This window comes from Microtus pennsylvanicus, chromosome 13 (genome assembly GCF_037038515.1).
Source record: "Microtus pennsylvanicus isolate mMicPen1 chromosome 13, mMicPen1.hap1, whole genome shotgun sequence".
Taxonomy (NCBI): domain Eukaryota; kingdom Metazoa; phylum Chordata; class Mammalia; order Rodentia; family Cricetidae; genus Microtus; species Microtus pennsylvanicus.
Genome location: NC_134591.1, coordinates 76,009,007 through 76,079,894, shown reverse-complemented (window position 1 = coordinate 76,079,894; position 70,888 = coordinate 76,009,007). Strand labels below are relative to the sequence as shown.

Here is a 70,888-nt window from a genome sequence, read left to right as displayed (position 1 = left end):
AGGCAGATCTCTGTGAGTTCGAGGCCAGCCTGGTCTACAAAGCCAGTTCCAGGACAGCCAGGGCTACACAGAGAAACCCTGTATTGAGAATCCAAAAAACAAACCAAAACAAGACCAAACTATAAACCTTTCAAGTCCAGCACAACGGGGAACAGTCCTGTGCAAGGGGAGGAACAGGAGGCTTATGTGAAACACAGCATCAGAAGTGGAGGCAAACGTGTCCTGCACTCCATGTGCTGCCCCGATACAACACACACAACCACTCTCCATAGTCAGGGCACCCTGGGTGAAATTCCACACCAACAGATCCTCCCAGGAAGTCTCATAGGGAGAGTTTTACTCCAACATATCCTGCATCCTGTCTCCCCAGTATCTATGTCACTACATCTAATTGAAGCCAGCCAGGCTATTCTAGGAGCCCCCTGTGGCAGCCACCAGAATGTGACCTCAACTACAAGAGCCTAGCTGATCCAACAGGCCCTGGTGCTGCTCAGAGTTCCATGGCCACATGGGCTGCTCATGGCAACTACAGAAGGCAAAGATGCTGTAGCTTGCTTGATCCTGGATGACAAAGGCCTCCTCTCATAACCTCCTTTGGCATAAGGACCTCAAAATGGCCTCGCATAAAGACAAAGAGACATCCAGTGTGTTTTTTCTCTTTTTCATTCAGGCCAACGTAGATTTAGCCCTTCCTGTTTTCTCATAGGCTGCAAAATCCTTCCACCTTAACATTAACAAAACCCTTTCACCTTAACTGACTTAACTCCTAACTCTGACTTTATTCCCACCTCGCCACACACTTGATCCCACAAGCGGGCAGGTGTCAGAAATTCTTAACACCCTATGAATCCCGTGTATAACACTGACGTCTGTGCCTACAATAAGAACAAAACTGCTGACCACAAACAGTGAGCCTATTAACTGGACCCCACTCCCTCTCTGACACCATCTCCTCTTTCTCCTCCGCTCACAATATACCAACCATCCTTCCCATGGCAAACTCTCTCCCACCTCAGCCAAGAACACAGCTCCCAGCCAGCTGCCAGCCTCATTCACATCACACGCCTCTCAGGAAGATGGCGCCACCTCAGGGAAGGCAGGCCCTGAGCTCCACTTACCCTTCCAACCCCATCCCCACGATCTTGCTGCCTGCTTCATGGGTTTTCACAGAGCGTCCTGCCATGATCTTATCTGTTGCCCGCTGGCGCAGCGGCACAGGACCCTGGCCCCCAGTCCCCAGATGACCGTGGCTCACCTCTCCCTCCATGCTGCTGATGCGGACCAGCTCGTTGAGGATCAGCAAGGCCCCGTGGATTCGATCGTCTCGATTCATGCCCTTCTCTTTGGCCAGGGTCTCATCAAACCCTTTCTCTGCTTCTTCAAATGTATGCTGAAGAGAGAGGATGCTGTTCAAGGATACAACACAGGCACTCCCCCCCTCCCCCCACACACACGAGGTTCAGAGGCAATCCAGGGGCTGCTAGTGCCGTGTGTCAGCACTCACACTGACTTAGAAGCTCTTTTGTTTAATTTAGCTCCAAGGCTCATGCCTTTGTGTCAAATGCCACTGTCACATCCAACAGCTACATAAAACAGGCCCAAAGGAATTAAGTGACTTGTCTAATGTCATACATCTAAGGCAAGAAGGCAGGCCAGGTCTCTCTTCCCATGTTTAGAACTCCTGTGAAGTCCATTTCCTTGGCGGCAGCTATGGGCCCAGGGCCCAGGGCTCAGGACGCTGGATTGGAGGGAGCTAGCCCTTTGCAAACTAGTAGCAGCTGCATTCCCTGACTCACAGACCCAGTTTCTACATTTTAACAGCTCCTGATGTGAAGGCAGCAGATACCAAATATTACTTTATTTCTTTTTGTTATTGTTGTTTTGAAACAGTGTTTCTTCAGGTAGCCCAGATGGGCCGGCCTTGAAGTCTTTTTCTGTTTGTTTACAGGACTTAATCTTAATCTTGTTTAATTATATTTTGAAGCAAATATGATGTGGGCACTGCTGGCAAAATTGCAATTATCAAACATTATTTGCTTTTGTTTTTGAGATAGGGTTTTACTATGTGAACCTGGATGGCCTGTCTGATTCCCAAATGCTGAGTAAAGGTGTGAGCCGCGGCACTTGGCCAATACGTGGTCCAGAGGCTGGGGATATAGTTCAGTTGGCAGTGTTCAGCTAACATGCAGGAAGCTCTGGGTTCAATGCCCAGCACAGCACAAAAGTGGGCATGGTGGTTTGTGCCTGTAATCCTAGCACTAAGGAGGCAGAGGCAGAAGGATCTCAAATTCATGGTCAGGCCCCAATTCTTATCTTCTTGCCTCAGCTTCCCAAGTGCTGGGATTATAAACGTGTGCCGGCCACAGCCAGAGGCCTTGGATCATAGTCTAACTGACACATTTTCATTCTTAGGAATGCATAAAATAATGGTGTGGCTACCAATGTGTCTTTACTACAAAAGTGCCATAAAGTAACCAGTGATTCATGGTGAACAGAGAAAAAAAACATGCAGGCCCAAACAACTGTGACGAGGCTCCATGGCCAGCCACGATCCCCAAGCAATAGTGCTCTGCTATTGGCTGGTATGGAACCATCTCCTCACCCTGTACCACTGAGGCTTCTGCATCTCCTTCGGCTCTCGCTGGGTGGTGAGAATCAGACAGGCACGAAGGGCAGCCACGGCTCCCTCTCGGATGGCCTGCTTGGGGTCCCACACGGCCACAAAAATGTTGTCAAAGAAGGGTTGCACTTGCTGGAAGAAGAAAGTGGGGACGCTGATGGCCAGCTCACGGAGAACGAGGACCTGGGAGAGAAGGGCAAACACAACTCTTATTGCTACCAGAACTTTTGTTCTCTGGGACACTCCCCTGCCATCCTGGTGTGTCTCCCTGCAATGCAAAGCAAAGCCTCATCCTCCTAACTGGGAAAGCCTGGTGCCAGGAGAGGCAGAGGCAGACCAACCAATTGTCTCAGTGCTTACACCTGGCTGCTGACACAAAAAATGCTGGCACCATCTGAACCCACACCCAAACAGACAGGGGTTTGATGCTTTAACACTAAGCTAACAGCCTAGAACTATACCTGCAAGCCAGAAGAGTCAATAAATATTTACTGGATGAAAACACATGTTTGATATTCAATTTTGTTACGATTTTATTTCAGAGAAGACTAGTGTCTTTAGTAAGGCTGCCCTGCTACAAAGTTGTGAACGAAAAAGCCATTAGCCAGGGTTAGTTTGTGCTACTTCTTTGAACCAACTGGAAAGCAGCTGGGGATGCTTCCAGCTCCACTGCACCCACTACCAGATGTTTTCTCAACCAGACCGACTCTCCCATCTCATACCCCGGAATCCTTTTCCCAGAACAAGCTTCAGAAGGAAGCAAAGCACAAAACAGTGCCCACTGCTCCCCAGGCCTGCCTGGACTTAATCCTATAGGCACTCACAGCTGCGTGTCTCCGACCCTCGTTGCGGTCAGCACCCAGCCATTCCAAGGCTCGTTTCACTTCAAACTCCACGTACTCAGCAGTGAAAGTATCCCCAGCCATAGCAAGGCGGCCAATGGCCTTGGAAGCCATCTCCATGACAACTGGATCACTTGAGGGGAGGAGGTTCCGAAGGTAGTTGGCAAATCTGCCAATCCTGGTGGAATTTCCACCTTCCACTCCTATGAGGCTGGCTAGAAAAGAAAACAAAGGTGACCATGTGGTGCGTTCTGGGATGCATGTGGCCTGGAGCTGAATGCTGGCAAGTGAGCCCTTACTTCACACTGAACGCATTTCCACATGTAAGAAGGAGGTTTTTCATTTGAACCAGGAGATTGGCTCTTTATGCCATTTTAACACATCTGCATATCTTCCTTCCAGGAGAGAAAACTCTTCAGACTGAATGACAATTTACAGGGTTTGTGACCAGCCTCAGGCAAATAGCAGCCATTTCTACTTTGGTATGTGTGGGCCCCACTGTGACAAAGCCTGCTCTGTGTGACACCAGACCTGCCAAAGGCAATCTGGGGCAAAAGAATGAAAACCTGGTTTCTAGTCTCAAACCCGGCAAACCAGTTCTGAGACTCGGTTGTTACCTCTAAGAGTGTGTCTTGCCTGCATCCCAGGGCTTCTAGAATCGGCACTCGGTATACAAGTACTGAAAACCACAGGCTCCTTGACACTCTTTTGAAACAAAGACGAACTAGATGCTACCCCTCAGCAAGTACAGACAGGGTACAGTGAACATGAGATGACTTGTCCTGTGTCCCTAAGGGCTGCTGCGACCAGAAACTCTGTCCTTACCGATGGCCAAGATGCCACCTTTCCTCTCATTGGCATCTGAGCTGGAAACCAGTTCAAAAATGTGATGGTTCAGCTGGTCATAGAAGCGCGTAGACTCCTCTTGGCTCATCTGCAAGGGAAGATGTGAACAGAACAGGTTGTTACCTTCCCACTGGTGACCACAGTGGTAACAGCTGGCAATTTCGGATTCGGATGGAGGGGTGGCGGGTACAGTTCAAACCAAAGGCAAACCTATTCCCCATTTCCATAGCTTTAATGTGAAGAGCAACTGATTACATGACCTCTCTGTTTATTTAGCAACTACTTCCTGATTCTCTACTCTATAGGACAGCTTGTCTTAAAATCATCTTAATCCCAGGGGCACAAGGGTGGACAGGCCAGTGTCTTTGACCTCAACTGTGGTCTCTGTTTAGAAAGTTTCAGACCATCAACTCTCCCAAACACTGACAGATATAAAGAATTGAAGGGCTGGTGTTAGGGGAAAACATCATAAAAAATAAAATAAAGAACCGAACTGTGACCACAAACATGAGCAAATCACAGAAATGTGAAATCGCTGCATGGGAACCCACACGCTCTCAGAACATGAAAGCTGGTATCCTTGCAAATATCACTGAGCTGCGGCAGCAATCTCAACCAGCAATGGCACATCGGTCCCAGAACCCAGCAAAGACTGACCCCAAGCACACAAGACCAACCTCTCGAAGCTCCATGGTGACATAGTGCTGCAGCTCCTTGGCCGCTTTGGCTCTGGTCTCCTCATTCCGGCTCTTCAGCCCACTGGCGAACTGCTGCAGAACGCTCACATTGCTAGAAGTGGCGGCACTGGCGGTGGCCGTGGTGGGACCTGTCCCCAGCATCTTGCCCTAAGGTTCTTTGGAAAAGAACATCTTTCAGTATCTTTTTTCCCCCCTTTTATTTATTTGGGCGTGCATGTGCACACCACAGCACATAAGAAGTTAGAGAACAACCTGCAGGAATTAATTCTCTTCTTCCTCGACGTGGACAACTCAGATTGCCAGTCTTGGCAACGAGCATCTTTGCCCCTGAGCCATCTTCTCAGCCCCTTTATTTTTGTTTTTTAGTCAGCCTTATATTCTCAGCATGACTTTGAACTCACTATGCAACTGATAGCCTAGAATTGCTATCTCGATTCCACCAATCACTGGGATTTTAAGAGTGCTACCATGTCCACTTCATGCAGTGCTGGGACTCCAACCCACGGCTTTGTGTGTGCTGGGCAAGCATTCCATCAGCCAAGCCTTAGCCCAACCCATCTCTCAGTACTCTATAAACCATGTATTTGTGGCCTTAGTACTAGCACAGGTCTCTACGCACTCATGACAGGTGCAGGTTTCTAGAGGGCCAGACGGCAGACTGAAGAGAAAACTATCTGGCCTTGAATTCTGCTGCAAAGTCATACATGTATCTTAAGACAGTCAAGATTCCTCAATTTCCACAGCACCGCAATAGAAGGACAACAGTGCCTGACTTGTGGGTTGAGCTGAAAACTAACGGGCTTAGAGTATTTCCGGAAAGTGCGGCACACAGCTCTGGCTCGTGGTTAGCATCACTGTGGACATGGTCCAGGGTCAGGTGCCAGAAGCAGCGAGAGAATTAAGGCTGGGATGTCCTTTCCTCAGAGCACCATTTGCTGAAAGGAGTCATGATCATCCTTCAGCAGCCCTGCCCAAAAGAAACGTAATACAAGCCACGTAAGTAATTTTACTTATTGCTTTATTTTTATATATGCGTGTCTGTCTGAGTGTATGACCCATGTATGCAGATGCCTGGCAAGGCCAGAAAAAGACAACAGAGCCCCTGATGCTGGGGCCACAGGCAGCTGTGAGTTGACTGACAAGGTCACTGGGGACTCGAATGGGGTCTGTTGGATGAGCAACAAGTGCTCTCAAGTCCTGGGATATGGTCAGCCCCCCTTGTAAGAAATTTTAAATATTTTAGTACTCAAATTAGGAGAAACAGGTGACACTGCTACATTGTACTCAACCCAATAACCCAAAAACTATTATTTGAAGTTTTATTGGTATATAAACTTATTGATATCTTCCCCACTCTTTTCTGAGACTAAGCTTCCAACATCCACAGTTTTAACCACCTCAGTCTGAATCCATCATTCCCCAAGTGCTCACGAGCTACATGTGGTTACAGGCTGCTGTACACAGTACTAGTGTAGCTGGCCCTTCTCATCGTGGGTTCTGAAGCTGCAGACTCTACCAAACGTGGACAGAATGTGCTGCGGATGAGGGAGCTAGCAAGACGCCTCAGCGAGTAGAGGTGTTTGCTGCCAAGACTGATGACCAAGTGTGATCCCTGGGGCCCACAAGGTAGAAAGGAACTGACACCTACACGTTGTTCTCACTTCCAGGTGCACACCAGTGCATGCACGCCTCCCCTGATAAAAAAGTGTAAATTTGAAAAGGAAAAACAATGGGGCAGGAGAACCCTTAGTTTGCACTGAACATACACAGGCTTCTTGTCATTATTTGCTACATGATACGGTATAACAACGCTTTATGTTGTATTTGACATTAAAAGCAACATAGGCATGATTTAAAGCATACAAAAGGATATCTACGAGTACTACACCATTTCATGAGGGACAGGCTTTCACTGGGTTGGGAAGGCAGTTCCAAAACAAACCCACCCTGACAGGAAGGGGCAACTGATTAGAGTTGTGAGCTGAAAGGGACCACTCATTGCTCAACTCTGTGCTGTTTCCCCAGTGAGTTTACAATTCAGGGGGACCATAAAAAGGAGGCTAGCTCACAATGCCATGGAAGTGACATGCACACCCATCCTGCCAGATTACACTAAAAACAAACACACTTCCTGATATCCCCAGCATCACATAACCAAGGCAGGAGAGCACACACTTTTAAGCCCAGCACTCAAGAAGTGCTGGCAGAAGGAACAGAAGTTCAAGGTCATGCTCTAGGAGATGGGTAAATAAACCGCGAAACAAATGGTTTTGAAAAACTTTCAAACACTGCACTGCTGTCTAGAAAAAAAGGTACTACGAAAGGAAGCAGACCCTTTTAGGGAGGAAGAAACCACTCCTAAGTGTGTACACACACGAGGCAGCAGGAGGGAGGCCGACACGAAATTTCTATTCTCACGAAAGTAGAGCGTCATTTTAGGCTTTCCCTACAAGACAGCTGCCCCAGGCTGGATTCAACGTAACTACCTGGAGTCACAGAATCCCAAAGGTTTTGGTCATGCCTTAGAGAAGTTCACGTTGAAAGGTTGAAACGAAACAAGAAGTGAGGACACGGGCGAGGCAGACACAGCGTGAGCTCGGAGGGTGGAACCCAGCTCAGCTCGGAGGTCTGGGTCCCCGACAGGTGTCCAGGTGCGGTGTAGGGGGCTGACCCCGGTCTAGGAGGCTGCAGCTCCCAGGGGCAGGCTCCACCGTCTGTAGGTGGTTCTCGAGGGGTGACCGAGACTGGGCATGAGACCTAAAGGCACCACGGCAGGCCCGGAGCAGATCGGCCAGCCCGGGGGTCTCCCCGAGGGCGCAGTGCGGGCCGCCCCGGTGGCGGGGCTGGTGTGGAGGCGCTGCCTGGTCCAGACGGGCGGCTTCCCGGGCCTCCCCCAGCACGGCCCAGACTGGCCGTGAGTCTGGACATCCCGCCGGCCGCAGGTGCTCGGCTCCAGGCCCCAGACTCACCGCGCGGCTTCGGCCACCGCCTCAGCTGCTGCCGCCTGAGCCGGTCGCTTCAGGCCCCCAGTCCCACCACCCGCCTTCCCCGCTGTCCTCTGGGCCCGGGAGGGGAAGGCGGGCTCGCAAGCCCGACAGCCAATCATCTGGCTGAAAACGAAGATGGGCAGGAACATTCACCAATACTCATGAAAAAGTGGAGCTTCGGGACCGGCTTCTGGCGGGGCGGGGATTGTTCAAATGGACAAAACACGCGGCCAGTGGCAAGCGAAAGAAGCTTAAGACTTTTCCGGAGAACCAATCAGTTGTGAGTTGATTTCGGTCACTTCCACGCACACATCCGGTGCGTCGCTACTACGGTTCCCCTCCGTGTGAGTTGTGACCGTGTGGCGCCCGTGTTTAGGGACCGCGCGTACCTATTGAAGAGCTGGGTAGAAATTGGGGACCGCGCCCGACGTGATGCTGAGAAGGAGTGTCTGACGCCCTCGAATGACTGCAGACGGCAAACTATCTTGGGAACCGGTTTACTAGGAGACTCGTGCTTTCTCCTTTGTAAAATTTAATATGCATTTGAAAGTTTTTATTTTCTTCTCACTGCCCCCAGATTGCGTTACTTTTGAAAAGGTCATTCTTGAGAGACGATCACCAAGAAACTACTTTAAATGCAAGATTTTAAAGCAAAATCCTTTTTTAAAAAAAAATCTGTCAAACAGGCAATAGCCGGAGCTGTAGATGTAACTCAGTTGATTGACTGCTTGCCCAAGATGCATGAAAGTCGTGTATTCAGTCCCCAGAACCACATAAAGGACACGCCTGTAACCCCAACACTGTAGGAGGTTGGAGGATCAGGAATTCAAGGTCGGGGCTAAAGAGAAGCCTCAGTGGCTAAGAGCATTGGCTGCCCTTCCAGGTAGCCTGCACTTGGTTGATGGCTCACAACTCCTTGTAACTCCGGTTCCAGGGGATCTGATGCCCTCCCTGTACAGGGCTCTGCCAGCATTAGGCACACACAGGTGCATAGACGTACACGCAGGTAAAACACCAATATAAAAAAAATAAAAATTCAAATGAAATTTATGCACATCTTTTTTGTGTAATTTTTATTTTTATATCAGTTGTGATAGACATTGAAAATTCCTAAATAGCTTGAATTGGGAATTTGAATAAAATATTAAATAAATTAGTATTAGGAGAAACGTGAAGCTATTAATAATGATAATGCAGATAAATATTTGCTAATAAGGTAAAGGTTCTCAATTAGGTTTTTAAAAGTTACGTTTTAAAGTTAAGAAGCAAAAAGGAAAATTCCAAAGTACAACTTATACTACAGTAGTACCTTTTATAAAACACTGATCCATTTCTTAGGTATTAAATTGGAGAAATGCTGATGGGCCTGGTGGCCCATGCCTTTAATTCCAGCACTCTGGAGACAGAGACAGGCATATCTCTGTGAGTTTCAGGATAGCCAAGGCTGTTACACAGAGAAACCCTGTCTCAAAAACAACCACCAAAACAAATAAATTGAGATGCCAATAAAATGTAATAAGATCTGTGGAAGACATACTTTCTTTTCTTATTTTGGGGGAGGGGTTCAAGACAGGGTTTCTCTGTGTAACAGCCCTGATTGTCCTGGAGCTTGCTTTCCTAGTGTAGTCCAGGCTGGCCTTGAACTCACAGAGATTCACCTGCCTTTTACCTCCCAAATGCTGGGATTAAAGACCTGCACCAGCACTGCCCATCAAAAGACATACTTTCTTTAGATATTATAGAAAAAAAATCTCAAAAAACTCCATGTGGTCATGTAATTAGGTAGATGTAGGTCGTGACTTGGGGCAGACCGGGCTCCAGGAAACAGACTAAAAGCAGCAATCGGCTCTTACAGCAAATGGAAACTTATTTTTAACAATGCAGCATAAGGCCTCCTACCTTCAAAATGGAGTCAGGTAGGGTCCTCAACCCTGTCTCAAATATCTATATCTATATCTACATCTACCTATCTCTTTATCTATCTGTCTATCTATCTATCATCTATTTATCTATCTGTAACATTTCTCTAGTTTAATACATAAGAAATGTAACAATGTTTTATAATTAAAAAATATTTTTTAACTATTTGAGAGCTTTTTCCTTATTTACAAATACACACCTGTAATCCGGGCACCTGGGCAACTGAAGCAGAGGCTATATTTGATGCTGTGTCAAAAAGTAAGAGAGGGCCAGCAAGATGATCCGGGATAAAGGCATTTGCCACCAAACCCAAAGACCTGAGGTCAAACCCCAGAACCCACAAGGTGGATGGAGAGAACTTAATCCTGCAAGTTGTCATGTGACCTAGAACAGTGCATCATCCCATAAATAAACATATGAAAAAATAACATTAATTTAAAGTATAAAATAAATATTTGAAAAGGATAAATAACATTAATTTAAAGAAGAAAATGTGAAATAAGGAGTGGAGATGGCCTGAGGACGGCTGCTCTTCCAGAGCACTCGGGTTCAGTTCCCATATCAGGTAGCTCACAACAGCCTGCAAACTGTAGGACTGGGATGTAGTTCAGGCGGTAGTTTATCTGCCTAGGGGGTAGAATCCTCAGCACCACCTAAAACCAAGTGTGTGGGTGAGTGTTTATAATCTCAGCACTCGGTGTCAGATCAGAATTTCAAGGGCATTGTGGTCTACATTACTGGTTCCAGGCCAGTCTGGGCTACACAGGCCCTTGTAGTTTTATTATTGGATTTTATGTGAATTTGTGTTTTGCCTGCATGTATATATCTACTGTGATCTTCCTGCATGTATGCACATCATATGTGTGCCTAGTGCCCTTAGAGGCCAGAAGAGGGCACCAGATGCCTGGAAATGACTGGATTTAGAGGTGGTTATAGTTGCCTTCTGGGTGCTGGGAATTGAACCCAGGTCCTCAGGAAGGGAAGCCACTCCTTTTCTCTCCAGTCCTTTTTCCAAATGAAGAAAGAAATAAAAACCCAGTCTATTGTGTAGGTCTTTGCATCTTAGTACACAGCAAACTTCCTCATTCTTTTTTCTTATAGCTATACATATATAATCCATAACATTTCACCGTATTTTCTTTTCCTGGCTCTCTGTTTATAAACACTTACTTTTTCTTCTTTTCTTTCTCTCCTTCCTTTTCGTTTGGTGTTCCGTTTTTCTCCTTTCCCCTTCCCTTCCCTCTTCCCTCTTTCCTTTCTCCTTTTTCTTCTTTAATATAGGGTCTCATGCAGCTTGGGTTGGCCTTGAACTCATTATATAATAAGGGATGTCCTTGAACTTGTTTCCTGCCATCATCTTCCAAGTGCTAGGATCACAGAGGTGCACCACCAGGCCCAGCTTGCACAGAGCATTTTCAACGTAGGATTTATTGGGGTAACCATCCCCATCACAATGAGTCTTATTTCAGTAAGCGAACCGGCCCAATACATCGCAAAGCGACAGGCCCTGAAATCCTTGGGGTGCTAACCGGATCATTTTCCGGTGACTCTTGCTTTTAGTTTATTTGTTGAACCCCGGCTCTGGGCTTTGACCACGCCCCCCGCCGGCCTTCTTCCGGCCCTTCTCTCCCGGGCCTGGGTTTCCCGGCCGGCCTCTTGAGGCCGATGCACAAGATGGCGGCGCCGGTGGCCCGCTGGAGGCCGAGGGCTGTGGCTGGTTGTTAAGTTGTGGTGCGGGACAGGGAACCACACAGGCCTCGCTCAGGTGACAGGTGGTTGGGGCAGTGCCGCCGGCCCCGTTGGGGTGCATGGCCTGCTCTCTGCTGTCCCATGTTTATACCGCCTCCCAAACCCTGTCCCGGGGCGGAACTAAAGAAAGGTCAGGTCAGGCTGCCCAGCCTATCTTCGTCCTGGGGCGGTCCCCGTCAGTGGCTCCCTTTTAGAATTGACTTTAGCCACGTGTCACTTCCATGGCTGCGTTGCAGGCCCCGGGGGAGAAGATTAATATCCAGGCAGGAGAGACGACCAAGGTCGGGGACAGGGACCCCCTGGGGGACGACTGGCCCGAGCAGGACAGCCTTCCACCGCGTTCCTGGAGACAGAAATGCGCCTCTTATGTGTTGGCCCTGAGGCCCTGGAGCTTCAGTGCCTCACTCACCCCTGTGGCCCTGGGCAGTGCCTTGGCCTATAGATCCCAGGGTATCCTGGATCCCAGGCTCTTGGTGGGCTGCGCAGTGGCTGTCCTGGCTGTGCACGGGGCCGGCAATTTGGTCAACACTTACTATGACTTTTCCAAGGGCATTGACCACAAAAAGAGTGACGACAGGACTCTGGTGGATCGAATCTTGGAGCCCCAGGATGTCGTTCGGTTTGGAGTCTTCCTCTACACCCTGGGTTGTGTCTGTGCCGCTTGCCTCTACTACCTGTCCACTCTGAAACTGGAGCACTTGGCTCTCATCTACTTTGGAGGCCTGTCGAGCTCTTTTCTCTACACGGGAGGTAAGAATTGACCTGTTTCCTGCTCTAAGGTCTCAGTTGCCTGAACTGGAAACTTCCTTTACACAGGAACTGTAGAAGTGTCAAAGACGCCTGACTAACTTAGACGACTTGACTGGAAATCCAAAGTTTGTGTGCCATGGCTACTTTGGAAACTTTAAGTTGTGAAGACCTTGGTTCGGCAGTGGATTATGAACATTACCAGCTGGAGACATGGCTTAACCTGTAAGATGTCTTACTTTGGGGCTGGAGAGATGGCTCTGTGGTTAAGAGCACTGGCTGCTCTTCCAAAGATTCACATGGTGTCTCACAACCATCTACAATGGGATCGGTCTGTCCTCTTTTGGCATGAAGGCATATATTCATACAGAGCACTCATGTATGTAAAATACATAAATAAACCTGGTAGGGGAAATACATGATCACAAAATAGCCCTCCTAGAGTGAGTCTTAACCATTGCATCCAGATGTGCTGAGCTGACCCCTGCAATTTCCCCAAAAGCAGGAAACTCCATTGCATTAAAAAAAAAAAAAAGGAAAAAGAAGAGAGAGGGAGAGAGAGAGAGAGAGAGAGAGAAATCTTATTGTTCTTGCAGAGGACCCATGTTCAGTTCCCAGCACCCATGTTGAGCCCCTCACAGACACACTTGATTTCAGCTCCAGGGGATCCAACACCCTCTTGGGGCCTCAGTGCACATGCACACAAAGAAACACACACATATAACGACATACTGTGGGCTGGCAAAATGGCTCAGTAGATAACGGCTCCTACCACCAAGCCTGATGCTTGAGTATGATCTCCAGGACCCACGAGGTAGAAGGAGAGGACCCAACTTCCAAAAGCTGTCTTCAGACCTCTCTCACACATGTGCACACACTCAACTTAGAAAACGTTTAGCTCAGAAGCCAGGCAGTAGTGGCTCACGCCTTTAATCCCAGCACTCGGCAGGCGGAGGCAGGCAGATCTCTGTGAGTTTGAGGCCAGCTTGTTCTACAAGAGCTAGTTCCAGGACAGGCTCCAAAGCTACACAGAGAAACCCTGTCTCGAAAAACCAAAAAGAAAAAAAAAAGAAGTTTAGCTCGTAATCAGAAAGCGTGGTAATAACTATGTAGACCATTAACATAGGCATTTAATTTAATAACTACATAGACTATTAACAAAGGCGTTTAATTTTTTTTGTCATCTTCCCTTTTAATCTCTAGGAACCTTTGTGTATCTGGTCCATCACTAACTGTCGTGTGATGCAGTGGATAACTGGGTATAAGAGGTGCTAAGTGCTATGGTGGCAGGACACAGAAGAGGACAATGAAGACAATTTTAAGTAGTTCGGTTGACATGGGCCTCACTAAGGAGATAACACCTGAACTAGATTGAAGGCAGTGAGAGATGATGGGGTTGGCGTGTCGATGTCTGGAGTAGGACTCTAGGTATGCGGGGCAGCAAGTGCCAAAGTCCCTGATGACTTTGAGGAAGAGGAAACCCACTGTGTGCGTGAGGGACGCAGTCCAGGAAGCTAGGCGAAGAGGGGTGTATCTGGGGAGAGGTGGGAGGCATGCAGACTGCATAGGCATTTTCCCCCCTTTGGCCTCTTGCACTTTAAAGTACAGGGGACATTGCAGGACTTTGGATAGGAGTGTGATGTCATGGCTCAAAAGAGTCTCTCTGGCTATGCTATTGTGGATGGATAAGTAGGGTGGGCAAGGGTAGAAGAACAAAGACCAGGTCAGAGGCCCTTGAGCAGTTCAGGCAAGATGTTTGGTGACTTGCATCAGGGTGGTGGCCACAGAGAGGTGAGGCAGGTTCTGAGCAGACGTTGGAGGTAGACATTGTTTGCCAGTGGATTGGTTCTTAGGTAGAAATGCCACAGAGTTAAGTTTGACTCAGAAGGTTTGGCCTGCGCCACCAGAAGTTGATATTGTCATGCCAGATGGGAGAAAGGCAAGGCTAGAATTGGTTTTTGAAGGGAAGAAGTTGGGATTGACTTTGGACATCTTATGCTAGAGCTCCAAGTGGAGATGTGAGGTGGATAGTTGGTTAATGGAGAGGCCTGGGCTAGAGAGACAGGTCAGGGGGCCACTGGCCCATAGATAAAGTTGTAGAGTTGGTGGGAAAGCACAGAGGAGAAGTTCTGGGCCCTGTAGCCCTCCAGCCTAAGAGAAGGGGAAGATGAGGACCACATAAAGGAGACGGAAGGAGTGGAAGGAAATCAAGAGACTGTAGTTGCCCTGTAGCCTGTTGTAAATGTAGGGCAATTAAAAAAGTCTGAGGCAAAGGCAGGCAGGTCTCTGAGTTCAAAGCCAGTCTGGTCTACATAGTGAGTTTCAGGCAAATCTCTCTCTCTCTCTCTACACACACACACACACACACACACACACACACACACACACACACACACACACACACACACGCCTGAGCCACATAGTGAGGATTTGATGAGGGAAACCTGTAGGACCCTGATAGAAAGTGTAAGGTGGTGGTGAAGGGAGGAGCCCTCTGCTACTATAACAGAATGCCTGAGTTATTCGACTTAAAATGAGGAAAGACTTACTTAGTTTTAGGCTCCAGTTTATGGTTGGCTGGCCTATGGTGTATTTTGTTTTTTTTTTTGTTGTTGTTTTTTTTTTGGTTTTTCGAGACAGGGTTTCTCTGTGGCTTTGGAGCCTGTCCTGGAACTAGCTCTGTAGACCAGGCTGGTCTCAAACTCACAGAGATCTGCCTGCCTCTGCCTCCTGAGTGCTGGGATTAAAGGCGTGTGCCACCATCGCCCGGCTTGGCCTATGGTGTTTTGGTCTTTGACAAGATAGTACATGTGGCGGGAATCCATACTGAGGAAGTCCATTTGGCTTGGGTCTGGTAGTGAATAGAGAAGAGTGGGCTAGACCCAGGCCCCAGTGTCCCCTCCAAGTACACACCCCCACATGATTGGAAAGCCTCCTACGAAGGCTCCACTCCTCTTAGAAATTCTACCACTGGGACAACTTAGCATTCAGAGTGCTTCCAGGTCTTGTAGGAGACCCAGGTTTGACTCCCAGCACCACATGGGCACTGCCAACTGCCTATGTAACTCCAGCTCCACAGGACCGAGCGTCCTCTGCTGGTCTCCACAGGCCCCTGCATGTGTGTGCTGTCCACTCACACAGGTACATACACATTTTTAATAAAGACAGATGTTAAAGATAAAATATTCCACCAGCCCAGCGACTAACTCTTCAGCACACAGCTCTTGGGAATTCTCGAAACCGTGGCATTCTCTTCATTTTAGAGACATTTTAACCAGGACATGGAGGAGACAGAATTGGCCCTGGGTTAGAATTAGAATCTGGTTGCAGTGCTGAGTCAGGGCTGATGGGCCAGAAGTACAAAGGTCTCTTCCCAGTACTCCTAACCACTGAGACATCTCTCCAGCCCCGTAGATTTTCTTTTTATAATCTCTCCCCGCCTGTCCAAGACAAAGTTTCTCCTGGAACTCTGTAGTTCAGACTGGCCCTGAACTCAGAGATCTGCCGTCTCAGAATGCTGGGATTACAGGTGTGAACCACCACTGCCCATCTGTAGATTCCCTTTTAACATTGGCCTCTATTGGTAGAGAATTGACATGCAGTGAAGTGTGTTTGTTTGGTGAACCTTGACGAACATGAGCAGCTGTGTAGTCCCTGCCTCTCCATCACCCCTATTGCTTCCTTGGGCTCTTCTCCCAGCCCCATCCTTCCTCATCTATGCGCAGGTAACTACTCTCCTAGTTCCTTTCACTCAGGTTAGTTTTGTGTGGTCTAGAGTGCCGTGTAGAGGGACCCATTCCACATGGATCGCGTGTGACTTTGTTTATTGCAATATGAACTCTGTTTTTGTTTGGGGGATTTTTTTGGTTTTGTTTTGCTTTTGTCTCTCTTTATGGTACTGGCTAGCTTGGAATACGCTATGTAAACCAGGCTGGCCTCCAACTCCCATAGATCCTCCTGCCTGTGCATCCCGAGCGCTGAGATGAAAAGTGTGGGCTGCCATGTCTGGCCTCCTTTGCCCAGTGTGATGGTTTTGAAGCTCACCATGTTGTCACTCATGTCGGCAGCATCTGTTGAGAGACAGCCACACTGTGTTCTGCTCCCCTGTTCAGGGACCTTGGGGTTGTGTCTCTTTTTTCTATTGTGACTGAGCATTCATGTTCAAGTCTTTTTATGAGCATTTGTTTTCATTTCTCTTGAGTAAATGCCTGGAAATGAAACTGCCGTGGCCTCCACTGGGTGCCGTTTAATTCTACAAAGAGCTGCTAACCCAAGGAGAAGCACTTGTACTGCTCATATTCCCACAGCCCACAGCGGCATGAGACTTCAGTGGCTCCGCGCCTTTGCCAGCTTCCTCCCTGAGTTAGCTTCTTTGTGTGTAGCAGGGCTGGCTAGAAACTCATGCTCCTCCTGACTCTGTCTTGCAAGCGCTAGTATTGCAGGCATGCACTGCCACCTGACCAGCTTTTGATCTCTGTGAGTTCGAGGCCAGCCTGGTTTAACAGATTAATTCTGGCTGCTAGGCAGAGAATGGTCCCAGTATTTCACTGTGCTGTTTCCTTCAGAACATGGTGTCTGGAGGGGTCAGGAGAGATCGGGCCATGTCTTACACTTAGTTCTCTCTCCAGAAGCTCTGTCATTTTCTTCCATCAGATAAACTCAAGACTAAAACCTTTCTTCTCCTTGAGTGGCTTTAGGGGAAGACCTGCGTAGGGGGGACCCAGGTTTCTGTTGTGATTTTGTTTTGTTTTGTTTTGTTTTTGTTTGTTTGGTTTTTCAAGACAAGGTTTCTCTGTAGCTTTGAAGCCTGTCCTGGAATTAGCTCTTCTAGACCAGGCTGGCCTTGAACTCACAGAGATCTTCCTACCTCTGCCTCCTGAGTGCTGGGATTAAAGGAGTGCGCCACCACCACCCATTTTGTTTGTTTTGCTTTGTTTTGAAGCTTGAGTATAGTTCTGTTAGAGTCAAAGCGAGCTGCACATCTCTAGCTGCTGGGAAGAGGGAGATGGAAAAGAGAAAGAAGAAAGCCATGCCTTTTGCAGTGGAGGTAGGCAAACAGCCATGTAGTGGAAGTGAGGGGCTTCAGGAAGGAGTGGCCGGGAAGCATGCTCATGGCTGAGGCTCCATAGGAAGCTGAGTCACTTTTTGCTTGCTGATCTGAGGAAGAAGGGGTCTTTGGATCATCCAGCCAGAGGTTACATCTTCCCCATCCGGCGTCCTCTTGTGGTGTGTGGGTCAGCGAATGTAAGAGAAAGTAGGGGAGCATCACGCCAGCCTAGCCTGAGGGAGGCTTCCTGAATACGTGCAGTATGTGGGGAACATGGGCTGCTGTTCCTCTCACGGGCACTTCCTCCTGGGCACATGTCCTCAGATAACCAAGTTATCGACACACAGTGTGGCTGTGTGGAATCAGCTTTCTGGTGCTGGGAAACTGAGGGCTCATGCCTGTGATGCCTTGTGGGAGTGCTGCACTTTAAAAACCAGGGGTGCTCACTTGGAGCCAGCAGACCCATTTCTTCTGTGAAGGTGAAGTTGGCCAGATCTTGGTCCTTAGTTCCTATGGTTTTAGATCCCCTGAAGACCATTGTCATCTGTTATCTCCCACCCCCCATTTTAGTTTTTTGAGACAGAATTTCTCTGTTTAGCTTTGGAGTCTATCTTGGAACTCATGCTGTAGACCAGGCTAGCCTTGAACTCACAGAAATCTGCCTGCCTCTGCCTCCTGAGTGCTAGGAGTGAAGGCGTGCGCCACCACTGCCCCGCATGTCATCTCTTATTTTAGACTGGGTAAAATATAATCAGATACTCTGAGGCCTGCCTTATAGCATCACCAGATCCAAAGGCTTCCCTGTTACTGTAGTAACCAAAGTTTGGATGCTAATGCCCACCTCCCACCATTGCATGTGACTTTACTGTTTCAGACTGAGTGGGAAATATTCTTGACCTCCTGACCTCGGTTCCAGGTTGAAGGAAGTGTTTGTTATTGTAGCTCTGTGCCAAATACTCCCAATGGGAGCCAAGTCTGGCAAGCCAGATGCTGGGACTTTGATTCCAAAGACACAGGGTTATTGAGGGTTTGAGGGTGTGTGGGAAGGGCAATCCCAGAGTTCTAAAGGAACACTGGAACGGGATGGGAGGTTCTTACGAGATCAAAGGCCACCTAGGAAGAATTGTAGTATTCCAGAGTAAGGTGACCCTGATTTGGACTTAGGGTGTCGTGTGGTGCTGGAGATGGAGGCTGGAAAGGAGTTACAGGCAGGCCTAGGAGCAGAATGGTCCCTAGGAATGGCTTGGTTTTGAAGGAAACCACAGGGGGGGCAGTGCACGATAAGCCACAGGGAGGGCGTCCTTATATGGAAGTGTGTAGCTTGTGAAATGCCATGGCGTTCAGTGGGGTCTTTTAAGAAAGACTAGAGAGAGGGGAAGGAGGCAGGATGGACATTCTGCCTTCCAGGGCTGGAGAAGGCAGAAGAACTTTATGGTCTAATAGTGGATCATCAAGCCTTTTGCATGTTCTTGGACTTGTATCATCTCTGCGTACTGGGAGTTCAGGGCACTTTGTAGCAGAAACTGGTTTGAGGGATAAAATCTAAAGGGTAAACTTGGCAAGTACCTGGCAGTTGAGCTCAGAGACCTGAGTCTGTACTGGGTCATTTATTGGGGTACTCCAGTGATTGCATACCATCACAGCCTCTCACCAGACACAGCCATTTCTTGGACAGCCTTTGGTTCACACTGCATCTCTGGCTTTTCTGGCTGCAGGAATTGGATTCAAGTATGTGGCACTGGGAGACCTCATCATCCTCATCACTTTCGGCCCCCTGGCTGTGATGTTCGCCTACGCTGTCCAGGTGGGGTCCTTGGCCATCTTCCCTCTAGTCTATGCCATCCCTCTGGCCCTCAGCACGGAGGCCATTCTCCATTCCAACAACACCAGGGACATGGAGTCTGACCAGGAGGCCGGCATTGTCACTCTGGCCATCCTCATCGGGCCCACCCTCTCCTACGTGCTCTACACCACGCTGCTCTTTCTGCCCTACCTGATCTTCAGCATCCTGGCCACGCACTGCAGCATCAGCCTGGCGCTGCCCCTGCTCACCATCCCCGTGGCCTTCTCCCTTGAGAGGCAGTTCCGCAGCCAGGCTTTCAACAAGCTACCCCAGAGGACAGCCAAGCTCAACCTCCTTCTGGGGCTTTTCTACGTCTTTGGCATCATCCTGGCACCGGCAGGCAGTCTGCCCAGACTCTGAGGCGACTGTTAGCTCCCTCCACAGCACAGCCCCTCCTTAGGATGTGCAGAAGCCAGAGACTGAGAAGGGGTGCAGCTGGCCAGGGTGGGTGCCCAGCGTGGGCTGCCAGCTCCCACCCTTGTGTGTTAGGATTATCTTCATCAGGATAATCTGTTGTGGTTTGTTTGCCATGTTATGGGGAGCCCTGAATGAATTGAACATACTGTCCTGCTGTTGTTTATAATCCCCACTAGAGGGCGTTGTCAGGCCACTTTAGGATGGGAGGCCCATCTTGCTTGTTCTGAACAGAATGCCCTAACAATTCATGAAGGATCTGTGTCCCAGAAGAGCCGCAGTGACAAAGCACAATACTGCCCTGTTACCTTGGCACACAGGAAATGGCAATAATTGGTGCCAGGTCCCATTAACATGGAACACCTGTCACCTGAATGTGCTGCTTGCTAGAGAGAAAGCCCCTCATTAACAACCATGTGGCTCCCGGCTTTTTGCCTAGGTGGTGGGTGCTTTCGACATTTCTGTCCTTCATCTCTCCTTTCACTCAACGCCACTGGTGAGGAAAATGCCAGCTCACCCTGCAGCAAGACAGTCAAGCCTGGGGCGGCTGAGGAAAGCCCTCTGCTTTCAGTAAAACTCGTCAGGATGGGGGTGGGGACTGCTTCCCTCTGTAGAATCCACTAGGATGCCAATCACTGGGACCCGAAGTGGTAGTGGGATGCACATTTAAAGCCCACAGGCCGGTCTCCTCCCGGTTGTCTCCCCTGGTACCTCTCTTTCTCCCCTGCATCTCTGTCTGTCTTTCCATCTGTTTCCCAGTCCCCAGACTGTGGGCAACAGTAACACATGAGTCAGGGACACTTGTCCCCATCCACAGAGCCTCAGGAGCCTGTTGAACATACAAGCCAATGGATAGCAGTCCTGGCCCCACTCACCAGAGTGGGAAGCCTGGCCAGTGAAAGAACTATGAAATATGGGCCCCTCCTCTCCCTGACCTGTCGCCATGCTCAGACGGGGTGGTTTCAGTGAGGTCTCATCCGAGGGACCAGTGGTGTTTCACCCCCTCCTCTTGGACACTTGGAGCGTAATGTCTGCACTGAGGTCGCCCTCTCGCACTGAGATGATCACGTCCTCATTGTGATCAGTTGTCCTGGAGGGCACTGCAGGCTTAGCCTGCAGAAAATGACCTTGAGTTAGCACTGGGTCACTTCCTTAGGAAAAAATATGTTTAAAAGTTGCCCCGAGTTCCTTTGTAGTCAGGATGGTTTGTCTAAAAGAGAATCAGTGTCCCTGAGCTTGGAAGATATCCAGAAATCTTAGACAGGGGCGCTCCTTTCCTGTTCTTCCCAGCATGCCAGGTTTGTGGCATTTGGTGCCTTTGAGGGCCTTGCCTTTGGAGAAGCACCTAGGACCCCTGCTGGGAGCTGACCAGTCACCCGCAGGACCAGTTGTAATAAGGAGCAGCAGGGCTGCGTCTCGCCACCTGGTTGCCTTTATGGCTAGCTTTACCCGAAATAATTATACGGAAACTGTATTTTTTTGAACACTGTCTGGCCCATTAGTTTTAGCCTTTTATTGGCTAGCTTTTACATATTGATCTAACCCATTTTTAATAATCTGTGTAGCCCACGAGGTGGCTTACCAGGAAAGATCTTAACCTATGTTTGTCTGGAGCAGGAGAATCATGGTGACTCTATGATTCAGCTTCTTTCTCCCAGCATTCTGTTTTGTTTACTCCACCCACCTAAGGGTTGGCCTATGGGCCATAGGCAATTTTTTTATTAATTAACCAATGAAAGCAACAGATTAAAAAAAAATCACTCCCACAACCAGTGGCTTTCACGGTCCAGGCCTGACACGGCTGCCCCCATCAGAACTGTGTTCGCTGCTGCACCATGCTCTGGACACATTTTAATGTCTATTTTTATATATGATCCCAGAGGCCATATTTAGTGCCACGTTTTATATACAGGCCACCATAATTTATATCATGTCTCCTGATTTAATGAAGGTTTCCTGTAGATTTGTTAATTAAAATATGAGAGCCGGGCGGTGGTGGCGCACGCCTTTAATCCCAGCACTCGGGAGGCAGAGGCAGGCGGATCTCTGTGAGTTCGAGACCAGCCTGGTCTACAGAGCTAGTTCCAGGACAGGCTCCAAAGCCACAGAGAAACCCTGTCTCGAAAAACCAAAAAAAAATAAAAAAATAAAACTATGAGAAAACGTCCATCAGTGGCTTCTTGTTTCTTTGCTTCCCTTCTGCTTCTCTTACTGTGGGAATGTGCAGAGATCTCAGAGTGCCAGGCACAGTGGCACACGCATTTAATTCCCGCACTTGGGAGACAGGCTGGGGGATCTCTGGGAGTTTGAGGCCAGCCAGGGACACACAGTGAGACCCTGTTTCCAAAATAAATCTCGTTGCAGGCCTTTGGGACAGTGCAGTGTGGTAGGGGCACTCATTACCAGCGATGAATCTGGGTACTGTTTGCACAGCGTTGATGGGCTATGTTGGCTGGTCTCGTGTCAGTTGGACACAAGCTAGAATCACTGGAAAGAACCTTAATTGAGAGAGTGCCTCTGTAGGCCTGGGCTGTGGGCAAGCACGAAGGGCATTTTCTTAGTGATTGATGTGGGAGGGCCCAGCCTGTAATGGGTGATGTCATCACCGGGTGGTAGTCCTGGGTTTTATAAAAAAAAGCAGGCTGAGCAAGCCATGGGGAGCAAACCAATAAGCAGCACCCCTCCATGGCATGACCTCTGCATCAGCTCCAGCCTCCAGCTCCCTGCCCTATTTAGGTCCTCTCTTGTCTTCTAGTGATGAACAGTGATGTGGAAGTGTAAGCCAAGTGAATCCTTTCCTCCCCCACAAGTTGCTGGTGTTATCCCAGCAGTAGTAACCCTGCCTTAGGAAAGGTGGTAGGGACCATTCAGAGCTGGCTAGCCAGACCGCATTAACCTCATTTCCCTCTAGCCTTCCCTACTTACATTTTTCTGCTGCTAGGTCACCACGCTGATGGATTAGGAGCAGGTAGTAGATGGAGTGAGTTTACGTTTTGGCTAGGCGTTTGGCAATATATCCTTATGAACGAGGCAGAGATATGTGGGATGGATATCACTGTAGCTAGATAAATTCCTGAGGCTGAACGCACCGTGGGAGACAGCTGACGGATCAGTGTGTCAGCAGCAGCAGGGAAGGCAGCCTTCAACGGCACGTTCGAGTGAGCCCTGCCTTCTGCCCTTTGCCCAGCTAGATTCAACACCTGCTATTAGCAACCGGAGTAAGGCAGCCGGAATGGAAGCTCTCAGGAGCCCAGGAGGAAGGGCTTCTGGAGGGGCTGATAATTAGGGGGCTCAGGAATTAGATGGGTCAAGAGAACAGTGAGCGTTAATAAATGCAGAGAGAGCTGTCGGGTCTCCCAGACGCGACCTGTGATTGGGAAGGAGCTGACCTGTGACAGGAGAGCCACGTGCCTGTGGGTGTTTTATGAATGACGCTAGGCTGATGGTCACACGCCTCTACCGTCTGAGTCAGATTTATCCTGCTTACCCAGTGACTAGCAGGGAATCGCACTCCAGTCACCTCAGGCTTTTCCCATTCCCGTCGGGTTGGTCACTGGGATCTCCCCAGTCTCCTGGGGACCAGAAGTCAGGGATTTTAGGTCGGCCTTTGGTCCTCCCATTCACCAGCCGTAAGGTCATTTCTGCTGCCTGGTGCTGGGCTTCAGGCCTGGAATTCACTCTGCTTCTCTCGAAAGGTTCTGGAAACCGCTTCCTGCTGACAGGTACCATGGGCCTGTGGGGCACACCCTGCCACCCCATACCCATTTCTGCCCTGGCTTGGCGAACTATCCTTTCTGTGGTCTCTGTGCACCTCTGCTGCTCAGAGCTGCCCTCCTTCCATGCCGTTGCTGAACCTTTGCACAGTGTCCTGCCTAGAAGACCTTGGAAGCTTGGGGTTGGCCTGCTCTGGGGCTGGAGGGACTGATTTACAAATCCAATGTTTGCTGTTTTACTTTCTGCCACTTCTGCCTTAATAACCAGACCCACACCCGGGATCTGGCCCTAACCTCAGACTGAGACAGTGATGACCTTGGCGAAGGTTACTGTGATCCACGAGATGAATGGGAGAACAAGGAGGCAGTGCCTGCTCATCCCTGCATTGGGCCTGAACCTGCAAGCCTTGTTCGTCATGGAAAGAGTCAACGTGGAGCCAGATCAAGGACGTATCATAGAGCGATGCACGCGGACTTCAGAGAAGCCGTTGACAGGATGTGGAAAAGCAGAGTGAAGATAGGGTTGGGAGCCAACTTCATTTTTAGGTGTGTGTGTGTGTGTGTGTGTGTGTGTGTGAGAGAGAGAGAGAGAGAGAGAGAGAGAGAGAGAGAGAGAGAGAGAGAGAGAGATGGGTAACAGCTGCAGCAGAGATTTTCCTTTTTCCCTGCGTGGGAACCATATTTTGAAGGTGTTATTAACAAACTGGATCTTGTCCAAGAAGCATTTGGAAGAAGGGTGAGGACACGTAAAACCACGTTAGCCTGGAGACCCAAAAGGACGCTGTCTTGGGGGAAGAGTGATTGGGCTGGGTACGTTGTGTTCAAAGAGGACAACCGGGACATGCAGATGGGACTTACCCAGCCCCACGTTTCAGCTCTGGTGTTGAAAAGAACTTCTCGGGGGCTGGAGAGATGTTTCAGAGGTTAAGAGCACTGGCTGCTCTTCCAGAGGTCCTGAGTTCAATTCCCAGCAACCACATGGTGGCTCACAACCATCTGTAATGAGATCTGGTGTCCTCTTCTGGCGTGCGGGCATACATGGAGGCAGAATGTTGTATACATAATAAATAAATAAATCTTTAAAAAAAAAGAAAAGAAAGGAACTTCTCTAGCCATGAGTGGAAACACTGAGCGGGGCGGGTGCTCAGAGCATCCCAGCGGGTGCTGAGTTTCCCATAACTACAGGCATTCAAGGGAAAAAGCCATGGCTTGTCTAGAAGACCGAGCTCAGAGTCACATCAGAGAGAGCTCAGATGAGACAACCGGGGTCCTCTGACCTGTGCTATGGTTATTCTGCTGGAGAGTTGCCTCCCAGACCTGCTCAGACCTGGCAGTTGGGAACAGAGGGAACCCAGGGTACAAGGGCCATTTGACATTTCAGCTTCTCAGTGCCCTCCCGGCTGTGTTGACTGATACTCCCGTCCTGTTTTGCTTGTCTTTGAAAAACTGCATACAGACTCACATCCAAACCCATGTCCGTGCTGCTGGCTTCACTCTCAACGGCCTTGGAGGTGAGGCGGCTGACAGCTGCTCTCTCTCCCGTGTGCCCACTGCTAATGGACTGCCGGCCTCGTTCATTACTGGCTGCGGACCATGCAGGCTGATGTAAAAGCAATGCCTCTGGCAAGAGTCCGCTCTTGCTCTCAGCCTGCTGACGTTTGTGCTTCCCTCCCGTGGTGAATGACCAAACCACGGCACCAAAGGGTGGTGAAGCCTGGTCAGGTTCTGCCTGAGGTCCTGGTGAGGGGCTGAACCTGGCTCTTCGGGAGCTCACCTGAGCTCAGCAGAGGTAGGCAGCTGTAACCGGGAGACACTCTTTTTTTTTTTTTTTTGGTTTTTCGAGACAGGGTTTCTCTGTGGTTTTGGAGCCTGTCCTGGAACTAGCTCTTGTAGACCAGGCTGGTCTCGAACTCACAGAGATCCACCTGCCTCTGCCTCCCAAGTGCTGGGATTAAAGGCATGCGCCACCACTGCCCGGCCCGGGAGACACTCTTGTGGTAATATTTTGTTTGTGATCTAACAAATAAAGCTTGCCTGAAGATCAGACTGCAGAGCTAAGCAATTTGTTAGCCATAGATGCCAGACAGTGGTGGCACACACCTTTAATCCCAGCATTTGGGAGGCAGAGGCAGAAGGATCTTTGTGAGTTCGAGGTCACTGGGCTATGTGAGATTGAGTCCAGTCTAAAAGAGAAACAGAGGCAGGGGTGCCAGCTCACACCTTTAATTCCAGTCCTTGGGAGTCACAGGTTTTCAATTCCAACTCTAGGAAGGTGGAGACAGGAAGGGATATGCCTGGGCAGAGGAGTATAAGGCGGGAGGAGACAGGAGCTCAGGGCATCCATTCAGTCTGAGGAGTCCTAGAGATAGGATCGTGCATTCAGTCTGAGGACTTATAGAGACCTCATTGGATCTGAGGAGTTCAAAGAGGAAAGAACTAGTGGCTGGCTGTTCTGCTTCTCTGATCTTTCAGCTTTCACCCCCTAATATCTGACTCCAGGTTTTTATTATTAAGACCAATTAGATTCGTGTAGCACACTTTCTCCTACCAGCCCCGCCCTGCCCCCCAAGATGTAGATGTTCTAGAGGACCCAGTGAGTGTCTAGGTCACATGCTCCCCGCCAAGCTGGGTGGAGAATAGAGGAAATTGATCTGGTCTCCGTGGGTGTGATTAAGGGCATGCCTCAAAGTTCATAATCAATGCTTCAGCCATAACCTTGCTTCTGCATTTTACAGTACAGTTAGAATCACCTCCATAGGTAGAGATACAGCCAGATTTTGTTTGTTTGTTTGTTTGTTTGTTTTGAGAAAGTGTTTCTCTGTGTAGCTTTGGAGACTTTGCTGGAATTCGCTCTGTAGATCAGACTGGCCTCTAACTCACAGAGATCCGCCTGCCTCTGCCTTCTGAGTGCTGGGATAAAGGTGTGCGCCACCACTGCCCAGCAAGACAAGAAGAGAGAAGCTGCTGAGTCAAGATCACACAGGAGCTAGCAATGAAGCTCAGATTCCTAGCCAAGCTGTGTGTGTAGCCTTAACCAGCCTGCCTACCGAATTTAATACCCAACTAACCTGCCTCTCCCTCCTAAGCCAGACCCATTACTGAGGCTGGGTGGCCACTGGGCCTCTGGCACACACCTCAGGCCCACTGCTCCTTGATGTCCTGCTGGATGCCTGGCCCCATTGCTAAGATACAGCCAGATTTAACAAGAGAATTCCAGCGTGTGTTCTGTATCTGTTTGTTAGTGTGTTTATTGTCAATGGCTCCCAGCAGATGGATGGTGGCCGGGCAAGTGAGACCATGTCTATCTTGGCACCTGCACAGTGCTGGGCACAAGTGACAGAGGTGGGCCTCAATAGCGAGTCACGGAATGACCAAAGGGTGTGGGAGTGGCTAGGCCCTGTGGGGCAGGTTTGAAGACCACACTGACATATTACACAGCTGGCTGACACAGAGCAGTGAGGACAGGGGAATTCCACTCAGGGCTGGAAGTGGACGTGAACTATGGACTCCGGGGGTCTCTTAAGGTTGAGCTCGTGTTCTGGAAACCTGTGCATAATTAAAGTGCAGGATAAATGAGAAGGACGATGGTAAAGTTACCATTTATTGCTCGCTTGCTGCGTGCCAGGCCTCGTCCTAAAGCTTAACGACGTTGTTTTAACGTTCCTAACAGCTCCATGAATAGGGGATTGAGGTCTTTTTTCATAAGACAAAAAGCTGAGCAAAGGGAAATGATTAAGTTTGCCCAGGTCTCCCAGCTAGTGAGAGAGCCGCGTCTGTGCCCATGTGGACTTCCTTCCATGGACCCTTGTCCTGTCGCTGGGTCCCTCACAGCGTCTTACACGTGAGGTCTCCATGAGGAAGGCGAAATAGGACTCACAGTGGTGGAGTCCTCAGAGGGCCAGAGTCCCTCACGGCCTTCCCGTGGCCACAGTGGTCAATTAAGGTTCCTTTTCTTTTCTTTTTTTTTTATTGATTTTTATTGAGCTCTACATTTTTCTCTGCTCCCCTCCCTAACTCTCCCCTCCCCTTCAACCGTCTTCCAAGGTCCCCATGCTCCCAATTTACTCAGGAGATCTTGTCTTTTTCTACTACCCATGTAGATTAGATCTATGCAAGTCTCTCTTAGTGTCCAAATTGTTGTCCAAGTTCTCTGGGATTGTGGTTTATAGACTGGCTTTTTTTGCTTTATGTTTAAAAACCACCTATGAGTGAGTACATGTGATAATTGTCTTTCTGTATCTGGGTTACCTCACTCAAAATGATGTTTTCTAGCTCTGTCCATTTGCCTGCAAATTTCAAGATGTCGTTATTGTTTTCTACTGTGTAGTACTCCATTGTGTAAATGTACCACATTTTCCTTATCCATTCTTTGGTCGAGGGGGATTTAGGTTGTTTCCAGGTTCTGGCTATGACAAACAAAGCTGCTATGAACATAGTTGAGCACATGTCCTTGTGGCACGGTTGAACATCCTTTGCATATATACCTGAAAGCAGTATTCTAGGTCTTGAGGAAGGTGGTTTCCTAATTTTCTGAGAAATCGCCACACTGTTATCCAAAGGGGCTGTACCAGCTTGCACTCCCACCAGTAATGCAGAAGTGTTCCCTTTACCCTACATCCCCTCCAGCATAAGTTGTCATCAGTGTTTTTGATCTTGGCCATTCTTACAGGTGTAAGATGGAATCTCAGAGTTGTTTTGATTTGCATTTCTTTGATGACTAAGGATGTTGAACATTTCCTTAAGTGTTGAGAATTCTCTGTTTAGGTCTGTACTCCATTTTTTTCTTTTCTTTTTCTTTTTTCTTTTTCTTTTTTTTTTTTGGTTTTTCGAGACAGGGTTTCTCTGTGGCTTGACCAGGCTGGCCTCGAACTCACAGAGATCCTCTTGCCTCTGCCTCTGCCTCCCAAGTGCTGGGATTAAAGGCGTGCGCCACCACCGCCCAGCTGTACTCCATTTTTTTATTGGATTATTTGTTCTTTTGATGACCAATTTCTTGAGTTCTTTGTATATTTTGGAGATTAGACCTCTGTCTGATGTGGGGTTGGTGAAGATCGTTTCCTATTCTGTAGGCTGTTGTTTTATCTTGTTGACTATGTCCTTTGCTTTACAGAAGCTTTTCAGTTTCAGGAGGTCCCATTTATTAATTGTTTCTCTCAGTGTCTGTGCTACTGGGGTTCTATTTAGGAAGTAGTCTCCTTTGTCAATGAGTTCTAGTGTATTTCCCACTTTCTCTTCCATGAGGTTCAGTGTGGTTGGTTTTAGGTTGAGGTCTTTGATCCATTTGGACTTGAGTTTTGTGCATGGTGATAGATATGGGTCTATTTTCATTCTTCTTCATGTTAATATCCAGTTATGCCAGCACCATTTGTTAAATATGCTTTCTTTTTTCCATTTGATATTTTTTGCTTCTTTGTCAAAAGTCAGGTATTCCAAAATGTGTGGATTGATATCCAGGTCTTCTATTCGGTTTCATTGGTCCTCCTGTCTGTTTTTATGCCAAAGCCAGGCCATTTCCAGTACTGTAGCTCTGTAGTAGAGTTTGAAGTCAGGAATTGTGATGCCTCCAGAAATTCTTTTTCTTTCTTTCTTTTTAAAAAAGATTTATTTATTTATTTATTTATTTATTATGTATACAGTGTTCTGTCTGTCTGTGTGCTTGCTGGCCAGAAGAGGGCACCAGATCTCATTACAGGTGGCTGTGAGCCACAATGTAGTTGCTGGGAATTGAACTCGGGACCTCTGGAAGAACAGTCAGTGCTCTTAACCTCTGAGCCATCTCTCCAACCCTAACAAAAATTCTTTTATTGTACAGGATTGTTTTCGCTATCCTGGGGTGTTTTTTTTCTTTTCCATATGAAGTTGAGTACCATTCTTTCAAGGTCTGTGAAGAATTTTGCTGGGCATTGCGTTGAATCTGTAGGTTGCTTTTGGTAGGATTGCCGTTTTTACTATGTTAATTCTGCCTACCCAAGAGCATGGGAGATCTTTTCACTTTCTGGTGTCTTCTTCAGTTTCTTTCTTTAAAGATTTAACATTCTTTTTTTTTAAATATTTATTTATTATGTATACAGTATTCTGCTGACCAGACCTCATTACAGATGGTTGTGAGCCACCATGTGGTTGCTGGGAATTGAACTCAGGACCTCTGGAAGAGCAGGCAATGCTCTTAACTGCTGAGCCATCTCTCCAGCCCAAGATTTAACATTCTTGTCATACAAGTCTTCCACTTGTTTGGTTAGAGTTACTCCGAGATATTTTATGCTATTTGTGGCTATTGTGAAGGGTGATGTTTCTCTGATTTCTTTCCCAGCCCTTTTATCATCTGTGTACAGGAGAGCTATTGATTTTTTTTGAGTTAATCTTATATCCTGCTACATTACTGAAAGTGTTTATGAGGTTTCTTGGTAGAATTTTTAGGGTTGCTTATGTAAACTATCATATCATCAGCAAATAGTGAGAGTCTGACTTCTTTTCCAATTTGTATCCCTTTGGTTTCTTTTTGTTGTCTTATTGCTCTAGCTAGGACCTCAAGAACTATATTGAATAGATATGGAGAGAGCGGACAAACTTGTCTTGTTCCTGATTTCATTGGGATTTCTGGGAATTTTTCTCCCAGCAATCCAGGTGGAAGTGGTGAACAGGGGGAAGGAGAGGAGCACCAGGACCTCTGAGAAATCCCTCCTGTCCTGACACTGGTCTACAGCGTTCCATTCTTCAAAGTGAGGTCCCTTTGGGCACTCTGCCCTGGGCCTCCAGTTGTCATCTCGGAGGCCAGCTCAGTGGTGATAGAGGTAAGTCTACATTATTATTCTGGGTGGTGGAGGCCAAATTTCAGTTCAGATCCTGTCCGTCTTTGATTATTGCTCACCTCAGTTGGAGAGGAAGGCCCATCCTCGAGTTAAATTTGGGCTCCTGCCCCTCCATCTACCCTCAGTTTTCTCTTTTTTCCATAGTCACCTGGCCACTAGTGGCCCAGTGGCTTTGCCTGGTGAGAATGCAGCCAGCCACCAGGGGGCAGTGGAGAAGACTTCAGGTTACCTTCAGAGAGTTTCGTGAGCATAAGGGATGTGGAGATGCCCATTGGGTAAGCATGCTCATGTTAGGGAAAGGCAGTGACATCGTCAGCTTAGAACAGACAGCAAGAGCTGCAGTGGATGGCGTCGAGATCATCTGCTGATTGGAGCGGACCAGGAGGGGCTTCTGGGAAGAGATGGCAATGGGCGGAGCTCAGGGTTCCTAGGAAGAGTTAGCACGGAGAGGTGCTGGTGTGCTGGAGCAGCCATCTTCACAGCTGGAGAAAACCCCTGCCTGCTGCCAAGACCACGCTTTGGCCGTCTCCTTTGATGGCACAGCCAGACAACTGTTGTGCTTAGGCAGATGTGCCAAAGGTTCCCTCATCACTGCCAAGGTCAAAGCCGGCCAAGGAGTGATTGATACCTTGTTGAGAAACAAGCAGAAGGCGATAGCAGGGCATTTAATCACCCTAGGCTACCGGTCCCGAGTCCAGAGGAATGGCCTTGAGTGATGAGGCCCTGGGAGAGCATTGCAAGAAGAAGGTCCTGAGCCTGCATCTACTGAGGACAAGCGGTTCATTTCTGTTGTCTCAGGCGCTCAGCTTTTTTGTTAGGCCACCGCAATGGTTGCTACACGCTTGGGTTAACACATAGTTCTCTGTAGCAACCAAGGACAACCCATTCAGAGCCTTTCTCTTTTGTTTTGTTTTTTGAGACAAAGTTTCTCTGTGTAGCCTTGAATGTCTCCTTCCTTGCTCTGTAGACCAGGTTGACCTTGAACTCGGAGATCCGCCTGCCTCTTCGGAGCCTTTCTTGCAGGAGAGAGCCAAGCCTGTTTTTGTTCAGGTGGGAGAAGTTGAGGTGCCAGCCTCAGGGTCAGAGGTTATCCATGTGACTACTCACCTAAATGCTCCCCAGTTCTGGGCCCTGCCAGGAGCAGTACTGGGTGGAGAGGCTGACCGTGCTGCAGAGGGTCTTCTGGGACCCCTCAGTTCAGGGCCACATCTTGGCCTATAGTCTGGGTTCAACAAGGCAAGCCTATCTCCAGAACGCCCAAGTCCATTTTACCAAGGTTGTTAGCATATCTCTAAGTCCATGAGCCTGTGTGTGCACACATATGCGAGACCATTTGGAAGTTTGTGTCACCCTTAGTATCAAAAATTCTCAGAACCCAGTGCTACGAGTTCCGCCTTGTAGAACAGTCTCAATTACCAGATAACCAATCTCTGAGCAGTCCTGGGAAGGATGCAGGGAAACGACGGGGACTCTGAGCAAATGATAGCCCAGAGCGGCTCCAGGCAGAGGCAGAGAGATATGGCTCTTCTTTATCCTGTCAGTTCAGAGCTGCGGCTGGCTGGCTGCAGAGCCTGGCTGCTCTGCTCAGAAGAGCCATTCCTCCCTGAAGAAAAACTGCAGCAGGGGACCGGATGAAGGCGAAGATAGGCAAATCCCTCAAGTGAGGCTGAGCCTGTGTAATCTGCGCCTCAGGCCGTATGATGGATGCCGTGGAGCTGGCTCAGCAAGAGCTGTGAGGAAAGTCCCTGCCTCCTCAGGAGGACCAATCTCCTAGAGGAAGCTAGGCCAGGCCCTGGGGCCCTACTGCTTGTGCCCGGGGTCGTGGCACGCATCTCTCCCATTGGTGAAGTAACAGCAGCCGGCCACAGTCACATAAAGCTCAGTCCTGACAGTCACTGGTATCCAGGCTTTGGGAGAATATGTAGGTCTCTCACCCAGCCCTCTTGTGCCCTGATGTGGCAATGTAACTTGTGTCAAGATGGTCGGAGGGATTAGGTGACTCCTTCAAGGTCACCTAGCCACGTGGAGGCAGTGCCACAGAGAACCCATTTTTTTTTCCTGACCCTAAGTGCAGCATTCTTTGGGTTAAAGTCTTTCTCTTTGTCACTGCTTCTCCTTTCTTCTGAAGGCAAGAGAGGAGGCATGATTTTCTTTCTTTTCTTTTTTTATATAAATCTCATTTTCAATTTAACTGTCTCAAAATGTTGAAAGAGCCACAGCTGCCTCTTTTGCTATTGTCTCTCCCGTTCTATCCCTGCTTTGTCTCGTTCCCCTCCCTAACCTTTCCTCAGTTCCCCTCAGCACCCCCTTTGCTCTCTGGCACCCAACCAGCTTCCCAAACCGGCTGCACTGGGTGTTAGCGAGCAGGAAGAAGAGGCAGGGCATAGGAGCCCCACTGGGGAGAGGGGCTCAGGGATTCTCTTTGAGAGATGGGCAATTTGATCATTAGCTTTGTCAATGCAAGTCACCTCAGCCATCCCTGAGATCTGGAGCTGGCTTCAGGCTGCAGCAGCTTTGGGTGGAGACCTACAGACGCGCACCACACCCTCTGGCTCCCAATTCTTCTGCCCTGTCACCTGAATTGGCTTCATACAAGCTGATTGTCACATTGGAGCAATGCCACGACCCAGTTTATTAATGAGGAAGCTGAGGATTCTTCAGCAGGGTTAGCGCCTTGCTGATTACATCCCAAGATTCAGCAACCCAAGAACACAGCACCAGTGGCGGAGCTGGACTCAGGGACTGGGTCGTTTGACTCCTAGCCCAGTGCTTTTCCCACTATGCTCTGTGGCCTGGGCCAGCATCCCTTCTGTATGTTGTCATAGTCTCCAGAAGGCAGGACTGAGGCTGGGGGATCTGTGGCCTCCCAGACCTCTTGAAACCAGGGGTCAGCCCACCAGAGTTCTGAATACAACCAAGAGGCCAGCATGATCTGCCTCACAAGGCGACAGTGGCTTGAGATGGCTCCCCAGGTGAGGATAACCGCCAACCAGCGAGGAGCCACTGATTGGGAGATAATCTCCCTGAGAAATGATGAGCGCCAGTTGCTTCCGCAGCTGTAGGGCTGCATCTGGGCCCCGGTGCTGATGTGTGCACCACCCCCAGATCCACATTGTCATTGACTTGTTGTAAAAACAGATGTTACTGTTCCCCGTTCCTGTCTCTTTGTCTCTAATAGGCACTTAAACACTGGAGGGGGAGCCAGCAGCGGAGACAGAAATCATGTGACTCTCTTTCAGGCTTTGTCTGGGAGGGTAGGCTACTGCAAGAATTGGGATTTGGGAGTGGGTGTGTGGGAGAACCAGCCCCTACCCTGAATGCTTCTGGGAATGTCCTGGGAGAAGCTAGGTGACACAGGGCAGTGGGTATTGAGGGGTACTTAGAGGAGCTTAAGCTAGAGGGAGGGGGTGCTGGCCTTTTGGCCTTCTGCCTCCCAGAGTTTGGAGACTTGGAAGGGGTCAAGGGCTGATGAGCTTGAAGTGTTTTGTAACAGTTCTCATCTGGGCCTTATCTATCTATCCATTCATCTATGCACCCGTGCATGTGTGCATTCGTCCAATTCATCTACTGTGCCTACATCATCCCTGCATCTACTGTACATTCTGCATCTGGCAGCAGCATGCAGGTTTTGCAGGTAAAGCATTTCCTGAAAAAGACTAGGCACCCCTTATGTCCGCTCAGCCATGACCATGATTTAATGGGAGCTTGGAGCCCTTCCTGCCCCCGAACTGCCCTGAATCAACCTTCCTCAGTACCCTGAGCTCTATCATCCATCAGCCTTGGGGACGGAAGCCATCCTATTTCCCAGAGGTCCGTGCTAAAATACTGGCATGTAACCGAGAAGGTTCTCAAAGAGGAAAAAAAAGTCCATATGTCACTGTGGAGAGCAGCGGGTCAGGCCTGGGCACGAGATGAACAGGTTCCAGTGGGAGAAGGATGAGGAGCATCCGGTCCATGGATGTCGCTTTGAGAAAGAAAATCTGAGGGATGTCCCAGGAACACTGGGGATTAACAGGAGTGGGTGCATCTCCTGGGGAGACCTAAAGCATGCTCCCTTAAACTATTGTGTCTGCCTTTTTGCCTAGAGATCCTCAAGGTCTCCAAGGCAAATACCTGTCTAGGATTGATTTAATTAGTATGTAAGTTCTCTGCCCACGCGAGCACGTGCAAGCCAGAAGAGGGCATCAGACCCTGTTATAGATGGCTGTGACCACCGTGGGTGCTGGGAATTGAACTCAGGACCTCTGGAAGAGCAGAAGAGTAGCCAGTGTTCTTAACCTCTAAGCCATCATCTCTTCAGCCCTAAGGGAGGGAAAGTATGCTATATTCTACTGACCCCTAAAACTGGGGTGCTCAGAGATGGACTCTGTTCCTACAGATCCTGCAGATCTCATAGGGCAGAGTGGCAAGGGGAGAGGCTTTGTCTGTTCGATCATCTCCCCAACACCTCCAGTCTGCTCTGGCCCCGAACCCACTCCTCAGGTCTGTGGTTTTCCCCACTGAGCGGAGGTGAGGCTGGGCCCCGCCGGGTTGTTGAGTGTGGAGAGTAATCTGCTCCACTTAGACAGTTTTCATTTTGTTTTGCTTTGAGACAAGTCTAGAACAAGAAACATAGATCAGGTTGATCTTGAACTTTCAGCAATCCTCCTGCCTCTGCTTCCAGAATATGGGATTTTCAGGTGCCACCATATCTAGCCACCCGGATAATTTCCATGAGAAAACCTAGTCATTGGGTTGGGAGCTGGGGAGACTCTGCTGGGCTGTTCCCTTCACCGGCTGGGTGGTAGCAAACTGGGGAGGTGTCCAGCAGGCAGAGATGCTCTTGGTAATCTGACTACTTAATATTCAGAGCCCATGTTACCATCTTGTAGCAGAGAGTTTCTGGGGTGGGCGGTGGGGGGGGGGAGTCCCTTTGTGAAGCACATTGAATTTCACTTTAAATGATTTCCATAAAGACAAATATTATTATCAGTGATAATTCTCGGTGGTGCGAGAGTGTAGGGTGGGGATGGTCGGGCACATACAGAGGTGACTGCAGCCTGTGCCTCCAATCCCTGTGGCCCACACTCTATCCTGCTCCAAAAAGCACTGAGGGGTCCTGTCCAGCATCTCCGCAAGCCTCTTGGACCCTGTCTTCCTCGTGTCCCCTCCAGCAACCCTGCCTTCATATGAACACAATTTTGGTAGCTTAGCCTCACTCCTCACCCCCAAGTGACAGGAGATTGAATGACAAACACGGTCCAGAGAAAATGCAAGGACAATGGCCAGGCACCCTCAATGGCTGCCTGGTCTCTGGTGGTCCTTTCTTCTCAACTCTTTGTCCCACTTATCCACCCTGGCTCCTTGCTTGCCTCATGTACACTTTATACACATTTTCTTCTTTTGTGGTGCTGTGGGTTGAACCCAGGACCTCGCACATATGAGGCGAGTGCTCCATACTGAGCTACGTTCCCAGCTCCTCTTGTGTGCAAAAGAGGTGCTCTGGGGAGCAGAGAACTTTGGTCAGAGGGGAACATATAAAAACTTAAGAGCAAAGAGCCCCGAGAAGCTGGACAATCATCTCATCTCTAAACAGGACTTCTGCTCCAACAGCCGTGCACGGTAACTGTCTTAACCACAGCCTGTGTCTGGGGCCTGGGTCACTGGCCTTTAAAGCATTCCTTCACAGAACTAATGTCTAGTGTCAGAAGTCCATCCAGCAGTCACTCCTGCTGGGGACACGAGAAGGGGAACAGTGTGGGCACGGATTAAACAGGCACATGTGCTTGTGGTTGAATGACACAAACTGTGTGCTCTGCTCAAAGCAGGTGACACCTTCATGCAGAAGCCCCCAAACCCTCAGAAAGGTAACAGCTCCTGCTTGGGTAGCTGTAGGATCATGCATGCTCTGTTCGGGGGCAGGGCTTAGGGAGCCGAGGGCAGCGGGTGCTCCCAGTGGCCTTCTGGTGGGATGTGGAATCAGTGCCTTCTTCATCATGAGCTTTTTATTTTTTCCTTTGAGACAGGACATTGCTCTACAGCTGTGACTGGCCTCTAACTCTCCACCCGTCTTCCTCAGTACAGGGATTCCAGTGGTTGCCACCCCTCTCAGCCACAATATGCATTTCATTGCTGACATATTGCTAACTTATGTAGACCAGGCTAGCTCATAGATCTTCCTAAAGGCCTCTGCCACCATGCCTAGCCACAGTCACAGTTTGCTTCACCCCTCCCCAAAGATAGGGTCTCTCTGTGTAACTTTGGATGTCTTGGAACTTGCTCTGTAAGTTCAAGGCTGGCCTTGAACTCACAGAGATTCATTCACCTGCTTCTGCCTCCCAAGTGCTGGGATTAAAGGTGTGCACCACTACCACCCTGCTTCTTTTTTATTTTAAAATTATATCTGTTTAGTTTGTGTGTATGTGTGAGTGCCATGCCATGTATGTAGACTTGAGTCCCTCTAACATGTGGGTCCTGGGCATTGAACTTGGGTCGTTAGGTTTGGTAGCAAGTGCCTTTACCTACTGAGCCATCTTGCCAGTGCTTGTCATGTCTCTCTTCCTTTCCAGAGCTTGAGTCTGCCTTCCTACTCCTCGACGCTGGTCGGGCTTTTGACTTACTGACTGGTTGGATAGGATATAAGGCCAAACCTGGGGTCTTGCGGCGTCTATCCTGTCCCTCTTGAAACTTTTGGAGCTGGTCACACAGTGGACTGTTTGTTCAATCCTCTCTAAGGAAGAGGAGCCACGTGACACAGGGTATGAGCACCCCAGCTGAGGTCCCTGTGCCACCCAGAAGATGCCAGCACACAAACACAGGTGTGAGAGCTGTGTGTCCCAGCCGTACGCTGGCCATAGCGACACTAACCCAGCTCCCTGGCTAAGAGCATGTGAACAGCTGTCATCCTAAGCCCATAAATCTCGTGATGGTTTATTTACACAGCAATCACAACGCACACACACACGCACATTCACACACACACACACACGCACTCACACGCCACGCACACTTGAGCACTCGATAGTCAGTGCCACATTCTACTGGGGTGGAACCGCACCCTCACAAGCTCTGCCCCTTCTGTCTAGAAGCTTCAAAAGCAACTTTCTTCCCAAGATTTGTTTCTTTCCTCATCCTCCCTGGTTTCCAGGGTTGGCACGACAGTGCCCATTGCTCTTTATTAGTTTAATATATGTTGAAGCCTCCAGATAGATGCTGGGGCCCAGGTGGAGCAGACGGGATGTGACTAAGTTCTGGGGGATGATTGATAATGAGTAGGGACTGGAAAATCAATTGTGTTAATTCCTGGTCTGTCACTGGGACCGAGAATTAATGAGAAAATCTGTCTAACTTAATGGTATTTACACATTATACAGAGTGTGATAAAATTGTCTGCAGGTGCTGCCTGGCATCCCAATTATACCAGGACTGCGCAGCTGAGGGGCAGCCCAGGACCCAGGCTGGGCATGGAAAGCCTCCCTAGGCTCCTTTAACTTCCTCACTAACTTTGGAGCAGGTTCTAAGCTCCTGAGTGAATGTCACTGGCATAGGTGGTTCCTGCCAAGCGTGGGCCACCCAGCTGGTATAGAATCAGGGATGGGTTAAAGGGTACACTTCAGGTCCGCTTTGGGGATGTGTACGCTGTCACCAAAACACATGCGTGGGTCAGGTGTGGTGGTGCACATCTTTAATCTAAGTACTGGAGAGGCAGAGGCAGGCCGATCTCTAGGAGTGCAAGGCTAGACAGGGCTATGTGAGACTCCCTACACAACAAAACACTTTGAGAATTACTCAAAGGAAGAAACGTTAATTTTAGCTCACAGTTTCAAGAGACTCAGTTCATAGCACTCGGCTTTGTTGATGCTGGGCCTTGATGAGCTTAGAATGTTATGGCAGCAGGTATATGTAGTGCCGTTCAGTTCATGGTAGACAGGAAGGAGGGAGGGAGGGAGGGAGGGAAGGAGGGAGGAAGGGAGAGAGAGAGCATTTGACGCGTGAGCTCCCAGTGGGTAACCATCTAGAAGCCATGAAGGAAGCGGAACAGTGGTCGAAGAGGACTTGAACTTACGTGCTGGCAGAATCTGTGATTTAGGGACGTGGTCCTCCTGAACTCCCAGTCCTGTTCTCTCAGGGAGTCCCGTAACATATCCACAGGGGAGGTCACTATGGGAAGGCTGTCTTGAATCACATTCTGGATGCTGCAGGAAGAGCCTGCTTTGGGGCATGTGCCTGCTTCTGTGAAACTGCAGACAGGGCTGGTTCTGGGGAGGTGTGATAGCTAGCCTTCAGATGGCCCCCAGGAAGGTGGCTGGGACATCTTCAACCCTTACTAGTAATTCCCCAGTGCTAACTGGTAATTCCCTTTCTTATGCTGAAGAGGCTGTCTGATTTGGGGAACCAATGAGATCATATGGTCACTCAGCCTTGTGCTCACTCTGCAGAGCCTGTCCCCTGGGGGGGGGGTGCTATTGGGGGAATAAGGCCAAATGCCAGCATCATATAGGAAGCCTGGGCCATGCTGTTTTATCACAGTCCCTGAGCCAAATTGTTCCCCAGTTTCTGATGCCCAGAAACTGGCAAAGGTAAAGATGTTTACTACTCTCTTAAGTTGCTGAATGTGGGGTTCACTTTTACAGAGGGGGCAAATTACAGTTAGGGAGTGAAGTGGGCAGGCAGAGCCAGGGTGACCACACCTGAAGCATGCATTCATAAAAGCCTTCCATGTGCCTTTCCTATGCTTCCACCTTAGTTTGAAACATTTTTTTATTATGTATATGTGTGTGTGCCTGTGTGTGGTTTGTGCATGTGAGTGTAGTTGCCTGAGGAAGCCAGAAGAGATCGTAGGATCCCCTGGAGCTGGAGTTAAAGGTGGGAGTGAGCTGCCCAGTGTGGGTGCTGGGAATCAGAGTCGGAGCCTCTGCCAGAGCAGCTATGCATCCTTAACTGATTACCCATCTGCTTAGCTCCCTGCCTTTAAAAAAAAATTCTCTCTCTCTCTGGGTATATACATGTGAATGCAGGTACCTGTGGAGCCCAGAGGTGTCAGACCCCCCAGAACTGGACTTACAGGTGGTTGGGAGCCACCTGATTGTTTGTAAAGTTTTTTTTTAATTTTTTAAAAAATTTAAATCACAAATGATAATGGGAGTGGCCATGAGCATCTGAGGTGCACCTGTGAAAATGAGAGGACAGCTTTGTGGTGCTAGTTCTCTCTGTCCACCTTGTGGGACCCTGAGGTTGAACTCAGGTCAGCAGCCTCGGCAACAAGAGCCTTTACCATCTCACTGGCCCATTGTCCTGGTTTCTGCCCAAGTGAAATCCCTCCTGTGTTTTGCTGTTCCTGAGCACACGGCCCCCTGTGAAGGTTCCTAGGGTGGCTTTTGTCACCTTTTTAGGCACCCTGAGGACCCTTTGTTCCTGGATGGATAACTGAGGGAAGGGAGCAACACAGAGTATGGAACGTGAATGACCTCAGCTCTTTCCTTCCTTGCTCCCTGGTACCCAGAGGATGCTCAGTGTGGATGGGTGGCAACCTTGGGGAGGAAGAGGGGGTCTGTATGCAGCTTCATTCACAGTGGGGCAGGAGAGGGCAGAGCTTGGTTGGTAGGAGACACTCAGGCTCCTGATTGGTCCCTGTGGTCAGTTTTGGGGGTGTCCATCTAGCCCACAAGATCCTTCTTCTTACCTACTACCCCAGAGCACCCTTGGTCTGGGGATGAGACATCACTTTGGAGGTTCCTGTGTCAGTGTGTCCCCGACACCCTCTCTTCCTGAACCCTGTTCTTCCTTGCCTGATGTTTCTCTGCTCACCAGACAGCTCTCCGGGTCTCTGCCCTTCCTCCCTGAAGGGCAGAGGAGCAATAGTCAGACAAATGTGACTTCTGAATCAGGTTTAAAGGTCTTTTCCCAGAGACCCTGAGCTCATTTCTTCTTTCTGTGTCTCCAAAGTGCCAAAGCAGCAATTCCGATTTCAAATGCCCCGAGCAGAGGTGCAGCCGAGCTTTTTATTGTGCACGATGAATTTGTTATGTGGGGATTCTTTGGCCTGAACGGTGGCTTAACGACCAGCATTGCCCTGCTTCGCAGCCTGGCCAGTGCTCCGAGGCCAGAGGGCCTCTTTGTCTGCTTGCTTTCTGAGAGGAAGCCTGGCAGGGTCTGTGAGCATTTGGGCCAGAGAATTCCCTTGCAGGCTCCCCTGCTATGGCCCATAGTCTGCTCTGATTTGTGGAGAGCTTTGCAGGCTCAGAGACCTCAAGATATTTGGCCACCATCCCACAGCAAGGGAGAACAGGGCTAAGGGTTGCTGCTAGGGCTATCTGATTTCAAGAGCCTGCTCTGAATTGCCAGCCCCAAATGCCCCAATCTGTGAATCCCTGGCCTGGGCACTTTATGGGCAATGAGTGCCCTCCTTTTCCCATCCTGTCGTCCTTCCAGAGGCCTCTTGGACTTTGCATAGGATTAGCCAGAAATAGAACAAATGAAGCCTGGGGCTGAGTTGCCTGGGTCCTCAACAGCCCAGTTCCTCAGCTTCCAGAAGCAAATCTGAGCCCTAACAGTTCCTGTTTATCCAAATCTTCCACCTGTCACAGGCAGAGGGAGGGATGGCCGCCCAGCTTTATCTCCCAGAACTCTGCAGAGCCTGTGAAACCTGCGAGCCAGCCAAGGAGAACGAGATTAAAGACAAAAAGGATTAGAATCTACAGGGCTCCTGCGCTCTGCAGAGTCTCTCTCTGAAGCGTCTCTGCGATCTCTCTATTAGACAGATGGGCAAAGCCAGCTGCAGCCGTGGTCAAGGCGCAGAGGTGGGGAGGCAGTGTGTTTGGAAAGGAGTAAAACAGAAGGGATTGCAGGTACAGAAAGAAGAGGAATGTGTAGGGTAGACATAGATGCCACGTCCAGGCTGAGGTCATCCTGGCCCCCCTCCCTCTGCCTGTGACAGGTGGAAGATTTTCGCTGCATGGCATGCTGCTCCCACATTCAGAGCTTTTAAAACCGTTACTATTACAAATAATCAAATATATTTTTCTTATTTTTAATTACGTGTCTATGGGTGGGCACATGTGTACCAGGTAACAGGTGCGGAGGTCAGAGGACAACTGGCAGGAGTCAGTACTCGGCCTTTGTCATGTGGGTCCCCAGTTGGAACCCGGGGTGTCAGGCTTGGCAGCAGGTGCCTTTGCCCTCCGAGCCTTCTCTCCCGTCTAATCGTGGATTCCTCATGGGAAGGGAATCGGGGCTCATCTCACGGCTAAAATGAAGAAGAAGCATCTCAGGGTTCTTCCCTTGCCTCTGTCACTTAGGAGCTGTGTGGCACCAGCTACTGTTTGCCTTCTCTGTGCATCAGTTTTCTGATCTGTAAAATGGGAGGGAGCACCTACTTCATAAGGCTTTGAAAAGACTTAGTATTTTCTCATTGTTGGGACTAACCTAACATAGGAGGTCCTGCAAAAAGGTGGGCTTGTGTGTCCAGTTGCCCCATATTCTAGTCCCTGGTGAGATGTGGCCGTGAAGAGAGGACGGGGTGGTAGTGAGGATCTGATGCCCACACGGAAGCTACCAAAATTATGATTCAGATAAAGGGTCCTGGGGATGGCTCTAGTGATTGCAGACTGACCCCCCCCCCAGGATAGCCCAGTCATGAGGCTGACTGCCAGGAATACAGGCAAAGCTGGGAGCAGCGACAGGCGACTTCAGAGATCAGATCATGACATGGCCATTTAGACTTGTTCACTCTGGGAAGTTTCCCCAGGCAGGACCACACAGCGAGATCCTGTTTCAAAAGAACAAAAACAAAAGAAGCCACAATCATCAGGGATTGGGGTGCTGAGTACGGTAAGAGAGACAGGTTAGACACCTGTAGGGTACTCTGGGTCATCGTGTAGCTTGGTCCCAAGTGGGTTCAGAAATTAGGGGCTGCAGGGGCTACAATGAGCAGAACTAATGGTAAAGGCTTTAAAAGATGTAAAGACTGTGTTAATGTATCTGTGGGGTAAACTCTCTCCTGTGCCCATTGTTAAGGGGACAGTTCGGTGGCTTTAAGGAGCTCTATGTATTGTGCCGGACACAAGGGACCACCCTTATGTCGGGAAGTCTTTGATGTGGCCTTTTCTGGAAGTGTCTGCCTGCCTGAGGACTCCCACCAGCCTGCCTCCCTGATCACATCAGGGGCATGATGGGAGGAGGGGGAGACGAGGAGGCAGCTCAAACCCGCTTCTTCCCTCCTCCAAGGAGAGGTGTTAAAATGATCCACCTTTGAGGTTCCTTCTCCGCTTCAAAGACCCACGGCAGCTCTGCGGATGCCGCCGGAACAACACGGCATGAAAGGGAGTTATCAATAGCTACCTGGGGCCGGGGAACTCATAAACCTTTCATTAGTGTTACATCAGTGCCGGCTCAAGTCCTCGGCAGTAGATTTAGGCTGGATGACAGATGTCTCCATAAAACGTCGTCTTGGAAAATTAGGGAAATGGAAGGAGCTTTGGTAGAGGATTTCTCAGGAGCCCCCATTCTGAGCCTCTCCCGTACTTTCACAGGGATCCAAGTGTGGTGGTCGGGAGGGGGCGTGGCTCAAGGGACACCTCCTGAGCCAGTCTTCAGGGAGGACACGGGTCACAGCTCTGCCCACCATGGGAGCACCTCTGATCACCAGGCTGACTTCACGATCCCTTTTTTGTTCATCTCAGCTACAGGGGAAGCAAGAGTCAGCTTTCCAGATGTTTCTTTGAGAGGAGGAAAAGAAGACTGGCTATCAGCAGGATCCGAGGCAGAATGGAGCCTTAAAGCCCAGCTAGACCTCAAGTTAGAAACCAGAGCAGGGCTTTCTCTGGCTAATGAGACCCACTAACTCCAGCACCCAGCGTCCTGCTACAGAATGGTTAGCAGCTCCCTGCATGCTATGCTCTTCATCTAGGATTTATCTTTATATTATCCTAATCATTACCTTTGTATTTTGCAGATAACAAAACAGACCCAAGAGTTTCATTCCAGGACATACTGGGCTACCTTGTGAGGTCTGTGTCAGGCTGAGCTACATAGTCAGGGCTTGTCCTGATTTCATGTCTGTGGCTGTGATAAAACCCCCTCACCAAAAGCAACTTAGGGGAAAAAGGGTTTATTATAGTTCCATCATGGTGGGGAAGTCATTGCATCAAGAGCTTAAGATAGCTGGTCACTTCAGATCTACGATCTCCAGCAGAGAGAAAATAAGTACACAGGACTCTTTGGCAGGCTCCACCTCCAAAGTAGGCTATAGTGCCACCCACTTTCGGGGCAATCAAAACAGTCTCCTACAGACACATCCACAGGCCAACACAATGTAGACAGTCCCTCACTGAGACTATTCCAGGTAATTGTAGCTTGCTTTGAATTGGAACTAACCATCACAACCCCTAACTTTGAAAAAATATTTAATGTATATCTGTATTACAAATGTAACAGCCTTTGGGATTTTTCTTTGTTTCTTTCTTTCTTTGTTTCCTTCTTTCTTTGTTTGTTTCTTTCTTCCTTGATTTCTTTCTGGTTACATTTTACTATTGTAAAAAACCATTTGTTTTGGAGTGGGGGATGGGGAAGAAGTGATTTGCCTAAGGTAACACAGCTAGAAGATGACAAGGACAGGATCTGGTTCCCCAGCTCAGGAGCTGTTTTTCTAGTACTAGAAACCGACCCAGGTCCTCACACATACCAGTCAAGGGCTCTCCAACTGAAACACATTTCCAGCCCCTTTTCCATTTTATTTTGCAGCAAGAGCTTGCTAAATTGCCTAGGCTGACCTTGAACTCAGCTTCTCTTGTGCTGGGATGATGGACATGTACTCCCAAATCTGCTTTAGAGTCCCCATTTGACTTGATTTTGCTAGGCTACCTTCCTTTTAGAATCTAGGTTTCTGTAGATGGAGGCTGTTCTTTTATTTCCTGACTAACCAGACCCGAATAATCACATAGAATCTATATTAATTGCAACACTGCTTGGCCTATTAGCTCAGGCTTTTTGTTAACCAACTCTTACATCTTAAATTAACCATTCCTATTATTTTATACTTTACCACGAGGGTCGTGGTTTACCAGTAAGGTTCCTAGGCATCTGTCTCCTTCGGCAGCTTCATGGCATCTCCTCGACTCTGCCTACTCTCTCTCTACATCTTTGTTCAGATTTTCCATCTGGCTTTACTTTGTTAAACCATTGACCAAAATCATCTTCTTTATTAACCAATGGCAATAAAACATTCACAGCATACAGAGGGGAATCCCACATTGGGTTTCCCTTTTGTTTGTTTGTTTTTTGTTGTTGTTTTGTTTAAAGATTTCTTTATTTATTATGTATACAATGTTTTATCTGCATGCATGTACACCTGCCAACCAGAAGAGGACATCAGATCTCATTACAGATGGTTGTGAGCCACCATGTGGTTGCTGGGAATTGAACTCAGGACCTCTGAAACAGCAGCCTGTGCTCTTAACCTCTGAGCCATCTCTTCAGCCCTCTTGTTTTTTGTTTTTTAAGACAGGGTTTCTCTGTGTAACAGCTCTGACTGTCCTGGAACTTGATTTGTAGACCAGGCTGATACTGAACTTACCGAGATTCACCTGCCTCTTCCTCCTGAGTGCTGGGATTAAAGGCATATGCCACCCCTGCCTGGCAAATCCAGGTTTCTTTATCTCTAAAATAATCAACCTTGGTCATCATCAGTTCTCTGGAATGACAGGTGACAGCTGGCCAGGAAGCTGGCTTAGAGTTCTGGGGGTGCCAAGTACCTGGTCAAAATATGGGTAAAGTTGTTCATCAGGACACTTTGGCTTTCTTGGGGCTTCTGTTATATCTCAAGCTGAGGAGACAAATGTTTATTTTTTTATTCTTCTCTCATACATTATATTGCATCCCCATTTCCTCTTCCTCCACTTTTCCCAGTGCCTCCCCACATTCCTTGTCCCCCAGATCCACTTCTCTGCTTACCTTCAGAAAAAAGAATAGGCCATCCAGGCAGTGATAGTACACCCCTTTAATCCCAGCACTTGGAAGGCAGAGGCAGGCAGTTCTCTGTGAGTTCAAGGTCAGCCTGGTCTACAAGAGCTAGTTCTAGGACTTCAAAGAGAAACCCTGTCTCAAACAAACAAAAACAAACAGAAAAGATCAGTCTTCCCAGGGATATCAATCAACATTAGGTTATAACACGTTACAATAAGACTAGGCCCAAATCCTCTTATTAAGGTTGGATGAGGTAAACCAGTAGGAGGAAAAGGGTCCTAAGAGCCGGCAAAAGAACCAGAGACACCCTGCACTCCCACTGTTAGGAGCCCCACAAGAACACCAAGCTACACAACCATAATGTATATGCCAGGGATCTAGCTCAGACCCATATAGGATCTGTGTTTGTTGCTTCAGTCTCTGTGAGCCCTTATGGGCCCAGCTTAGTTGGTTCTGAAGGCTGTGTTCTCACCGTGTCCTCTACTGCTCTGGCTCCTACAATCCTTCCTCCCCTCTTCTGCAGGGTTTCCCTGGCTCTGCCTAGTGTTTGACTGTGGGTCTTTGCATCTGCTCCCATCAGTTGCTGAATGACTCCTCTGTGATGAGAGTTGGGCTAGGCACTGATCTATGAGTATAGCAGAATATCATTAGTAATCATTTCATTGAATTATTTTTTCCAGTTGTGTTTGCTTCTAACCTGGGTCTCATGGCTGTCCAGTCGCTGGTCCATGGGCATTCAGGCAGTGTCAGATGTGGGCGCCCCTTTGTGGTGAGGGCCTCAAGTTAACCCTGACACTGCTTGGCCACTCCCACAAGTTCTGTGCATTGCCCCAGCACATCTTGCAGGCAGGACAGATTGTAGGTCAAAGGTTTTGTAGCTGAGTTAGTGTCCCAGGCCTACTGCTGGAAGCCTGCCTGGTTATAGAGCATGGCCAGTTTAGGTTCCTTATCACCCATTACTAGGAGCCTTCATCATGGTCACTCTCGTAGATTCCAGGAAGTTTCCACTGCACTAGGGTTCCTCATCTCTTCCCCCATTGTCCCCCAATTCCAGTCATCTCTCCCAGTACTCTCTCCCTCCACTCTCCCACACTGATCCCTCCTGTTTACATCCCCACCTGCCTTTAGTCAACCCTCAAAATCTATACTAGACAAATGCTATTCTATTATGCACGAGGAGACTCATTTCTTCTCTGCTCCCCCAGCCCTAAGTGGCAGGCACATAGCGTTAACGATATGGGCTGACTACCTGTGGGTTCTGGCTTGCCCTGGAGTCTCAGGCCAGCAGGTAGCTTCCATGGCTTGCACAGCAGGGACTGAATGCACAGCAAGGCATGGGACCCTACTGCTTCTTGTGGTGGAGCAAAGCTGTTCCCCTTGTGGTGGGCCCTGGCAGCAGAAGAGCAGAGGAGGCGCTGGAGACAAGATGTGTCCTTCAAAGGACCCCTCCTGATGGCCTGGGGCTGGCTCAGGTTTTGCCATCTGTGTTGCTCTCCAGTCTCAGGATTCCTGCCCACTTTCCTGCCCACCTTCCTGCCCTCTTGTATGGTCTCCTGGGGGCCTGCCCTAAAAGCTCAGAGAGACTAATTTTATTTTATCTTAAAGATTTATTTATTTAGGCCGGGCGATGGTGGCGCACGCCTTTAATCCCAGCACTCGGGAGGCAGAGGCAGGCGGATCTCTGTGAGTTCGAGACCAGCCTGGTCTACAGAGCTAGTTCCAGGACAGGCTCCAAAGCCACAGAGAAACCCTGTCTCGAAAAACCAAAAAAAAAAAGATTTATTTATTTATTTATTATGTATACAGCATTATGCCTGCATGTATGCCTGCACACCAGAACAGGGCACCATATTTCATCATAGATGGTTGTGAGCCACCATGTGGTTGCTGGGAATTGAACTCAGGACCTCTGGAAGAGCAGCCAGTGCTCTTAACCTCTGAGCCATCTCTCCAGCCCGAGATACTAATTTTAAAGAACAGCTGAAGCTGGGCGGCGATGGCACACCTTTAATCCCAGCACTTGGGAGGCAGAGGCAGTGAGATCTCTGTGAGTTCAAGGCCAGCCTAGGCTATGGAGTGAGTGCCAGGACAGACTCCAAAGCTACACAGAGAAACTCTGTCTTGAAAGACCCACCTCCACACACACAAAAGAACAGCTGAGAAAGGCTGTTAGGAAACTGGCTGGTGATTTGGACTGTGCCTCCGGACCCGGTGGTGTCCCCTGGTGCCGCAGTCTTCCTGCAAGCCAAAGACTCTAATTTCCTCTCCTCTCCTCCCTCTTCTCTTGTCCCTGAAGACCAGGAGGGCAGGTAGCCAGAGGTGAACTCTGCAGTCTAGGAAGCATAGCATCCCAGGAGAACCTTTATGTGCGTGAGAATTTAGTTCCTGTCACTGAACTCCCAGCAAGGCGTGCATGTGTGCCAAGCTGCCGTAGAAGAACAGGGAACTAGTGGAAGATTTGTGTTCACGGAAATCTGGGTACCTTCTCCCCCCTTCTGCCAAGAGTCTGTCTGTCCATCCTGCCCCCTCTATTCAGGGCCCTCTGAAGTAAAGATTCTTGCTCCCATTCTCTAGATGAGAGGAGAGATTTCCCCTGGGGTAAGCCAGGCGTAGGGAGTGGCATACCCCTGTAATCTCAACACTCAGAGGTTGAGGCAGGAAGATCCAAGGCAGAGGCCAGCCTGGGCTGTATATTGAGATCCTATCTGCAAAATAATAATAGTGATGAGATGACGATCCAAGCAGACATTGATTTACTCCATTTTCTTTTTGAAAATTGCTTTATTACATTTGTCTGTCTGTCTGTCTATCTGTCTACCTATGTACCTATTTGAGTGAGGGTGTGTGCGTGTGCCTTGGCGTGTCCATGGAGGTCAGAGAACAACTTTGGGGAGTCATTTCTCTCCTTCCACCACGCAGGTCCCAGGAATTGAACTCAGCTCATCTGACTTGGCAGCAAATGCCTTTTCCCCCTGAGCTCTCTCTCCAGCCCTACATTACTCCATTTTCTTGCCATAAGCCAGGTGTTGCTCAACAATACATGGTTAACACATTGGAATTTTCTCAGTAATGCTATGAGATAGATATTTGCTACTGTCATCTGCAGGTCGGACTTCAGATGAGAAAACTGAGGGCCGGCTGAGTTTTGTAGCTGCCTCGAGTTACAGGGGTTGAAAGTGGGAAGCTAGGATCCAAATGCAGTTCTGCTGGCCCAGCAACCAGGAGGCAGGCCTAACGATCAGGCCAAATCCTGTTCCTTTAAACCCCAGGGCCACTCCTGTCCAGATGCCCCTTCTGTGAAGGAGATTGGAGGGACGGGATCATGGCTGTGGTGAACAGGACTTTGCAGCAGCTGCCGGAGTCAGACTTAGCCAGCACAAGCAGAAGAGAAACATGATTGGTTAACAAGGCAGAGGAGTCTAGGGCTGGATCTAGGGACCAAATGATGCCATGGAGGTCTGGGTGTCTGGCTGTCTCTCTCTGAGGCTCATTTGTCCCCAGCCCTCCTGCCTTCATGGTGGAAAGGTAGGGGACACATGCACACAGTTTAGGCACAGCTGAGAGACCTGGGGGAAGATGAAATACATCCAAATATATCTTTGCCGGGTTCCTGTCCTGGGATAAGGCTGTGCCAACCCAGAGTGACACTTTCCCTAATCCATCTGCCAGAAGCCACCGAGTCCTAATACACACCATCCATCATCTGCCCATTTATTTACCCACCCGTTCACCCACCCATCTACCAGTACACCATCTACCCACTCATCATCCGCACACTCAACCAACCATCAACCATTCATCTAGCTACTCACCGACCCACCCATCCACTCAGTAAGTACCTCCCAGCCCTGACCATGAGCCCAGCACTGTTCTGGGTCCCATGACTGATGGCTGCAGTGAACCAGGTCAGCAAAGCCCCTGCCTGCCTCCCGGTGCTCACATGCTTGCGGGATATGACCATTTGAGTAATTCAAAGAGGTTTTAAGGCCAGAAAGAGATATATGAAGAAGCAGTGGCCTTTCCCCAGCCCAGAGGACCCAGGCCCCTTCCTCTATCCCTCCCAGCAGAGCCTGGGCAGCCAGCCCTAAACCTTCTTGCACTAGCCATCTGGGGGAAGGTCACCCAGGCTATGTGAGGAACATGTGCTAAGGTATTGATAGCCAGGCCACAGCCCTGCTGGGCAGCTCTGCTAATTACAGTGACGAATGGGTTTAATTTACTTTGAAAGAATAATATGGATCACATCATTGGCACAGATTAGCTCTAGAATCTGTGCCTTCCTCCCCACACAGGTGGGCACTCTCCCTCTCACCGCCTGGCACCCTTGAGCCCAGACACCTGGCACTAGCCTTGGAGGAAGGGGCGGGGCTTGAGGGGATAGCTTCTGTTTTGTTTGCTCATTGTCGCTCGCCCCAGCAGGCTGCCAGCTGGTGGCCTACGCTAGGGAGCGCAGCATGGTAGTGCCAGGTGGGGACAGGCTTGGTCGGGATAGGCTGTGTGTTTGCTTGCTCTCCCTGTGAGGATAAAGGACTCCGCCTGTCAATCCTTTAGTCCAGTTAGGACAGGACAAAGACAAACGATGCAGCGAGAGGGAAGGCAGCCAGGAGAGAAGGCGAGCGCGTCTTGGAAAGGGAGTGAGTTAGAGAACCCGATGTCACCCTGGGGACAATGGCTTCAGTCTTGACATTGGCTGTCGACGATCATGGCAGGTCCAATCTTGTTTGGCTTCAGTCCCTTCACCTATAACTCAGGAGGCTTGGACGTGCCGAAGGCTTCTGGTTCTGAGACTCAACATCTAATTCCTGCCCTAGGGCTCAACCAGGAACAGTGCAAGGCAGGCCTGTGGCCCCTTGTCCTTTGCTTGTCTGAGGTTCTAGGACCAGAGCAGGGTCCTAACGACCAGCTCCCCCAGACCTGGGAACGACCGAGGTCTCAGTGGGCAAGAGGCCAGATTGGTAATTGACTCCCGCCAAGGGGGAGCCAGGCAGCTTCATCTGTATGCAGCGGGGTACTGAGTGCTTAAGAGAAACTTATTAATTTCCCCTCCACAAAGACTGGGACTTCGACAGTAATCACAGTATCACATCGTAATAATAATAATAAAAAAATCCTTTGGTAGAGGTTGGGAATAGAGGTGGGGACTCTGGAGAGTTCAACAGGAAAGATTGTATTAAGATAAAGGAGATTATAGCCAAGCAGGCATTAAAGGTTGTCATTGTGTGGTAAATCACATCTGGGAGGTCCCGAGACTACTGTCTCCCCGGGAGGTAGCAACCCCATGCAGCACTGCCACCTCCTAGCCAGCAAGGTCACCAAGAAAGAGGGTTGCCCAGCAAACTCAGGTACCATGTGTGCTTGCCACCCCAAACTGGACAGTGGACTGCCCTCAGAGGCAGAGGCGGGGACAGTGCCCAGATTTGGGAGAATAAAGGTCTCTGGACTGGGCTGCAGTTTTTTACAGTTCTGTATGACAGAGGCCTTCAGAGTGGGGAACTGAGGGCTGCCATGGTCTGGATTTTCTGTGCTGTTGGCATCGTCCTAATGACAGGAGCACAGAGCTTGAAACCCTTGACACTGTCCTCACTCCCCTCTTAGACACGTTGATTCAGAATGACTTTGCAACAGGCCAAGTGGGAGTCTCCCTCCTAGTAGACAAACTCAGAGGATTCTGGCTACACATACTCGGATGCCATGTGATGATTGGCTGGGTGAAATGCCAGCAGAGCTGGCATTGGTGGACCCTTTCTTTGACATTTCTGTTGGAGCCACATGGAAGCAGATGTTCTGGCTTAGATCTAAACACTTAGATCTAAAAGTTACCCTGGACTCAGGACAAGGAATTACAAGCTGCTCATGACTAGAAGGTTACATGGAAGAGTTAAGAATGGGCCCCTTACAGAGACAGATGGATCTCTGTGAGTTCAAGGCCAGCTTGGTCTACAAAGTGAGTTCCAGCACAGCCAGAGCCGTTATAGAGAGAAACTCTGTTTTGAAAAACCAAAAATAAATAAATAAAAATAAAATAAGACTGGACCCCTCTGGACCATCAAGGAGAAAGGAGGGTTAAGAGAGCAGAGTGTGGTTGGGTCTGGTAATGTAGATCTGTAACCCCAGCTCTTGAGGAGACCAAGACGGAAGGATCAAAACTTAAGACCTATCAGGGCTGCAGAATGAGTTCAAGACAGCCTGAGCAACCTAATGAAACCCCTCCTTTTAAAAAAATAAATAAATAAAACAAAATAAGCCTAGGGAGATGGCTTATGGGTAAAGTGCTCCTGCATGAGGACCCAAGTTTGTCATTCTGCACCCAAGTAAGAGCCAGGTGTGGCCATGTGTGTCTGTAACTTCATCACTGTGGATGGAGACAGGCAGATGGAAGGAGAGGTGAAGGGTTGGATGGGGAGGGTAAGGAGGAGAGGAGAGGAAAAGGGTAGGGGAAGAGGTCTCACTGGCCAACCTGGTTCAGTCAAAGCATCAAGGTTAAAAACAAGAAGGCCATCCAGGCCATGGTGGCACCTCCCAGCGCTTGGGAAGCAGAGACAGGTGGATCCCTGAATTCGAGGCCAGCCTGATTCACAGAGCTAGTTCCAGGACAACCAAGGCTACATAAAGAAAGCCTGTCTTGAAAAACCAAAACCAACCAATCTACCAATTAACCCACCCACCAACCGAACAAATAAACAAACATCAATATGACAACAATGAAGCAATTGGGGAAAAAAACATCTGGACATCAATCTCTGGTGCTACACGCACCCCTGTGGCCATGCACACCTGCACACACACTCACACACACACACACACACTCACACACACACACACACACACTCACACACACACACTCACACACACACACACACACACTCACACACACACACGCACACACACACACTCACACACACACACACACACACACACTCACACACACACACTCACACACACACACACACACACACTCACACACACACACACACACTCACACACACACACTCACACACACACACACACACTCACACACACACACACTCACACACACACACACACTCACACACACACACACACACTCACACACACACACACACACACACTCACACACACACACACACTCACACACACACACACACTCACACACACACACACACACACTCACACACACACACACACACTCACACACACACACACACACTCACACACACACACTCACACACACACACACACTCACACACACACACTCACACACACACACACTCACACACACACACACTCACACACACACACACACACACACTCACACACACACACTCACACACACACACACACACTCACACACACACACTCACACACACACACTCACACACACACTCACACACACACACACACTCACACACACACACTCACACACACACTCACACACACACACTCACACACACACACACACTCACACACACACACTCACACACACACACACTCACACACACACACACTCACACACACACACACTCACACACACACACACACACTCACACACACACACTCACACACACACACACACACTCACACACACACACTCACACACACACTCACACACACACACACACTCACACACACACACTCACACACACACACACTCTAAAAAGGGTTCAGGATATGGTTTAGTGGTAGAGGACTTGTCTAGCAAGCACAAAAACCCCAGGTTCAGTCCCCAGTAGGGTGTGAACACGTGTGCGGGGAAGGGGAGAAAGAGACAGAGAGGAGGGGAGGGGGAGAGAGGGAGAAGGAAGAGGCAGGTAGATAGATAGGCAAGTGACTCACCCTCTCTGTGTATCAGCTATCTATATATCTAACCCACAGGGTTATGATGAGAATCAAATTTATTATCATAGAAGCCGGGCATGGCGGCACATGACTTTAACGCCAGCCCTCAGGAGGCGGAGGCAGGTGGGTCTCTATGAGTGTGAGATTAATCTGGTCTACACAGTGAGTTCCGAGTGATCAAGGGCTACCTAGTGAGACCCTGCCTCAAAAAGTATCATATACAAAATTCTATAAATAATAAAATTCCACTCTTGCCTCCTATTGCTCCACCACGAGACTGTCTCCTGCCCCTCACCTATTTTCTGCAGATCACTCTGGCTTTGGACTTTAGACTGGAGTGCCTGGTTCCAAATCCTAGCACCAGCGCGGTTACAGGCGGCCAGTGGGCACTGCTCACCATTAAGCTGGGAAAGTTGCAAACTCCAGGCTAAACTGCAGAGACTCAGTGGACTGACCGGGCTGGGACTGCTGGTGCCAGAGAGAGACCTGTGTAGCTCAAGCCTGAGGAACTAGCACTCCCTACCGGTGGCCCTCCAGGTGCCACCTGGCTTCTGCAGCTTCAAGCCCAGGGCCCAGGGGCCTCTTCTGCAGCTGCCTGGAGTTTGCGGGACTAAGCGGGGAGGATGACCACAGTAAGTGTAATGGGGTTGGGTGGAGGGAGCCAAGGCAAGCCATTTCTCCACTTAATGGGCACATTTAAGGATCATCGGACGAGTGTGAAAACATTTAAAAGGAATGCTAATTCAGATAGCTCCATTCTGAAAAGGAGAGCTTGCAGAAGGCAGAGCTGGACGACAGTGCGTGAGGATCCCAAGTGATTCTGCTTAGAAGTCGCCCCTCACACGGGGTCAAGGGTCTAGGACTATGCTCCACCTGTCTTCACGGACACAGGCATGTGGGAAGGTTCAAAGCAGAAACTGGCAGAAAGCTTGACTTTGGATGTAGGTTTTGGCCTTGGCTGGTCTGGAACCTTCTAGAAGTGGGGTCTTGGTCTTCATTATGTAGAGAAGAGAATAGAGGGGGAGCAGGTTAAAGGGGCTTCTGGGTGTGGCTTGAGCTGAGTCTTGAATGGATGTGAGAGAGTGGCTGGGGCCTGTGACCATGCTGGAGAGACTGGTAAAGGACCCAGGCGTCTTTTAGTTCATCTCCACTAGAGTCCCAAAGAGTAAGAGACTAGGAATGACAGTCGCTCTTTCCTTGGGGACTCCCCTCCCTCTCTGGAGGAAGGTAGGCTTTGGACTCCTACAACTGCACGTGCCCTTTGGCAGCAAGGCTTGAAGCCAGAGGCTGGTCATGTGCTCACCAAGGCTCCTCCAGTTCCCTCCCTCTTCCCCTGGGACTCCTCTTTCTGCAGGAAGGAAGTGTGTCACTAAGGGTCTTGCAGGCCTCCTGAGCTCGAGGACCCAGACTTCCCGTTCACATGTCCATTCTGTAGATGGGTGGAACTCAGCCTCCAGCGGTCAAGACTCTTCCGCAGAGTGCCCACCCCACCTGAGTCAGGGCTTGCTAGGCCAGCCAGGAGGAAACGGCTTGCCCGTGCCCCACGTGGTTATTAATAACGTCACTGGGCTCCGAATGCCTCTTTAATTCCTCTGCTTAAACCACTCTAGAATCCATAACACTTGCCCCTTAGCCTGTGGTTATTCCGCTCCCTTAATGGCCTTTTATGGAGGGACCTTATTGAAAGCTTTTCCCCAGCCCAAGTAAATCATGTCCTCCGGGTCATCCTCGCTGCAGGTTTATTAACTCCTACAAGAAGTTGGAGGGGCCAGAGCATCCTCTGCGCTCTGTCCTAGCTGGACATTTCCTGGTCCCTACCCCTCCCCACACGCTCTCAGCCTGAAATCCTTGTGGGTGACAAGGGCCTGGGGATCAGAGTGGCACACAGGAAGTACGTGGGAGGGCTGCGCGCACGTTGGCTACCTGGTACATCATTTTTGGGTGCGTTAGTTATTTGGCTCGTAGGTTGCTGGGTGACTGGTCAGTGATCTGGCACATCGCTTCTGTGCCAGGAACAGTATTTGCCGGAAGGGAGGTATAAGCAAAATCAGTGCGGTAATTTGGGACCCCGGGGCCCCAAATTATCAGGCCCAGGACCACACTAATGCAAGATGGAAATAATAGGGGCTATATATAGGAAGAAGAGTTGCTCGGAAACCCGAGACCTCATTCCTCAATCTGCTACAGAATCACAGTGGCTCTAAAAGTGAGATAGCCCTGTCTATAAAGAGGAGCCCTTCCCCCAATCTCCTCCAACTCTTCTTCCTCCTCCTTCCTCCCTCCTCTTTTTCCTTTAAACAATAGTCTATGATTGTATTAATCCCATTGCTATTTTGAGCTCCATATGAGATGATCATTAATATTTTTTCAAATTATGTCTATTTACTTATTTTGTATTTGGGAGACAGGAAGAGAAAGGGATGGTGTCTGTTCACTGCTCTGACCCAAGGGCCAAGAATGCTGTGTGCTTCATACTAGACGCTCGGTACATGCTTGCCGAATGAATAAGAGAAAGGTGTGACTCTGCTGCCTTGGCAGGAGGTTCTCCCGGGAGCACACCTGCGGGACACATCAGCTCCCTCTGGCCCCTAGGCCTCCCTGTGTCAGTCTCAGGAGGCACAGAGAGAAACAGGATAAGACCGCAGCTCCCAGCCTGAGCTGCAGGCACCGCACAGAATCCTGGGGTGACAGCCGCTCCCAGGGAGATGGATGCACCTGCCCAGCCAACTGCCCAGAGAAGCAGCTTCCTATTAATAATTGTGGTAGCTCCTGCTGGGAGCTGGGGAGGGCAGTGGTAAGGGAGACGAAAGGATGCCCTGTCACAAGCTGCGGTGGGCACGCAACAGGGACCGGTACCTTATTTTCTGGAAGGCAGGTATGCCTCTTTCCATTAAACCTGGCTGGTCAATGGGGCCTTAGCTGATCGTGTGCCTTCTGGCGTATGGAGCCGTCTGCTGCTGTTGAGTGGGCTGTCAGGCCAGGCAGAGAGGGCAGTACTGTCCTTCCTGTGGAGGCCACAGTCAGAAGGGGACAGAGACCTTTGCCACACTCTTGCTCCTGTCCCTAGGGTGGTGTTAGGGACAGAAATAAAGGTGACTGTGGGGGAGAGAGGCAGGAGAAGGGAAGGGAGATGCAGGTGCTATGCAGGCCCAGTAGTGGCTGTCCGTGGTAGGGAAGGAAAAGTCTCCTGGTACCCAGACTCGCCCTAATCTTAGAGGGCAGAGGGCCTAGGGCAGTGCTTCTCAGCCTTCCTAATGCTGTGACCCATGTGGTGGGGACCCCAGCCATAAAATTCTTTTTGTTGCTACTTCCTAACTGTAATTTTGCCACTTCATGAGTCATAATGTAAATATTTGATATGCAGGATATCTGATATGTGACCCCTGTGAAAGGGTTGTTTGACCCCTCCAATGGGGTCATGACCCACAGGTTGAGAGTCACTGGCTAGAGGAACGAACAGAACCCCCAACAAGAGAGAGTTGAGCTATTATTCTCTCTCTTGACAGGCAAAGAACCTGTCACAGTTATTTTTAGGGGAACACAGCACCCCGTCACCTCTCGGAACACCTTCTGTTCCCAACAGAGAGCAGCTCCAAGGAGTTGTCAAAGGAGAAGGCTGAGGTTGGCTCTGCCACCAGCTTCTGCTGCAGATTTGGGCTGCACGCTTGACCTTGGTGGCCTGGCAAGGTTGACTGAGATAGCCTAGCTTGCAGCTGTTTGTATGTCCCAACCCCCAACCCCTTGGCCTGCCCGGAGTTCTTTCCCTGATCGTCACCCCTGCCCAGACCCTACCTGGCTTAGCTCTCTCTGGTCCTGCTCAGTCCTGTTTCATCTCAGCCCCGATCCTCAGGCTCAAGTCCCCAACCCCAGGCAGTAACTCCTGGCCCCTCTGTCACTCAGCTTCTAGCTCACCCTCTCTGTTCCTAAAATGAAGACATGGCCCAACTCTGTGTCCTCTGACCTCTTGTTCTCGGGTGCAGCCTCTGAGGGCTGGAGGTCAGAGCTGGAGGTTTGCAGACCATTCAATCAGTCCTGGCTAACAGAGGCCATCGGCAGCAGGTCCCTAACTAGGCCGTGTTTCCCAGCTGCCAGGACAGCTTGTTCACAGTGCCAGAGAAAATCACACTTGCTGGTTGGGGGTGGTGTGGGACTTGTGAAAAGTCACACCCTCTTCTAACTCCTCCAGCCTCCTCCCTTTGCTAGGAGGGTGAGGTGTTACCCTCTGGCGCCTTCAGCATCGCTGCTGGTTCCCAGTCCTGACCATCAGTTCAGATCTGAGTTGCAACCCCTGCTTCCTGAGTAGCCTCCCTGCATCCAGCTGAGCTGAACATTAGTTTTGTGACCTCACACGTTGGGACATGAATATCAGGGATGCTAAGTCACCTCCCTAAGGTCACAGAGCCAAACCCGGCAGAGTTGTGTATGGGTCTGGGTGGTTCCAGCCTGTCTTCCCAGAGAGAGGTTGTCCTCATATCTGGTTGAGGTACACTGAGTAGGTGCTTCTACGTGGCAGGGCCTGGGTGAGGGTAGGGGTGGTGATGTTAGGTTGTGGGCAGGCTGTGCAGTTTGGTGCAGTGGATCTCCCATGGAAGCAGGGGGAAGCTCAGCCACACTCTGGGTGCTAGTTCAAGAGAGAGAGAGCTCTGTATAAAGCCTGGCCTGCGAGGATCCTGATCTGAGCTTGGCTTCCTGGCACCCACACAGCTGGGTGTGGGGTGGGTGCTGAGGAGGCAGAGGCAATTGGGGGAACTGGGGCTTGCTATCCGGATGGTCGGTCTACCTGTGTGCACTACACCATGACCAAAGCAACTTAGAGGAGGGGGATTTATTTGGGCTTGGGCATCACCATCATGGTTGGGGAAGCAAGGCAGCAGGCAGGCATGGCAGCTGGAGCTAAGGGTTCACATCACAACCTACATACAGGATCAGAGAATGAACTGAGAGTGATGAGTGTGTGTGTGTATGTATGTGTGTGTGCGTGAGAGAGAGAGAGAGAGAGAGAGACAGAGACAGAGACAGAGAGAGAGACAGAGAGAGAGACTGAGACTTTTGGAATCTCAAAGCCCTCCTCCAGGGATGCACTTCCTCCAGAAAGGGCAAGTCTCCTAAAAGCCTCACCCAACTGGGGACCAAGTCTTCAGATGCCCGAGACCATGGAGGGCTGTCTACCAATCCAACCCCCGCACTAGCTGAGTCGGCAAGCTTCAGGCTCAGTGAAAGATGCTATCTCAAGGAATCGGGGAGAAAATGGTAGATGAAGACCCTCATCCTTGCTCTCTGGCCTTCACACAGACAGCTCATCAATAAGGAAACGGGAGGGTCACCTGAGTGAGCAGGATCCAGGAGCGGGAAGAGTAGGGACCCGGAGAGCTGGGAAAACCCCTTCAGAGTGAGCCCGAATGTCCCAACCAGCAAGGAGGAACCCCGCAGAGAAGCCTCAGGGTGGCAGCAGCAGGGAGGGCTGGTGAGGAACTGTCAGGCTGCTGACCTCATTCCGTGATGCCGACTTTGTTTGCGTGGGATTTGGTACACGCAGGGTATGTATGATGCATAGGCGGCCCACATAGAATGCACTTTTATAGGGTACATGTGGCATACATACAATGCAAAGGCAGGACACATGTGATGCATTTTCCGTATGTGACCCACACGTGGAGTGTGGCACATGTGGGGTATATCTTCAGTGTGCATATATGGCTTGTGGGGTGTCTATGGAATGCACATGTGTTTGCTAGAGAACGGCACCCTTCCTCTCTGCCTTTTTTTTTATGGCGGGCACTGTCATCTGTATTCCAGCCTCTAGGGGGCGCACCTCCCCCCTCTGCCCACCCAAGTCCCCCTTTCTAGGTCCCGTGCAAGCAGGTGGAAACTTTGCTTTTTATTGAGACTGATTTATTATTGAAACAACTTGAATGGGTTTCAAAGTAAGTTAAATGAGAAGAGATGTTCAGGTCTGGTCTCATAAATCAAGGAGCATCCAAAGGAAGAAGGAAACAAAGAATTCGCAGGGGCCTGCAAACAGATGGGCTGGCGAGCAGGAAGAGAGGAACAGGTTTCCGGCTGACAGGGTGTCTGGGGAATAAATCTTCTCCTTCCCTAGCTGGAGAGCAGGGGAAAGGCTGCCTCTCCCCTCGTTGCCATCCGGGGCGGGTAATGTCTGGGGAGCTCTGTCCTCTCTGGGGTGCTGGGCATTCCCAGGGGCTCCTTGCCTGGTCCCTAGTTTCTAGAGCCAGGGGGAGGCATTTTTATGGGGAAATTGGGTTTCGGGGCTACAATGATTCTCTGGTTCCTAGGTGTTGATGAGAAAGATGTGAATCTTTCAGTCTGGCTATAAACTGTTTGAACTGCTCAGATCATGTATCTTTATTGTGGTGTCTGTCTGTCTGTCGTGTGTGAGAGTGTGTGTGTCTGTGTGTGTCTGTCACTATGTGTGTGTGTTTGTATGTTTGTAACTGTGTATGAGTGTATATGTCTGTGTATGTCTGTCTGTCCCTGTGTGTGTATCTGCCCGTCTTTGTGTGTGTCTGTCTGCTTGTCTGTCTGTCACTGTGTGTCTGCTTGTCTGTTTGTCACTGTGTTTATGTGTTTGCCTCTCTATCCCTCTGTGTGTGTGCATGTGTGTGTGTGAGTGTGTGTGCATGTGCATGTATGCCCCAGCATTCAGCAAGACCTGGCCTGGAATGTCAACTCTATTCCAGAAAAGAGAGAGCTGCGACCACAGCCTTGTCTCCTCTACCTTTGCCTCTGTGCCAGCTGCCCACAGTTGAGAGCAATGTGGGCCTCCCTCCCCACTGCAAAGCCTGGATCTTCAGGCTTGGGGGCCTGCTGCCCAGGGGATGGGACAGGTTGGAGGTGGAGGTCAGTCACCAGCTAAAAGATGGGACCTCGTGGAAGGGAAACTGAATCCAGGTGGGGGTGTAGAGACAGATGTCCCCAAAGGCCACAAAGAGCCAATTGCGGGGAGACAAACAGGATAACGGGCACAGGGCCTCCTGGTGGCACTTGGGAAATGAGCAGGAGGTGAAAAGCCTCGAGTACTAAAGCAAGAAAGCAAATGAGGATGGGTGGACAGGGGCCTCAGGTCCAGCGTCTGGGCTTCTTGGCGCCTGGCAGGTGGGGTGGTCTTAGGCTCTACCTGTGAGGTAATTTCAACCAGGTCCTCCAGCCCAGCTGCCAGGGGAGCGAATCCCGCTAACCCAGTCTGCCTGCCTGTCATTTGTGTTTCTCTTTTGTCTTCAGAATAAAGAGATTCGGCAACTCCCGGGCTGCTTTCGACTCACCTGACTCTTCATGTCTGGTGGCTGTCTTTGTTAGGCTACATACAATTCATGTGTCTTCATTCCCCCTCTTCCCGGTCCTGCTGTGGGACAATGGCCTTCTCCACAAGTGTGCCAAGCGTCCCTGTCGCACTGTCTGTCTCCTGGAGGGTCTGGACGGCTCACCCTCCTTCCTCGTGTTTCTGACCAGCCCATGTTCCCCATGGCCTGATGGATGGCCGTTCCAACCCTGCCACTTCCAGCTGTCTCTGTGGCTCAGGCTGCGGATTGACAGGATTCATACATCATAGTGGCAAGGCAAAGCCCTGGGAGAGGACAAAGGGCAGAGTGCAGATGTAGTGGAAGGATGCTCAGGTCCTCGGTGCGTGGAGCCTATGGATTTACTCCTCCAGGTTCAGCGAAGCGTCTCAGTCGCACCAGTGACGGCCTTGTGTCGCTCTGGGGATGCTGAGAGAGTGAGGAATAGGCTGCATATCAAGTAATTGGAAGCTAGGCTGTAGTTTCTAAAACTGGGGACTGGAGAGATGGTTTGTCAGTTAAGAGCACTGCTCTTGCAGAGAGCCCTAGCTGAGCCTCAGGGTCCATATGGCGGGTCACAGCTGCCTTGTGGAAGGGAAACTCCAGCTCCTGGGGAGGCTGACGCCCTCTTCTGGCCTTTTCTGGCACCACATGCATATGGTGCACATATACACATTCAGGCACATAGACACATAAAATGAAAACAATATCTGGATGGAAGGTAGAGGGCTCGTCTAAATGATCCACCCAGCACAGACACAGATGTTATCAAAGGGGCTTAGGCACACGTAGCATGACATCCCAGCCTCCCCTCCGCACAAGAGGGATGATCTTGACCCAGTCATCCCTCCAGCTGAACCGTATCTGTAAAAACAGGGACAGTCCTGCTTAGCAGAACTGTTGAGTTACAGGACAAGGAGTTCCTTGGGCTCTGTTTGCACTCATGCTGTGGGCTGCGGACTCCCCAGAGTACAGCCGCTGCTGCTGGGCGAGGCACCAGCCGCTCCGAGCCTTGGTGTCATCAGCATGAAACGGAATGCCTGGCCCTCACTCACTCAGCACACAGGGCCTGCCCTCCGCTCAGCTGTTCTAGGCACCGGAAACAGGCAGGGCAATTCCCGTCCTTGGGGGACCTGTGTGGTGACCAGGGAGAGGGACAGATGAGTGACTACTGCTGATTGAAGACTGTGAAGAATGGAGGGGGCACCAGGGATGTGGGTCAGTTGGGAAAGCTTTCGCCTAGTATACACACAGCCCCGGGTTCGATCCCCATCACCACATAAACCATATGATGTGCCTGAGACCCGTGAGACTGTGTCTCATCACATAAACCAGAGAAGTTCAGAGGGAAGCCTGTTTGGATTTTGATGTTTGGATTTAGTTTCCGTACATGAGTGTTTTGCTCACATGTGAATATGTGATCCGTGTGTGTGTCTAGTGCCCACTGGGGGTTGGAGGGTGGATAGGATCTTTTGGAATTGGAGTTACAGATGGTTGTGAGCAACCATGTGGGTGTTGGGAATTGAACTTGGGTCCTCTGCAAGAACAGCCAGTGCTCTTAAACGCTGAACCGTCTCTCCAGCCCCAGTGGCTGTTCTGTGTAAGTTGCTGGGATTGGCTTCTCCGATCCAGTAACAGTTAAGCTGAGGCCTTCAGAAGGATCAGTGGGAGCTGTGGGGGCATCAGGAAGTAGCACAAGGCAGTGGGAAAAGCAAGTGCAAAGGCCCTGAGGCAGGAATGAGTGTGGTGAGTGAGGACCGTGGAGGAGATGTGTGGCTGGATGGGGAGAAGAGAGGGGTGTGCAGGTTGGCAGGAGTGGTGGCTGGGTAGGAAGCAGTAGCTTGTGGTTAGTATCCCATCTGCTGCCCCGAGGAAACATGGCATTCTGGCAGCATTTCAATAGCGCGGGTCGCCTGCCGTGGGAAGTCATTTGGTTCTAGCAATCTCAATGACTTGGCCTTCCCGCCTCATCTACCTGCCCAGGACCCACAGAGCCGCTCACCAGAGGCCATTTCCTACTCGCTGCTCTGTTTCAGATCCAGGGCAGGCTGTTTGGATTTTGTTTTTTTAATTAAAAAAATTCTTTACTGCCATGGATGGAGAGGAGCTTATAGCCTGAACCCTTGTACCAACTTGGCAGCTTTATTTCTGCTTTGTAATGTGGTCATGAAGCTTCGGTAGGTTCTGTGCTTGCTGGAGGTACGCAGGCCATATGGCATGAAGGAAAGGGACGAGGCTGACCACTGTTTTATGAGTGGTTATAAAAAAAGGTCTTCCTTTCCAATGAGAGAGAGAGAGAGAGAGAGAGAGAGAGAGAGAGAGAGAGAGAGAGAGAGAGAATATACCTCTACCATTCATGAAGTCTCTCCAAAAAGCCACGCTGAGTACAGTGGCATATGCCTGTGACAGGAAGATCCCTGTAAGTTCGAGGACACAGTGAGACCCTGTTTCAAAACACAACACAACACACCCAGCACTGGGGGTGTGATGAATGTGGAACAGGTGAACACATGACATATGCACCACCACCTCCCAGACTGCAGCCTTGGCAGACATTGCTAATCAATCACAGAGCACCTCCCTGCTGAGCTCAGATGCAGCCTCAGAGTTCTGGAGAGCCTGCATGGGGTTGGTTTTATAAGAGGAAACATTTGTTGACTCAGTTGCAGGAGCAAGTGGTCCTGGGGTTTCTCTCCTGGGTAGGGGGAGCAGGCTGGGCTCTGAGTTCGAAGTCCTGTCCTTGAACCTGAGGCAGCTCTTTCTGGCTATGCCTCTGGCCTACAAATGGTGAACAGCGTAGCCTCAGAGGACTCCTCCAAGTGCTGCTTGGAGCCTGACGTTTGTGCAGCCGAGGTCCCACCATCTTGTAAGTAAGCAGAGTAACTGGGGCTGTTTGAATCCCTGGGTGGATTTATCTGGTTACCAGATGAGGATCACAAGGTGACAGATGAGGGCACCAGGTGTCTAATGAACTGGGATAGAAACGGCGACCTAAGGGGAGTCATCTCGTCAGCTTGGTTCCGAGGGCCAGGAGGTCAGTTATGTAACCCCGAAGAGGGGAGGGGAGTGTGTGGTGGTCATTCAGGGGCTGGGGACCCAGAAGACAACGGGAAGAGGTCTAAGTGGAGAATAGGGAGCAGGTGAGGAACAGGAGAAGGGACAGAGTGGGGCCGCTTAGGACCGGTGCTCTCATCCCAGGACGCCCAGTCAGGAGCAGGTGACAGCCCCTGCCTTGGGTTCCCGGGACCCTGAGGGTGTGGGTGTGGCTCTGACTTAGAGTCACATTCAGGTTTACCTGTGCTTTGGTGGGCTGTAGGAGGCAGAGACACTGTGAGGACAGAGAAACACACAGACCTGGGTGCATACCCTCGTACTCTGCTCACTTGCCTCAGTTTCTGCAAAGTCAGCTTCCTGTTTCCTTGACAACAAGGCTGGCTGCCCAGGCTGCTCCAGCCCTCTCAGTCCTGTGGTAAGTGCTAACCTGCTGGGACCATCTTTGCCAATGCAGATTCCTGGTCTTTCTGTCCTTGGGATCTGACTCCAGAGTCCAGGCATAGGAATGTGTCCATTAGGGCTTGCCCACCTTAGGAGCCCCACCCCTGGGGTGGGACAATGGAGCAGGGGACAGTGGCTATGGCATGTGAGTCACCTATATGTAGGTGGCTAGCCTCGGCTAATCCACATCAGGCTGCTGTGCACAGGAGACCCAGCAGAGGTGATACGTGGGTTCATTTTACCTCGTGGATATTTTTTCAGATTTTAGAACCTTAACATTTTCTGTATTTATGGCTCCTTCCAGTGGACTCCTGTTTCTATAGCAAAATGCACAAGACAAGGCTGCCAGATGTATATAGAAGAGGCTTGAAGGTCAGGTCAGCGGTGAGTTTGCTGCCAAGTGGGTTTTTAGTCACTGTTTTGTTTGCTTGTTTTCAAAACTTTGGGGACGTTGGAATTATGATAAAGGGACAAGAGGCTGTCCACTTTCAGGAGCACACGGGGGGCTGTCCACTTCCAGGGGCACACGGGGGGCTGTCCACTTCCAGGCAGGCTCCAGCCCAGCATCTCACTGTACACTTTCACTGTATTAAAACATCTGTTTCTTATTGCAAAATCAGTTTTGCTTTTTTGTCATTTCAACTTTCTAGAAGAGGAAGCGCAGACACAGAGAGGCTAAGTAACTTGCCCAAGGGCACACAGCCAGGAAGCTGCACAGCTTGGGTAGAACGGACTTCATAGCAAAGCTGCCTCTGTCACAGTTTACAGCTTCGTGTAGGTGTGGGAGGAAGGCAAGAAGATTCTTACCACATGGGGGAATGAGATTGGAGTGCCTAGGTCGCCAAAGCCCAGGGGAACGATTTCTCCCCGCTTAGGGAGTGGACGGAAACACCAGAGGAGGTGGTGTCTATGCAGACAGAAGGGTGAGCAGGTATCAGCTGGCACCAGCAACGGAGAAGTGCCAAGTCAGGGGGCTGCAGTGGGCGGGCTGGAGGGGGGGAAAGCTGGACAGCTGTGTAGGGAGTGGGGTCAAAGAACTAAGCAAGGGCCAGCTTTGGCGGCTCCTCGCCCTATTGGCTCAGGCCTCCTCCTCCAGTGGTCAACCCTCCTGACCGTTTTCCACCTTGCTCAGGATTCTGGGGTGTCCTTACTCCCCAAGCATCCCCTTCAAGGACTGGCCGGCCTGTCCCAGAAGGCCCTGGAAGGGAAGACCACTCAAATTAGTGTCTGGGCTGGTGAAACTTGGGGTAACAGCAGATCCTCTCTCCAGGGAAGGACTTCCTCACTTGGGGAGCTGGGGCCCATCTCCCTCCTCTCTGATCTGGTGTGGGGTTTGGGGGCTCCAGCCAACACCAGCCACAGACCCCGAGTGCCTACAATCCACCAGCTACCTCTCTCCCGGAGACAAGGCAGGAGCCTGACAGATGAAATCTTTATTATCCCGATTTATTTTTTATTTGTGGCGTGCGTGTGCATACGCGTGCAAGCCGTTGCATCTGGGGCCCAGGCAGCTGCCGAAATCCCCACAAATGTTGCTCATGAATATTCCACGGCAGCACCGGCCACGCTTTGCAGTCATTGATTATTTATACGTGAAATAACGAAAGCTTCATAAATAATCAAAGAGCCTGCGTGCCAGCTGTGTTGATACAGCCCTCCCACCTGACGCAGGTGAGGGATGGGTCCTCCACACTCGCAGGGCGGCCTTGACATTCACAGACCATGGAGGATGGCTCTGGGGTGCCTGCACCTGCACTTGGGGTGTGCATGCCAACTAGGGCTGGGGCCACACACCTGGCTGTGTGGCTAGGGTGGTCTGTGCTGGAAACTGGAAGGTGGTCAGAGAGAAACACCATGGAGTTCTCCTGTGGGGATAACAGCAGGTTCCGTGGAACGTCCCTCTGATTCAGAAGGCCTAACCTCCATGTAACCCCTTTAGAAGCACAGTGGGTCTTCAAGGGACAGAGAGTCTTGGGTCACCCTTGTCCCTGCTTTATGATGTTTGCGATGGGGGTGGAGGAAGCAGAGTACCCGTTCGCAGCAGGGCCTGGGCTTGAAGGCAAAGACTCAGTGCCCTCCCCTCTCTGTTTAGCAAACTACCACAGCTTGACTCCAGGAGCAACCTCTGTTTCCAGGCTTCTCACTCCGTTATCTCCAGTACTTAACAACCACCATTACTTCATTTTATTTATATAATTCCTTTTGACAAGGGAGGGGGCTTCTACATAAACCAATTTGGCCCTGAGCTCACCACATAGCCCAGGTTCAAACTCTTCATCCTCCTACCTCATCCTCCCAGGGTGGTGGGATTTCGATCCGTTTAGCCAATGACTCTGGAGGCAGCAAGCCCTAGGCGTGCTCTAGTCTGCCTAGGTAACAACTTGGAAGCGGAGGGAAAGGGTCTCTTCCTCTCTTGTTCTAGTGCTGTCTTGGGTGTGCGGAGCAAAGCAGGCTGCTTGTGGGTGGTGCTCTTCACCTCCTGGGCAGAACGACTGGACAAAGGCGGCTGGATCAGTGTCGTTGTCTAGCCCGTTCTGTATCAGTGAGTGCTTACCCCTATTTTAGACCTAAATAATTCTTGAGAACCTTTACCAGACTCTCGTGGATTCACGCTACACCCAAGTGCTGGGAACACAGGCATGCTCCACCACGCCTGGCTCTATTGACCTTTGGGGCAGGCAAAGTGGATATGCCTTTTTTGCAGAGAGTCTCAATGAGGTTGGGTAACTGGCCCCCAGCCGCAGAGCTGGTCCCTAGGAGAGTCTGTCTGTCCTGTTGCTCCTTGGCCATTGCTTCCAGTGAGGGGACTCAACACCTGCCACCCCAGCAGCCTGAAGGGGGGCAGCCTAGAACCCACTGTGGGCATCTGCTAAAGGGGTGCATATCTTCTCTTCAGTCATTGAAAGGAGGTGGTAAAACAGTAAAGCATGGGACACCATCTGCATTGATGTGTGTGTGTCTGTGTCTGTGTGTGTGCACGATCCACACATGTAATAAAAACACACACATAGACATTCAGATTAGTACATGGAAAACCAACAAGATGGGTAATTATGCTGTCAGTTTCCCTTTGTGATATTGCAACACAGTTTTGTGTGATGTCATCACTGGGGAGATGGTCACCTAGTCAAGGGTACGGTCACAGACAAACCTATTATCTCAAAAATTTTTAATTAAAAAAAATTGACCCAAAGCTCCCTTAAGTAATTGCACTGATTTTTACTCAACTTTTATTTTATCTCAAAAAAATCAGTGTTGGGGCTGGAGAGATGACTCAGCGGTTAAGAGCACTGGCTGCTCTTCCAGAGGACCCGTGTCCAGTTCCCAGCACACACATGGCGGCTCACAATCATCTGTAATTCCATTTCCAGAGGATCTGAGGCCATCTTCTGTATTCTGTGGGGAACTGCATACACACAGTGCCTAGAATCTCCTGCAGGCAAAACACTCAATCACACGAAATGAAAAAAAAAATTAAGCAACAGAAAGAGAAAACAAAAGTGCATTTGTGGAGTGAAGGCCTTGTGATGCCTTCGGTGTGAAGACTGGAGGACCAGCTTCCTGTGGCTTCAGGAGCAATCCCTGCCTCTTAGCTGCCTGAGGTTGGAAGGCTAAGGACACCCTCGACAGCATGTCCTTGCTGCCTGTCTCTATGTAGACCACATAGCCGGCACTGCTGACATGAGGTAGAGGTTATCATTTGCGGTGTGGGTTGCGGCTCAGTCCGAAGATCTGGGAGAAACGATGAGTAGCGGCTGAACTAATGAGGTCAAATCACGCAGGGCCTCCTTCCCCCACCGTGGCCACTGGTTCTGCTTCTCTGGTTCCCCTGGGGTCTCCCCCAGGGAGGACAATTCTGACCCCCTCTCTGCTTCAAGACCAAGGCTGGAATTGTTTAATGTCAAATCAGTAAAGGCGTCACCAGCTTGCAGCCTAACTGCTAAGAGAAGTGATTCATGACCCCACACCAGGCATCGAGCCTCTCCTCCCCTGCCCAGCCCACCCTGCGAGGGAGAAGAGATAAATTACTGTCATTGCTTTTTATGGTACACATAATCAGGTGGCAACATGGAACCTCAACTCATCTCAAAGTCATTTACAATGAATTATTCATCTGGCTGAAAACAGCCTTCCATTGGAGGGGGAAATAGCCTTTCTCCTGGGCTGTGGGCTGCCCTGTCCACGGCTGGGGAGGGAGCTGGGATACCCCTGGGACGTTTGCCTCCATCCTGGAGAGCTTCAGAACTGCATTTCCCTAATTGACTTCTGGAGCTTCTCCGGGTCCCCAACTCTCATTCCTACTCTTCAGACAGCTCAGAGAGGAGCGTAGGCCTTGTTCACACCAGTTGGCACCTCGCCTTCCTCCTCTTAAAAAATATCTAAATCCATTTTTAATTTTTATTTTTATGTACACTAGTGTTTTGCTCGTGTACAGTGTGTGTGCAGTGTCTACAAAGGCCAGAAGAGGGCATCAGATCCCCTTGGTACCTGTGAGCTGCCATAAAGGTGCTGGGGATTGAACCTGGGTTCTCTGGAAGAGCAGTCAGTGCTCTTAACTGTTGAGCCATCTCTCTGACTCCCTGAGCATGTCTCTGGTCTAGAACTCAGGCCATCAGGTCTGGCGACAAGCACCTTCACCTTCCGAGGCATTTCACCAGCACCCCCCTTTTCCACTGAGTACCTAGTAATATGTGCTGTACCTAGTTACTTATGGGAGTAACAAACATCCCCCTAATTTCTCCCTCCCCTTCTCTACATTCCCCTCCCCTTCTTTCTCCTTTCCTCTCTTCCCTTTCTTCCCCTTTTCCTCCTCTTCTTCATTCTCTCCCCTCCCTCCCACCTTCCTTCCCATTTCCCCTTTTCTTTCCTTCCCTTCAGTCCCCTCCCCTCCTCTTTCCTCCCTTCCTCTTCCCCTCTCTTCCCTGCTGTGGCTGGAATCCAGATTCTGGGTTGGACCATAGCGATCTCCATGGAAGCTCCCCCCTCCCCCCTTCACAGTTTATTCTCCCAGGAACGACTTATCCTAGGCCTGCGTCACCCTCAGTCTGGGGAGCCTCCCCCACGTTTGCACACTGCTCTCATGTGTCACTTCCATCACTTTGGTCAATGCTGCTTCATCATACCCAGCTTCAGGTAGACAGGGAAATGCCACCACCTACTGTGTGCCCTGAGGGAGGCCAGCAGGAGTGTGAAACCCCCCCTGATGATGCATCAGGCCCTGGGAGGGAGCAAAGGGGACCCAGTTTTCACCCCAGGAGCTCAAGGTGCAGTAGTCCACAGACATAGGTATTCAGGGGCTCGGCTGAGACAGAGGTCTTCTGGAGTACACAGGGAGATGACGGGGACCTGACCTCAGGGGATCTGAACCATTGGAGCTATTGGGGCTGTTTAATCACAGACAGGTGAATTCACTTCTCTGGGTCTTTCCCTTTTCATTGGGTGGTGGAGGCGGTGACACCCAGTCATGGGTGGCTGTGACAAACACAGTGGGGTCCATCTATAGGAGCCTTTGGGAGGTGAGGCCCAGCGTGGAGTGCTATGAATTCATTTGCAGCTTTTATGTAACAGCTGAGCTGCTTTTCACAGGGCTACACAGTTCCCGAGATGCACACCCCGTCCTCTGAGCCCTGCCTGACTTACAGAGAGGTCTCCCAAACCCTGCCCCTGCCCTAGAAACAGAGTGACCCGCTCTGAAGTCCTCAAGGGTAGGCTGCCTCCTGATGGGTCACTTGAGAAGCCCTCTCCTCAGCTTCCCCTGCGTGGGAAGGCCCCAGTACAGAAGGCTTCCTTTTATTGGCCCAGCTCCTGTTCACTGAGTGGCAGCTTGGGCGGGCATTGGGCTGGGGCTGTAGCTGAGGTCCAGCTACCACTCAGGTTTCTTTGCAACCTTCTTCCTTCCCAGCTTGATTCTGAGACCCCCCGCAGTGATCAGGGGAGACAGAGCCTACTGGAGGGTGGGAGGGGGCCCCAAGAGCTCAATAACTCCACAGAGAGACTCCCCTGAGATATCAGACATCAAAAGGCTGTGTATCCCTACATGTGTTTCCCCATCCTCAGATTCACACATTCCTTCCCTGAATCCCAACCCAGCCCAGCCCCGTTCCCCAGCCCAGAGTGCCCCCCAAAGCATCCAAGGAACCAGAGACACCCTAGCGGCAGACTCCTACAGTGAAACTGGACCTCTGTGAGACCTGTGAGAAGAGCTACCAGGTCTACCGCATGGGCCTGCGTTCTGCTCAGAGCTCCCACCATGCCCCTGCCAGGCACAGACCTCTCAAAGTGCTTGCTGCCGGCCAACTGGGGGTTAGCTCACTTCTATGGTGGGCACCGGGGCTGGCCAGATGTCTCTGGGTGCCTGTCTCTCTGATTCTTGATCCTTTGCTTCAAATGGCCAACTGGCTGCTCAGGACGCTCCCTCTGTAGAAAGTCTGCCCAGGCTTTCTGAGTTGTGGTGCCTAGGGGCAGCTCCTCAGTCAGTGACTGAGTGTAGGAGGACGAGGCCCCCTTGCCTGGACCTGGAATACCCTTAGGTATAATTTATACACCAGAGCCCCCCACCAAAAAGGGGTGGGGTCAGACAAAGGCTCAGTTCTGCTTGACTTTTCATTTGTAGCTTAGCTTTGACCATTTCTCTGTTGGGCTGGTCACTCATCAGTGACTTCCAGGGACACTTACTTAGATGGGCAGGTCAGAAACCATCCCCTTTGGGTTGCTTCTTAGGAACTTTCCCTGAGAGACCCACTCACCCACTTCCTTCTTAGCCAAGCCTCAATTTGATCCCTGAAGTACTTCCCTACTCCATGTGATTCTGTGAATGTGATTGGTTCATTCCCATCCTCACCTCACGTCTAGACCAGGTGACCCAGACATAACTCATAACGCAGAATCAGAACTTCTGGTGATGGTGAGACGAACCTCACTGTGTAGACCAGGCTGGCCAAGGATGCAGGCTCATGACGATCCATCTGCCTCTGCCTTCTGAGTGCTGGGACTGCTCCGCATCCCTAATTGACACTCGGCTGCGCGTGATGGCTGGAACCCCGGCAGCCACACTGAGGTGGAGAGCCAGCACACTGAGTATGGCTAAATAGCTCAAAGGTGAGCAGCT

The 70,888-nt window shown here is 50.1% G+C and overlaps 2 protein-coding genes across 2 annotated transcripts in view; one reads left to right on the top strand and one right to left on the bottom strand.

The window, feature by feature from the left end:
• The window catches only part of Mtor (mechanistic target of rapamycin kinase), a 111,632-nt gene extending 103,555 nt beyond the window's left edge, over positions 1–8,077 (bottom strand). Inside the window, exons 1-6 of the mRNA XM_075946393.1 lie at positions 7,976–8,077; positions 4,986–5,161; positions 4,288–4,396; positions 3,445–3,677; positions 2,603–2,803; positions 1,256–1,390 (exon numbers count right to left, since the gene is read on the bottom strand). Of these exons, the coding sequence (XP_075802508.1) occupies positions 1,256–1,390; positions 2,603–2,803; positions 3,445–3,677; positions 4,288–4,396; positions 4,986–5,147 (840 nt within the window). The 5' untranslated portion in view covers positions 5,148–5,161; positions 7,976–8,077. The remainder of the gene's footprint in view (positions 1–1,255; positions 1,391–2,602; positions 2,804–3,444; positions 3,678–4,287; positions 4,397–4,985; positions 5,162–7,975) is intronic.
• Positions 8,078–11,564: 3,487 nt separating this feature from the next.
• Ubiad1 (UbiA prenyltransferase domain containing 1) lies at positions 11,565–21,836 on the top strand. Its single transcript, XM_075945104.1, has 2 exons — positions 11,565–12,412; positions 19,172–21,836. The coding sequence occupies exons 1-2, from the start codon at positions 11,884–11,886 to the stop codon at positions 19,657–19,659; spliced, it is 1,017 nt and encodes a 338-aa protein (XP_075801219.1). The 5' UTR covers positions 11,565–11,883; the 3' UTR covers positions 19,660–21,836.
• The last annotated feature ends 49,052 nt before the right edge of the window (positions 21,837–70,888 follow it).

Excerpts from the sequence above, each read along its gene's own strand:
- Ubiad1 (XM_075945104.1), top strand. The coding sequence starts at position 11,884 with ATGGCTGCGTTGCAGGCCCCGGGGGAGAAGATTAATATCCAGGCAGGA. Across the intron at positions 12,413-19,171 it reads CTCTTTTCTCTACACGGGAG|GAATTGGATTCAAGTATGTG; the intron begins GTAAGAATTGAC and ends TTCTGGCTGCAG.